This window comes from Cinclus cinclus, chromosome 7, assembly GCF_963662255.1.
Source record: "Cinclus cinclus chromosome 7, bCinCin1.1, whole genome shotgun sequence".
Classification (NCBI taxonomy): Eukaryota; Metazoa; Chordata; class Aves; order Passeriformes; family Cinclidae; genus Cinclus; species Cinclus cinclus.
Window position 1 is genome coordinate 33,217,852 of NC_085052.1, and position 70,246 is coordinate 33,288,097.

The following is a 70,246-nucleotide window of genomic DNA, read 5'->3' on the forward strand; positions in this document are numbered from 1 at the left end:
TCCCGCCGCCCCTCCCTGAGGGGGCGCGGCTTTCCCGCCCTCTCCTCCGCCGCTAGGGGGCGCTGCTCATCCCGAGGGGCGTGGCCTCACCGCCCTGTGGGCGGGGCAAAGCTCGGGGCGGGGCCGGGACCCCGCGGACAGCGGGAGGAGGAGGAGGAGGAAAGAAAGAAAGAAAGAAGGGAGGAAGGAAGGAAGGAAGGAGGGAGCGAGCGAAAGAGCTGGCGGCGGCAGGAGCGATGGTGAGCAGGGAGTGCGAGGCCGCTGTGGGGCGGACAGGGAGGTGTGAGGCCTGTGAGGCCCGGTGCGGGCCGGGGGTCCCGGGCGGGCCTGAGGGGATGCCCGGCCGAGCTCGGCCGCCGGCGGGGTGCGAGGGTGGGCGGTCAGGTCCTCTCCGAGGCCCGCACCTTTCCCCTGGACCGCCTCGTACTCATGCATTCCATTCCTTATTCCCCGCAATCACCTAGTTTCGGGGCAGAGACAGCATTAGGAACGGTGTTTTCGGCCGGCTCTTGATTAATTTCACATGGGTGGGGCAGAGTGGTGTTTTCCTCAGGATTTTGGTGAAGGTGCTGATCGGGCTAAGAGAGCTCGTGTTTGCCGATTGATTGTTTGCTAATTGGCTGTCATTATTTTAGCTAGAAGCGAACTTTAGCATTGCTTGGAATATAGCTGGCCCTAGCCCGCATTGGCACGGCGTGAATCTTTTGCAATTCCTCAAACCTGAAACTAGGTTTTTGGTTGTTTGGTTAGGTGTTTTGTTGTTTTTTGGTTTTTTTTTCCCCTTCTCCTATCAGCGAGGGAAATTGAAATCACAGCTGCTGAATGATAAATGAAACAGCATTATCTTTGTCCCATTCCTTTGTCCCGCTTGGTTACCCCATTCCCAAGCATCCAAGTGCTGCTGCTTCTTCTTGCTTTGGCGTGGAGCTGTGGGTAGCCTGGGACAGCACCAAGAGCCTGCACAGCTTGTGTCGAAGTTGCTTTCAGCTGCCAAAATTTGGCACTGGGTAAATACTTTGCTTGCTGTGCGGGGGGGGTCGGTCTAGACTGGCCTGGGGTTGCTGGAGCCGTACTGTGTGGTCAGGCTGTTCTCACCTCAGTCCCTTCTGTGCCAAAGCTTTGCAGAGAAAATTGCTGCTTATTGCACCTGAGAGACCTGCTCAGGTCTGCTCTTTTATTCACTAGATTGGACAGTAGCTATTGCACAGGATCGCTGGCTTCTGGAAAGCTTAGGAAGTTGGCTTTGAAGTCGGAGAATGAGGCTTCCTCTGGAGGAAACCATTCACAACGTTTTTCCTGAACTGTGGTTTCACTCTGCCATCCTTCCTGTGAAAGGATGGAAAAGGCAGTGCGAAGCAATGTAAATTTTCTTACCTAGACAGAGTAAAATCTTTCTTTTTCCATGTTCTGCTCGTGTCCAGCCTACTCAGAGTTTCCCACTCTCTTCTTACCCTTAGAAGTTTTGTCTGGAGGTCTGCTGAGGTTGTGCCTCACTCACTTCCTGCCTTGGATTTCTCCAGCTGTGCTTGGTGTGGAGATAAACCTAATCACAGCATTTATTGTGTGTGGTTTGCCTGGTGTGGCAACAGTCACAGCCTTGCTGTGACTCCTATGCTCAAAAGAGATTCCATAGAGCCACTTTCTGAGTAAGGATTTTGGGGTTCTGCTTGTCTCTTTTTCCAAATGCACAACTTGACTAATAAAATGATGTCTCCATCTGATCTTCTGCACAATCTGCTTCCACCACAGAGCTGCTGAGGAGGACTTGGGGGTCCTGGTGGGTGACAGCTGGCCCTGAGCCCCCAGCAGGGGATGGGGAGGGGGATTCTGCTGCCTGCAGAGCTGCCTCCAGCCTGGGGGGGACCAGCACAGGAGGGACCTGGAGGTGTTGGAGTGAGTCTGGAGGAGGCAACAGGATGATTACAGGGATGGAGCAGCTCTGCTGGGAGAGACGGGATTGTTCAGCCTGGAGAAGAGAGGCTTTGGGGTGACCTAATTGTAGCCTCCAGTATCTGGAGATAGGTGGAGAGAGAATCTTTACAAGAGACAAGGGGGAATGGCTCCACACTGACAGAATGTTAGGTTTAGATTAGATTTTAGGAAATAATTTCCCCCTGGGAGGGTGGGCAGGCCCTGGCACAGGTTGCCCATAGAAGCTGTGGCTATCCCTGGAAGTGTCCCAGGCCAGGTTGGAGGGGCTTGGAGCAGCCTGGGGTAGTGGAAGGTGTCCCTGTCATGGCAGGGGAATGGAATGGGATGATCTTCAAGGTCTCTTCCAAACCAAATGAGTCTGTGATTCTACAATTTTATTCTTTGCATCCCAGGCAGTGAAAGATGCTCCCTTCAAGTGCTAGCAGGCCTAGTATGTGCTTCAGTCCTGCCCTCAGAGCATGAAGTGAGATTTAGGATTCTGCCAGTTGATGTAGCAGCAGGTAGTCTGGTCTGTTTGCTGTGGTGATTGTGATACAGTTTTCTGTATTCAGAAATATTTGTATTTCCTAGAAATTTGCATGTAAAAGTCACTTGGAATCCTTTGTGTTCTGAGTGTTTTCTTTGCTCATCAAGATTTATCCATGCCATATCAGGAAGGGCTTGTGACTAGATAACGCAGGGGTCGAAGGGTTCTGCGTGTTGGTGTCGATAAGATAATTTTTGAGGATTCTGCCCTATGGTTGGACTTGCACATTAAGGGCCCTTAATGTATAATAGAGCATTCAGTTTGTGCTGATACTGGGGGCTTTGTCCCAGGCTTGCATAACCCTGCTGGGAAGCTGTGCCAGGGCTCCGTGCTGCCTTCTTTGTTCATGGATGCCTGCTCCCAGAACAATTGCCATGCCGGGGTCTGCTTCTAGACAGCTCCTGCCAAGACTTTGTGTCTTAATGCCTAAAGTGTACCTCTTGGTGGCACCCAGGTGCTCGCAAAATATTTCAAAGAAATGCCCATTTTATTCTCTGGAAGGCATGCAGGGGTCTGAGGCTGAGAGGAAGCCAAGTGGAAGAATGAAATGTGTCCAGATGAGCCCCAGCATACAGGGAACTGGGCACTTCTTTTACCTTAATATCGTGGGTGTCACCAGAGGACATTTCCTTGCACATTCTTGCAGCTGGTGACCCACAGAGATCCATGATGAGCTCAGGTGCAGCATCCCTTGGGTGGATCCTATCTCTTGGTTGAGGTCTGTACTGCCTGGAGCGTGCCTAGATGTTTGCAGAAACTTTAGTAAATTGGTTTGCCTAAGTGAGCAAAGTGAACACGACACCTTGTGTGTATTTTGGGTTAAATGAAATTTGAACTTGATTTTTGGAGTCCATGGGGCTCTTGTAAAATCATGCCTTTTTTGAGCCTCCAATCAGTGTTTTCCCATTTTGTTTTGGTAGTTTTGCATTCCATCTCCCCAGTGGAAGTTGGAATGCTGCTGTTCTTACTCTGACTTGCTGCCTTGTTTGTTTTTGTGCTGAAGCTATAATTAGCCATTGTTTAGCCACTCCTCTTGAACTCTTAGAGCTGGTGGTACAGTATGCATACATTCATTTTGCAGACGCTATACGTGGCAATCCACCCCCCCCTCCCTCCCCCCCCCAGCTGCTGTCATTCTGCAAAAAAGAAAAATGTTTCAGTATGGCAATGTTGGAAATAAATGCAATGCAGATGAAGCTGGTGATATTGGGGAGCTGTGGTAAGATGAGTGTGGCCTGAATGTGTTTTTAATTTCCCTTACTTCAGCCCAAACATCCAAAACTTCTTTATTTTTGATTTCTGGGAGATCACGCATCCGGTTTGTCTCTGTCTGCCCACATCCTTTGGTCAGGCTGGGGCAGCACGTGGTCCAAACCTGGAGCTGTAATCAGGAGCTGACTAACAAATATTCCCTGCCTGGTGCTTATGCAAAGGTATTTGTCAGGCTGGGGTTGGCAGGGAGGGACGGAGGAGCAGCGACATGACTGGGGTGCGAGTCAAAACACCGCAGGCACAGGCAGCAAGGAGCACTCTCTGAGGAGGCTGGGCTGCTCTTGCTCAATCCCGTTCCCGGCTCTCCGGTAGGAGGTCGGCAGGCTGGTGCTGGCTGGGAGTCCAGTGCTGGTTACTCCAGTCAGATGTGCCTTCTGTGGCCAGAGCACACGTGCAGGCAGCGAGGTGTCAGCGAAGGCAGGGCTAATTGAAGCCTTCCTTCTACTTCTGAGCAGAATAAATGAGCGGGGCTGCCGTGTCCTTGCTGGCTTTAATTCAGGAAGCTTCTCTTCAGAAGAACTCGTTGTGTCGGAGCAGAGGCCTTTAATTGCAGTGGCAGTACCGGTATTCCCGTGCTCCCGGAATTCCAGCTGACCTAACTCGTGTTTGGAGCCATCTCCCTTGGCCTTGATTTACTGAGCTGTGACAGCCACCTCCTGCCTCAGCTCTGGGCATGTGAGGGGAGGCTGGTGGCAGACACAGACCTTCGGGTTAGGGTGTGGGGAAGCGTCAGAGGGTCCCTGGTTTGGGAATATGTGTGAATTCAGGTGAAAACTGTCAGAGAGTAGGTTTAGATTGGCTATTAGAAAGAAATTCTTCTCTGTGAGGTTGGGGAGGCCCTGGCACAGGGTGCCCAAAGCAGCTGTGGCTGCTTCTGGATCCCTGGAAGTGTCCAAGGCCAGGCTGGACAGGGCTTGGAGCACCTGGAGAAGTGGAAGCTGTCCCTGCCCGCAGCAGGGGTTTGGTACAAGATGAGCTTTAAGGTCTTTTCCAGCCCAAGCCTTTCTGTCATGCTTTGATCTTAGCACTTATTCCTTGCCCAGTCAGCCTCATGGTATTGCATTACATAAACTTACCTTTAAAAACTACTTTTGTTCTGCGGCCCCATTTTAAACCCACTTTTAATGTTCTTTTGGAGGAAGGTTCGTTCACCTGGTGAAGTCTTTCTTCCTGTTTTTCCCACAGGTAAACTCAGACAGTGTTTCCATTTCCACAGAAACAGAGGACGCCTGTAACAAAAGTCTTGAGATTCTCTGGTTTATTGCCTTTCTGTCTCTCTCTCTCTCTTTTTTTTTTTTTTCCTCCCTTTTAAGCTTTTTTGTTTTCATCCTAAAACTCGCATCTGAGGAAATGCTGTTCTGGCAAAAATGCAAAATGTGCTCTCATTAGCTTTGGCATTCCTCCCTCTTCCTTTTTCTATCATCTGGGACAGAAAGGCATTACCACAGTTAATTTGTGCTCTTTTGTAGTGGCCTAAGTGCTATCCCTGGAACCAGCTCAGCCAGCTAATGGCTTTTAGAAATAAAGTAGTAAGGAAGTATTCCTAATCTGCGCAGCTAAAAATTCAATATGTAAACTGCTTAGGTAGCTGAGTGCATTAATATCAGTACAAATGAGCACTGCAAGTCCTAATGATAGCAATTAGTATTTTATCTGATACCTGGGTCTGTCTTACTGCTCAGAGAATTAAAAACAAATCCTCCAGTGGATTTTTTTTTCTCCCTGCTCTTTATTGTGCTCATAAGTCAGGTTTTTAAGCTGCTTCTGAAATAATCCTATGGCTTGTGAAGCTTTTGTGTGGGGAAGGTTCTGTTACAGAAATAAAAACAGGAAAGGGAACCTTTATTTTTTGATGCCTTCACAAATAAGCAGGTTATTGTCCCCCATGAAATTCTGTCCCGTAGACGGGTTTAAAATCAGGTCAGCCTGTTGTCTTTATCGAAGCTGGGGAATCAGGAAGAGTTTTTAACTCTGAGCAGCTCTCCAGGCTCCCTTGTCCCTCCAGGGCAAGGGATTCCAATGGCTGGGCTACACAGAGGCTGATTACTCCCCGTGTAAAATGAGGAAGTGGTATGGGACTGCAGTCCTAGAGAATCCCAGAATAGTTTGGGTTGGAAGGGACCTAAAAGATCATTTAGTTGCAGCCCCCTGCCATGGGCAGGGACACCTTCCACTATCCCAGGTTGCTCCAAGCCCTGTCCAGCCTGGCCTTGGACAGTGCCAGGGATCCAGGGGCAGCCACAGCTTCTCTGGGCCTCAGCAGCCCACAGGGGAGGATTCCTTCCTGACATCCCATCCAGCCCTGCCCTCTCTGTGTGAAGCCAGTCACCCTTGTCCTGTGACTCTGCTCGTGGAAAAAGTCACTCTCTTTTTTTATATGCTCCCTCTTAACTGAGCATGTTGCTGGGTGTGATAAAAACATTCGAGTGCAACCTTCTAAATGCCCTCTGGTTTCTGTGGGTTTAAATGAATTATTCAGAAAGTAAGGGTCTCTCATGTCTTGCTGGATACTTTCAAGGAAAAGAATATTTGGGAAAAACTGAGTGCATGGTTAGCCAGGGAACTGAGAAATTGTAATCCATTTTGCTAACTCATCTTCTGTGCCAATTTTCACTGGGAGTTTTAATCCCAGTTTTTAATATCCTCCTAAATGGATGAATCTCATCTTTCAAACTGATCTAGGTATAAAATGAGTGAAGAAGGAAACTGAGAAATGCAGAGAAAACTTTACCGGGTCAAACTGTAATGCTTTTGGATTGATTTCAGATAGGGGTTTTTTAAAGCAAGAAAGGGGAAGAAATTCTTCAATGTCTTAGAATGAACATAATGAAGATCTTCTCACATTTGTTCAAAACTTGGATATACTGTTGAATTCCTGTATGTCAGTTCTTAGGGCTTTCAGTGACAACAAAATGTGCAGGCAGCTTGGACTTTCTGTCCAGAGGTCAGTCTCTTGCCAGTTTTATTTATTTTGACCTGGCCATTGACTGTAGTGACTTCTGTCAAGAAGGTCGTGTTCCATTTTAATTCAGGGCTTACAGTGTCCTCCATCTTCAGGGGAAAAAAAAACCAAAAACAAACAAAAAAAAAAAAAAAAAAAAAAAAACAAACCAAAAAAAAAAAAACAAAAAAACCACCCCAAAACCAAAAAACACAGCCCACTTTATATTTGATGCTGCAGCATTTTTTTTTCTTTTTTCTTGCCATGAGTTCAGAAGCGCTATTGAGGCACCAGCCCATTAGTGGCTCCATTTCCAGCGTTTTAAGTGCAGTTCCAAAACAGAATGATATCCTGGCGTTTCATCCGAAACAAAGAACCAAAGTCATTGTTGCTGGTTAAACGCTTATTTCCAGGGATTTGCCAGTGAAGATTGTGCAAACTCGCTGAAACTTAAGTACCACCTCTGGTTAGCTGAAAAAAAAAAAGTGGCTCTTCCCTTAAATTCTGGGGTTAAATCGGCTTTGTGGTGAGTGGCTTGGAGGACGGGGCATTCATTAGCTGGGACATTGCCTAATTGCAGCGGTTTGTGTGGCCGCCTTGTTTTGGAGGCTCTGAAGTATTTTTAAATTGCCCTTTGCTAACTAAATAGGTGCTAATTTATGCCTTCTCAGAGCTGAGCGCTGCCTGCTTTTGCCGAATTCAGTCTGTGTCCCTTCAGCCTGTGCTGGGACACGGGTGAAAACCCTCCTCTGCTGATGGTAAACGCTGTTACTTCTGCTGGGATTTATGTTTGCGGTGCTTGAATACTTTCAAACTCTGCCATGTTACATGCATTTTACTGTTCTTCCGTAGTAGTGAGTATTCAGTAGTCCTGCCTTCTGGTAACAAAAGCTGCCTTCCTCCTTTGATTATCTGGAAAAACTTGGCTGTTTTTTCAGACTGTTAGTAGCTTCTTCAGTTGTATTGGAATGATGCATTCCCCCCTAAAAAAAAAAAAAAAAAAAGTTAATTAAGTGCTGCTTCTGTTGTTGGCCTGACCCAGAAGTGAGACCTGTGAAGGGTCCTGAGAAGCAAAGCTTTAGCAGTTTCTAATTTAGCTATTTATTGAGAAACTGCTCTATTCCCACCTGAAGTCCAACAGCACAAGAACCAAGGATTTATTTCTTCTAAGGTTTATTTACAAATCTTTTGAAAGGCCCCCTGTACTTTCTTTCCCTGTCTGTTTCCCAAAGGGAAGGAGACATTTGGAAGAGGGTTCTGTTCTTGTTTATTTTTCTTATCTCTAGAAACCTTTTCCCAGAGATTTGAGTGGAAGACCCCTGTTTAGGGGGAAATGTCCTTTTTCTCCTGTGCACATCCAGTTTTCTTCTCCCTGTTCTGATGCTCTTGAAGAGCATCTAGTTTGAGGCTATTGATGAGGAACTTGAGCTGTGTCCCGACAGTAATTCCTGCTTTGATATTGTAATTGTGCTTCCATCACCATTTTCTGGGGGTTATTTTGGCGGCAGCAGTGTTTTCCTCTCCCATCCCCCCTTGGTGTGTAACATGCTAATTAGATCTTTAAATTAAGGACTTGCTGAGTGCTTCCGTCTTCATTGAAAATTCCAGCCCAAGGTACTTCATAGACCTGTTTTGGTGATACCTTCACTCATCACCTGAGAATTCCTTGGAAAAAAAATTCTTCCCACAGTTGCTTCTCTTGGGCAGTGGTAAGGTCTGGGGCTGTGCAGAGGACCAGAGCTCACCTGCTTCTCTTTCAGTATTTGAAGTTTCTCAAAGGTGTGTATTTTTCTCTGACTCTTGAGTGGGAGTGAATAAAAACTGTCTCCTACCTGTTGTATTTGTAGGAATTAAGGAAAGCATGGGGGTCTGCATACCAGAAAGCACCTTTTTAATCAACAGTTAGCTTTTTGATGCCCTGCTTGTTTTCATTTGCACTTTCCTCAATATCCTCCTGGTTCTCCTTTGCACAGGATGCCATTATTCCCTATAAGGAAATCCTCCAGATGTATTGGGAAAAAGTGACAAGCTTTGTGAACGCCCGGTGTGATGGACTTGAACCCTGGCAGCTCATTGGGTTGACCTTTTCTTCCACACTTGCAAGTGTGTGGCTGCATGGCTTCCTCTGCCAGCCTGAGAGTAAGTATTTGGCATGGGGGATTTTCTGACCTTTGGAGGGAGGGGAGGTGGCCCTGAGTTGTTCCTGGCCAGTGGAAGGAAAGAGGGTGGAACAAGGCCACTTGTTAAAACAGACTCTGTGCTGTCACCTAATATTTACCAAACTCTCTTCTGAATTAAGGTTAAGGCCTGTCTGGTAATTGAAGTTCCTCCATTCTGCCAGAGGGTGCATGGAATGTGCTTCTGTCTCCTTCCCTTTCCCTTGTCTCCCTTTTTCCTTTGGCTAAACCATTTGCTTGTCACAATACTCTCCTCTTGCCCAAACCCCGGGGAGATTTATGGAGAGCTGGGTCCCTGTGAGATTAGTCACTGCTGCAAAGTGTCTGGATAACTCTTGGTTGTTTCCTTTCCTGCTGATATGGTCTTGACTCCATGTTGGGGGCACCTTTTATCCTCAGAATGTTCAAGATAATTGCTTGTGATAGCTTGTGAGGATATTTTCTTCTTGTATTTTTTTTTTTTTTTTTTGTATTTCCGGAGTATCTTCCTGTTTTGGGTGGTTTCTGATACTGGCAGCTCTTCAGTGGAGCTGAATTCTGCAGAACCTGCAGTTTTCTCCGGTCCTGTGATGGCCTGAGGTCACCCTTAGAGGTGCATTTCAGCTCCTACAGGCCTTAGGGTTACACTCTGGTGGCAGCTTGTTAAAAATAGCCACGTTTTTAACTTCATGTCTCCTTCTGTGTCTCAGTTTCTCAAGCAGCCCTTTCTCTTTGTGGAGATGAGGGCAGCTGAACAGTGGGAATGCCTGTAAAGAGCAAATTGGTATGAAACTTTTGTTCTGTACTGTTACCTTCCCAGCTAGTTTTTGTACTGTTGCACGATGTATTTTGTTTAAGTATGGAGTAGCTCTTAGAAGATCTGATTAGATGGTCAGAATTTTTAGGAGTTTGCAGTCTTTTCTAGCTGTGAAAGTTATTAATGAAACAGTGTGCACACTGAGTGTGCAAGGGAAATGTTATTATCAGGGCACTAACAAGTATTTACTACAGAATGTGCCAATTAGTGTCCTTGGTAGCTTTTCAAATTGTATGTATGAAGTGAAATATATATGAAATGTAGATAAAATTGCAAAGCCTTAAAATGGTTGATTTTTAAACTTAATTTAGTTCTTTTTTGGTCTGTCCTGTAACTGCTGGTGTTCTGTGTCATCCTGATTTCATGCCTGCCTTTAGAGCTACCCGAGGTGTTTCCCAGTGCTTGTCATCAGGCTTCTCTCATTTGAGTCTTTGGGCTGTGGTGGAATTTCTGCTCTTCCCTCTGTCCATCCCCTTTCCCTGAGTCACCTCCAAGTGCATCAAACGAGGCAAATCCACACATCCTTTTGTGGCTGACATTGTCACAAACATTGTCCCTGTTCCCTACTTTGATCTGAGAGCCTGTTTCACACTGCTCAGTGGTTTTGTTTTCAAGTAACTTTTCTGGTTTGTAGAGGCAGGAAATTATAATAATTCCTTACCTTTAGCAAACCCTGAAATCCCTCTTTTTCCTGTAAAATTCCACACGTGGGTGTGGATTCCCATCTAAGTAAAAAACAAATAAGTGATTCCTGTAGATGGCTGCTGTTCTGCAGTTCCAGATGTTTCCATGGCATGGTCCATCCCTGAAAACCTTGCTCTTGGATTCACTCATCTGCCTCAAAATGTCCCCTGGTTCACTGTGCTATTTCAGCTTGGATCAGGAAGGCTGAGCCTGGATCATGAGCTGCATCGGAAATTTCTATTTTTTTTTTTTTTTTTTTTTTGTTTGTTTGTTTCTTAGGTTCCTTTCTGCCTTTTTGTCTTTCAGGTTTGACATCCCGAACTAAAAAACAGTTCTTTAAACTGCTGAGAAAAATGCCATTTGTTGGGGCTATAGTAAGTATTTGAACAAGTTCTTACAGGGTTATACCAGGTCCTTGTTTCAGCTCTCTTGGAGAATTTACAGCTCTGTGCATCTTTGTTGTCACTGTGATCCTAATGACACAGGACATAGATCTGGAATGTACTTCTGCTGCCTCCTGGTTTAATGACACATGTAATTTCTACCCAATCTTTTTGTTGTAGTATCACTCCCATAAGAAGGGGCTTGCACCTCTTTTTAACTTTTGAGCTATTTATATTAACAAAAAAAATGTGTGAATTCTCCAATAAGGTTTCCTTGTTGTTAGATTTTAAGAAAATGATTTTTAATTCTGGAAGAAGGGACAGGATTGAACTGGAGCTGTTCTTCTGAAGTAGTGTGAAGTGAGAGACAGCCAAGGGTTTGTTGTGCATTGTGGAAGGGTATTTATTTTAATCAAGCCACTGGCTATGATTAGTTGAGGATTTAGATAACTATTAGCAAAAGTTAGCAGAAGGGCATCAGCACTTTGTGTAATCGTTAAAATGTCAAACGAGCTGTAGTGTTTGGAAGCTGGTGTGGGGTGTTTTGTCTTGTTTTTGGTTTTTATTTTCATAACACTTGAAACCACAACTGTCAGCATGTTTTAGCATGTTAACGACCGATGAAGAAATGCACAGCTGGGTTTATTTTACCTCTTAAACGATGGTATCACACTTGATTGCACTTCCTGCTGCTTGCTGTGCTGGTGTATTTGCACACTGATTCCAGAGGTCAGAAATGTTCCAGGCAGACAGTAGCACTGAGGATTTTTTTTCCTTTTGCTGTGGAGGCAGGAGGAGTTAATTTCTCCCACATCCCTCTGGAGAGGACTAAATCTCCTCCCTGCCCTGTTAGGTGCCCCAGCTTTCACCTCCTAACATGAGTAGCCCTTAATCAGACAAACTCTCTTCTGCTTATATTTCTTGCCTGCCTGTTAGAAAAGGACTTCTTATACAATCCATGTTGTGTCCAGACTTCCTTTCTCAGGGCTAACACTGTTCCCCTGTGCCAGGGCACTCACGCTGTGTCCTTATCTGTGTCCTCATTCTGCTCTTCGGTAAATTGAAACCTGATAACTTATCAGATGCTCACAAGAAGCCTTGACTTTGAGGTATTCCAATGTCCAAAAGTCAATATCCCAACACCTGTGTTGCCTGGAAGAAGAATCTTTACTTTGGAATGTATTGTGAGAAGTCTGGGGTTTCCTGAGTGCAGGGTGTGGGTGAGAAGAAAGAAATCTCTGAACTGTGCCTGTGGTGGAGATTTCTTTATTATGTCTCTGTTTTCATGAGTTTCTCACCTCTGTGTGTGGTGGTAGAGGAAGCAAGGTACAAAGGTAAGCTACAAAGGCATCTGGAGACCTCTACAAATTAAAAACTGTGACTTGAAAAGGTTTTCTGGATAAAAATGCAGGGTTTTTTTCCCTTGAGTTTTATTTTCTCAAGGACTAAGGGAAGGAGTCAGAGCTCCCAGAGGAGCAGTTCCTTTCTGTTCCATCAACATCACAAATGTAGGCAGCAGGTCCTGTCCTGCACTCACTCAGCAATTATTCAGAATTTGACCAGTGCCATTGTTTGATAGGCTTTTTTCTCTCCTTTTAGATTCAAAAGAAGATTGAGAAAGCCTTGAATGATGTCACTTCCAGTTTATCCTTCCTGAAAGATGAAAAGGATTATATCAAAGCACTGCCAGAACAAGGCATGAGCCAGCCTGAAGTGCTGCAGAAGATGAAAGAGTACAGCTCGAAAGGTGAGTGTCTACTGCAGCAGACAGCAAACATGACACTTCCTCTCTTAAATGAGTCCCAGTGATTCTTGCTCATCATTTCAGCTTAAATATTTTGATCCCTTGCAAAATTTTTTCTGTTGTGACTAGCATTCATAACGTTCCAATGCTGCATTCAAGCGTTCACATTGAAATTCTGTTCCTTCCACAAGAATTCTAGGCTGATGGAGAGATGGGAGAGCTGAGGAGAGGAGAGATATGGAGGAAGTTCTCTTTTAGGATTGCATTTCTGAGCTGTTGCCTTGATGCTTGACTTTTACCAGAAATGTGAAGTCCAAGAAAATACTTGCAGTCAAAAAAGCAGCTTCCAAGTAGGATCGTTAGTGGATTTCCAGTGGCCTCAATTAAGGGAGACAATGGTTTGTGCCTTGAAAAAGCCTTTTAAGGAGGAGTGATGATGATGTTCTCCTGGCTCCAGTCTGCACAAGCAGTGTCTGACTCTTCATTTGAGTTGTCCTTCTCATGTGAACATGTTCTCCCTGATTTGTGTGCCTGTTATTCCTAATGAGCAAATTTGGGTGACTTGCTGTCCAGAGGAGAAGATATGACTGCCCTGCTCCTATCCCAAATTTCAGAAAAGCTTTGATTTTTCTGCTAGAACAGTGCATCTGCTCCAAATTCAGAAACAAACAATTTCACGATTGAGTATCCTGGAACAACTTCTTTTTTACTGCTGTCTATTGCTAATGTTGCTTCTGTCTGTGTGTTCTCTTAAATTATTGTTTCCTTCCTTCACTGGGTTCTTTTCTCTGAAGTCCCCCCTATTTCTGCCTCCCCTCCTCCCCAAACTCCCCTTTGGAATTTGCCTGGAAGTACCAGTTGAGGTGAAATTTAATCGAGGTGCCAGCACTGTGGATTTTAGCAGTACAAACTTGGCTTTTCCATCTCTTCTCAGCTTACAGTGGTGGTGGGGGCTCTTTCAAAGTGGCTTTAATTTCGTGTCCAGTTGGTTGAACAGCAGTTTGGGGAGACTGCTGGGGATTAAGTGGATTATTTATTAATATAACTGCTTGCTCTAGCTACATGTTGGTTATGTGCTGACTCTAGTCATCATTTACTTGCTATTTGCTAAGTTCACACAGTGCCAGAGGCTCAGCTTTACACACAGCTCTCCCTGCGCCACAAAACTCGGGAAAATTTCCAAAGCTGAGTATCCTCTGTGGAACTGAGGGGATTTTTCACGTGCTTTTCCACCCTGGCTGGAAATGGCTATGTTTATGAGCAGCATGCTCTTCCCTCTCTTCCAGGAGACGTACGCTGGCAGGATGGGAAAGTCTCTGGGACTGTGTATAGTGGTGAAGAGAAACTCACTCACCTGCTGGTGAAGGTAAAGTGCAAGCAGGTTAACTTTGCATCTTCACGGTGACCAGAAACCCCTCAGAACTGTTCCAGCATTCCAGAGTAAATAGGGAACATCTAAAACTGAAGTCTGGGAAGGGGAATTAGTGGCAATTCGGGCAGCATAACTCTGGCCACGTAACTATCCCTGTGAAAACACCTCACAGAGATAACTGGAATCTAATCAGATGAGGTGCTCTTTTGAGTGAGAAAGTAATTAGTAATTACGGGTGAACTGGAGACTGGAACTGGAACAACTTTCACTGAGCAAAACTAAACTCCTCTTGGTCTGAGCAAAAGAGAAGCTTTGGGAAAGTGTTTTTTGGCGTGGCTGTGTGGTCCAAATCTTAGACAATGGAGCACTGGCATGCTTCAGTGGTGCCTTTGTGAAGTCTGTTTACCTTCTCAGAAACTTCTCCCTTTTAGAAGGCTGCAAAATAACCTAAACAGCCTAAAGGTTTGTTTTCAAGTACATCTCCTTCCAGAGTTGTTTTGCTAGAAAGGGAAGTCTGGCCCTCTTGCTCCTGGGAACAGCTTTTGTAGCAGCTGTAATGGGCTCTGTTTGTGGCTGCTGATGCTGTTTTCTTCCTCATGTTGACAATTTTCTGTGCCACTTTTGAGGAAACAAAGCTCAGAGCAGCCTTTCTGGAGGGGCCTCGGCTTGGATCACTTTGTGGAAACATTCCCTTTGTTTGTAGTGATTGTTCTCTGGTTTGTTTTGCTGTATTTTATTTAACATCCCTGCAGTTGCTTTTTGATCTGGACTGCAGGAGGTTGGAACTGGCCTGTTGCAGCCTTTTATCCTGTGAGTCCACAGCTGTGAAATGAGCTGAAATACTGGTTTTCACAGCCACTTTTCTTGTCATGTGGGTGGGCATTTGTGCTTTACTGCCTGCTTCAGAGCCTCCTCTTAACAGTAAACTTGAGAACAAGTTCTGTAAAGTCACTTTTTTGCATGATTTGTGTAAAGCAATTGCAGATGTATCTTGTGTTTTTCTTTAAAAGCAGCAAAATTATTAGATCTGTCCTTACAACAAGAGATATTCCTGTGCTGTAGAATCACTCCAGATGTCTGAATGCCTTAGAAAAACATTCATTTTTCTTTATTTTACTCCTTAGCTTCCCAGCTTGTGGCATTTACTTGCAGGAGCAGTTAAGTCCTGTAATATTCTTACAGTAAAATGCAGCTAATTTGCTCCTACAGTGCACATTCTCAAAGGCTCATCTGCAAGTCTAACTTTCTCTGTTTTGTGAAGGTGTACGAAGAGTTTGCCTGGAGTAATCCTCTCCACCCGGATATATTCCCTGGTCTGAGGAAGATGGAAGCAGAAGTAGTGAGGATTGCCTGTACACTCTTCCACGGGGGCCCCAACTCTTGTGGTGCTGTAAGTAGCCTGTTTTCGACTGCCTTCTGAACATTTTGGGTATTTTTGGCTTTGGTAAGTGCAAATGCTCCTTGTGCTCTCCTGATGAGCATGAGGGTAAGCTCATTCTGGTGTATTCCATGCCAGCTATGTGGAAGTTCCTTAATTCCTCTTGCTGGTGGAGCTTTATGAGAGACATTTCACTCAGAAACAGTTCTCTAAACAAGACCGTTTACTTCAGCTTTTTTTCCCCCCCACTCTTAAGTGACACGGGCTTGATGACAGTTGGAAAAGAGAACTGGTGTAATGCGGCCTGGCTAGATGTCAGTGGGGAATTGTGAACAGAGAAGTGTCACTCTGAGAAGCTCCCCTCAGTTTTAGTGTGCGAGCTGGAAATTTGTGAGCCTGCCAGATTGCTGAGCTCCAGGGCAGGGCCGGCTGGCTGGCTGGCTGCTCACCAACAAGCAGGCATGGCATGGATTGTCAGCTGTCCAGCTGGAAAGCTGCGTTCGCAGGCTCGTGTGGCCTTCCAGTGCAAACCAGTTTTACAGCCTTGATAAAATTCCCAGCAAGAGTCCAAATGTGTGGTCTTAAACTGATGCTTTCAGTGTTGGAAGGCAGTGTTGACATAAGAGCTTATGAGCTGAGCTGGCCGTGAGTGGGCTTTCCCTGTCAGCTGGAGGCTTGCCTGTGTTAAGGAGTTGAGTACTGGAGTAGCTGTGTAGAAGGTGTAGCTGGGATCAGACTCCCAGTGGGATTGAAGACGAACTGAACTGTGTGGGAGTGCAAGATGTGATTGCCTTTAAGAGGAGGAGTGACACCCTCTCTCCTGACTTTTCTTCTCAGGACTGTGTTCCTTGTACCACCTTCAAGTTCAGAGGAGGAACGTGCCTCTTTGCTTATAAAAAACATTTCACCTCAGCTCCTCCCTGGCTTGCAGTGCTGAGAACTCCAGGGAGGCTATCCCTGGAGCGGGGTATGAAGCTGTTGGAACTTGTTTCCATCAGCAGTTGGGACATCAGCTGATCCAGCAGGCAGAGAGCTGTGTGTCTCTGATGGGTGCTTGGGGAGCTTTGCTTGCTGAAGCCAGCACCGAAGACCTTTGGGTTTTGTTATGTAAAAGTGTCAGCCTGGGTGCTCTCCCACTGAAATGGAAAAGTGGAATTGCCTAAGAGAAGGTCAGAACAAGTGAAAAACTGCCGCAAACAAAGTGAGACCTGCAGAAATATACTCTGGGAGTCCTGCTTTTCCTTCTGTCCCCTCTCTCTCCTGAGGATGGTGCCACAAAGCACAGGGGAAGTACACAGCTTGCTGTGGAATTCTGTCCTAGCTGCTTGAACACAGCCCCGTTTGCAGGGAGAAGGGGAGGGCTGGAAAGTTGATTGGCCAGAAATGGAAAATTAATTACATCCCTGTAATTATCGTGTCTGAATAAGTGTTTCCAGTGGAATTTTTGTCTTCTTGCCACTGCTTTTCCTGACTGTGAAGTGTCCTGAGTTGCTCATCACTGATGGAGAGATGTGGGTGGGTATATGGAGGTCACATGCTCTTTAAGTAGTTGGGCTCAAAGACTTCTCTTATTTTCTTTTCTTCCCCCTAGCACTGAATTAACATTTCATAATATTTTCTGGAGTTTCGGACAGTTACAAACTCAATTAAAAAGCATTTTTTCAAACTTGATGGTTTGCTTTCTGTCTTGGGAAGGCCCTGCTGCAGCTGGTGGCTCAGTGCTGCAGTTATACTTCTGTAACTGGTGAGACTGTAAAGCAGAGAGGTTTTAATGCTAAACTAGGGAAGGTGAAATGCTCTGAGTTATCTTTAAACTAATCTGTTTGAGAGGGGCTGTTAGCTCATTCTACTGAGAATGGTTTACTTGATTCAACTCTTGCAGTGTGGAAATCTAGAACAATTGCATTTCCCCCCCTGAACTTCCTCACTGCCACCTCTGAGAGCAGAGTGTCATAGTGCCAGGTCCATTGTATTTACTAACCTGATTTAAGCAGCACGGACTGCTTGCCAGTTTGGTGGTGGTGGTGGTTCCTGAAGGCACATGGAACTTGTTGGTGTTTCTGGAGAGGGTGTCTGCATCTATGCCACATGGAAGGCACCAAAAAATTCCTGTGTGCACTTCTCAGCGAGGCAGTTTCACTTCCTTTGTGCTCCGATTTCCATAGCACATTGCAGAGCAGCACTTTGTGGGAGTAATATTCTGCTGCTCAGTCGGGGGAAAGTAGCCCAGTGACACATCCATGCTGTTCCCAAGGTTTTCAGCAGCCTGGGATCTCTGTGTGGTCCTGCCCTGTGTCATGTGGACACCTCCCTCAGCAGGATCTCTGGGCAGCTTCCTCTTTGAGTGTTTTTGGTGTGTTTCATAAATGCCAAAATGAAACCTCTCTTTTTTACATTTCTGAATGTTTCGTCAGATGAGCAGCTCGCATTATTTACAGGAGCTGCCTTTAGCTGAGCCACGGGGCTATAATCCTCCTTTGTTGACATGGGCATAAAAGCTCTAACAATGCCCTGGTGGTTGGGAGGGGTTTCAGACCTGCCTTTGCCTTCAATTGTTCTGAGAGATGTTTCAAGTTTTTAAGCAGTTTTAAAAGTAATAATTTTCAGCAGTGGATGGGTGCTTCCTAATTCTCACTAATTACTACTATTGTTCTTATTTTAATTGTGTTATGCAAGAGCAAAGAGGCGGGAATTGGTGAGTTTGGGCACCTAGAAGATTGGGCACCTAATCACATTCTTGCAATAATTTGGAAGGACTAATTAAGCTCAGCACAGGGAAGAGGAACAGGAGAGTTTGTTCTTTTCTGCTGTGTTCATGTTCACAAGGTGCTTTGTTCTGCAGTGTTGGCTGTGTGAATTTCCCCTGTAATTTGGGGAGAAATCACCACTTCTATGCAAGCTGCAGTATTTTTTTTAAGTAGGTTTTTGAACTTTGAAAAGAAAGGGCAGCTTTGAAGTGTAGGGAAAAAAATTTTTATGTGGGTGACTTGTGAGTATTTGATGTGGATCTCTCTGTGAATTCTTCTTCCACTTATTTTACAGCTGAAGACAGGAGAGAGAAGGGAAAATTGCCCTAAACCTCCTGTAGAAACCCATTTTGTCTCTCCAAACTTGGGCTGTACTTTTGAAGTAGGGAAATGTGAGTGATGTGTCTTGAGGGGGGCTTAAACTGCAAATCTGTCAGATTGCATCTATAGTGATGAGCAGGTCACCCTGAGAGACACAAGTTGTGGAATTTACAACCTGCAGGTTTCCGGGGGTTTTATAGGAGGCTGCCACAACTTTACAACCGTGCAGTGGATTGTGTGGTGTGGTTTTTTTACTTTGTTGCCCTAGAAATAAATTGTAGTTTGCTCTTTTTTTTTTTTTTTTTTTTTTTTGAAACTTTGGCTCAGCTTTGTCACCACGGTCTGAATGGACGTTTTTCTTCAGGTGAAAATGGAAGCAAAACTTTAGAGACCACAAACTGAAGTGGTTTGTTAATGTCTGACAGTTTGACAGTGGAATATTCCAGGATTCCAGCCCAAAGCAGTCCTGGAGTAGGGACCATACCTCTTATTGCTGTTGTCATGTTGAGGTTCCAGAGCACTGGGATTTGGAGGGAGGGAGCAATGGAAGCGATATACTGAGTTTGGAAAGCAGGAGGGATATTTATTCCCTGCGCTCTCTCCTCTCCCCTCCTCTTTGCAAAACAGCAAATAAATAGAGAACACAAAGTGTTTGTTTACTTTCCCTTTTCCTACACACTTTGCCTGGCCTTTGAAGATAGTGCAGGGTTGCAGAGCTACTTAAAACAATGTTTCCAACCCCTTTTCCCCACGGCATGGCCCGAGCCCGTGGACTTTCATTGAGGGGAGAGAAGAATGAGCGTGAGCCCTGGCGGCTGCTGAATCACCGCGCCTTGGCCGGGTGCCGGCGCCGCAGGCGCTGGGGAACTTGGATCCTGTGACAGTGATTCAGGCTCTGGCTGCAGCAGAACGAGTTTGCTGTCAGTGGCTAAGCTGACAAAGCCTCCTGTAAAGAAGCAGGCTCCATCCACAGGTATAATCCCTGTGGACCAAGAGGACTTCGCCGTTGCGGCTGTGCTGGGGTAAAGGTGCTGCTCCAGACTCGGGTGCTGCTCTGTGATGGAAACTCACAATGTGGGCCAATTTAGGAGCCTGAGCTGGCTGGAATTTGGCTTTTTGGGTGGATTTTCAGCTGTCTGAGCAAGCTTTCTGTGTGGTTATCTGGGTGCCTAGGAGAAGGATCCATCCTGGATGCTCTTCCTTACCCCCTGCATGTGACTGACTGCTGACAAATGTTGGCTCTGACCTACCAAAAACTGTGTGTGGCTCAGCATTTCATTGCAGGGGATAAAGCCAGACTTTGAGAAAAGGCTTGTTACATATGAAAGCAAGATGTTGGTGTTTTGGTGTTAGGATTGAAATGGGAATAAGACTGTACAGAGGCTGCTTTTTCAAGAGCAGATTATCTAGGTGAGCGTAGGGAATGCTGCCCAACAAGGAGCAGGCCTGGTGTGTTCAGTAACACAAATCCCAAGATCCCCACGTCCTTCCTAGCAAGGTTTTCACAATCATTACCCTAAGCAGTGTTGCAAGGATAGGTACAGGTATGCAATAATCCCATTCCTCTTCTCCCACCTAGTAGGAAGGCAGTCTATCACCAGCTGTTTTTGTTTTTTTTTTTCCCCAAAGGTAATCACAACCTGACAGATCTTTTCATAAAGGGCATTGAGAAGTGAGTGGCACAGCCTATAAAACCCTTAAAACAGTGTGTTCCTGCTGCCATCCATTTGCTTCACAGTTAATGCAGAGATGTCTTTATCCAGTGTGAAGCTCTGTTAGGTTTTATCTCTGACAGCTGTTGCTTTCAAACTTCCCCCAAAAAGCAGGCATTGTCTGTGGTGTGACAGTTGCTTCCACACTGCCTGTGGCAGCAGTTGCTGCTGGCTTGGATTGTGTCAGGAACAAATCCTGGCAAGCTGTGAACTTTGTTCCTTATCTCTGTACTTCATGTTTAGTCATTGTCACACAGTCACACTTGGCATTTTCAGGGTTTGCAGCCATGTCAGCAGGGGAAAAAACAAAGGAAAACCCAAACTTAGAGATGTCATAAGGCAGACAAATGTGATTGCATCCTTTTTATGTTGGTTTTTGAGGGGGAAGAGGCAAAAGGGGGAAGTTGCAGTTGGTTCAGCAGGTCTGAGGAGCAAAATCCCTGTAAGCAGTATAAGTAGATTTTGGTTCCTCATTTACCTGAACCTCTGTGTAAGTGTCCCAGCTACCCCATATCCTCAGGTTATGGCTCACCCAGTAAGTCAGTTCTGCAGGCTGCTTGACAAGCCAACCTCACATCTTCCCAGGTTAAAATTTTACTGGGGAAGGAAGGTCATACCCAGTGTCCCCTGCATACCATCACTTATAAATTTTGACTGCAAGAGACCTCTCACTTGAGGAAGTCCTTCCTGTAAAGAGTTTATGTATTTGCATCAGCTCTTGAGTTCAAGTATGCAATAGTCAACCTGTGTGTGCCTTTTTCTCTTCCACCTCCTGATGCAAACCCTGTGGTCAGGGTGAAGTGGGCTGGACAGCAGGGTTAGTGAGTGGTGTGGATACTCAGGGACTGGCTGGGGAGAGGAATGCACGAATTCCTCCTGGTGTAAAATGTCTTGTGTCCCTGAGGGCTTAGAAGCTCTGGTGTTGAGCAGACCTGGGCTGGTCTCAGCAGAGAGGAGGTGGGAGAGAGCTCCAAGTCCTGCAGCATTCCAGGTTCTGGGAAGGTTTTATAGCTCAGGAGTGGTGCCAACCCTGAGCTGACTCCATGCCTTGGCGTGGCACTGCTCCAGACCTAATAAACCCTGCTGGACTTCAGCTGACTTCATACAGAAAAAAATTCATTGTTTCCATATACGTGGAATAATTAACATGTAATGCAGATAAACAGTCCCCAGGTAATCAAGATCTTAAGTATGAGTAGTTTTGTGAGGTGAAGTGACACTGCAACGTGGTCCCCTCCTGTTGGGCTCTGGAATGCTATAGTTTTTTGCTTCTTTTCCCTTTCTCCCATCCCATTTAAATAGAGGATTCAGCATTTAAATGTGCACTTTCAAGCTGAGTGTCAGAAAGCTCCCCTGTGCTCTTCAGTGGTTTCTGCTGCCCTTTAAACACTGAGTTGTCCCGTGTACCTCCAAAGCAGAGGCAAAACAGGCTGTGCCTACATCCCCTTTCTGCTTTTCCCTCCTGCAACACCCATTGTTGTTTTAACTTGTTTGCTTCTTTTCTGGTGACAGATGACATCTGGGGGGACTGAGAGCATCCTGATGGCCTGCAAGGCATACAGAGACCTGGCTTATGAGAGAGGCATCAAACAGCCAGAAATGTGAGTGGTGTCAACATTCTTCCTTTGTGGGCTTGTGGGATTTACTGTCCTCTTGAGCTGAGATGGTGCTGGACCTCAATAATCCTTCATTTCATAGCTCATTGCCACCTATTCCTTGTCCATCTCTGCGTGGAGGAGAGAAACCTGTGTGGAAAGGAGAGTTCAAAAGCCCAGGAAGTTTTAAAACAGCCTGGGTGGGCACAGATGTTGCTGGGGGCTGTGTTGAGCAGCTGTATTTTGGCAATACCTGTCTGCTGCTCTAGACAGCCTGCTCGGATCAGCTCTGCTCTCAAGCAGAGATTGTCAGGCCCTTTGAAGTATTCAAGGGGTTTGATTTATTCAGATCAAAGAAGGCTTAGTCTTCTTCTTAGCCAGCTCTGAGGCTGGAGTTGGGCTGGTTGGAGCTCAAATGAGCAATTGTGCTAATCATTACACTGCTAATAGAGGATTTGCTGTCTCTAATGTGCTGCCTCTTTTCTAGGTGGTGTATGGAGAATATTTCTCTGGTTAATTGCTTTGAGGGGAAAATGTAAAAAGAAACAAAACACTGGTGGTTCTTTTCTTCCCTCTCTAACATTTAAGGCTCTGATAATGATATGAGGCCTCAGAAAACAGGGTTAATTAAGGCTGTTCTGCCCCTGGCACTCGAGATGGGAGACACAAATGTTCACTTCATCTATTCCTTTTCCAGGTTGGTCCCAGTGAGTGCCCATGCAGCCTTTGACAAGGCAGCACACTACTTTGGGATGAAGCTGATCCAAATACCACTGACCAAGGCTATGGAAGTGGATGTTCAGGTATCACTTTAGTCTCTCTCTGTGAGGAAATTAATACTGCACAGCAACTAGGCAAGGAATCTGCCTGTCCAGGTAGAGAGTCAGTGGATAAAGAGGGAGGAGTGCTTTCTGGAAACAATGAAAAACAGCACGAGTAAGTGCCTGTCATTGCAGATGAAGTTGCATTTGAATTAACTGGATGTTATCCCTTTGTCCCATGGGATTCATTTAGACTCAGGTAATTTATGTATTTCATAAACAGCCTCAGATTTCAGAGGAGTGTGAACAAAAATATTATGATAGTTCCAAGTGGAGGAATGCTTGTAGCTCGTTGCTTTCCTCTCTGTACACTTTTAGGCACTGGTTTTTAAGACTGTACTCTGCATGTTCTCACTCTTTATCTTTTTTGGCAGGATGGCACTTGGTAAATGGAATGTGAGCATCTTCTCTCTTTAAATCTTCAGGCAATGAGGAGAGCTATCTCGAGGAACACAGCCATGCTGGTCTGTTCTGCTCCCCAGTTCCCACATGGAATTATGGACCCCATTGAAGAGGTGGCAGAGGTAGGATCCCCCTACCTGTAGGAACTTTTGTTGTAGCAGTAAAGCCAGCACAAGAAGGGTAAAGGGGTTCCAGGATGCCGAGCAGTGAATTTGGTGGGGGGATCCCACTGGCTGGAATGGTATTACTGTCCTCAAATGAGCTCAAATGTAGGATGCAGCCTGGGAGTGAGGGAGAATGTGTGACTGTGACACCAACCAGAAGTGCTTGTTCTTTGCTACCTGAAAGGAGAATACCTAAATGGCTCACCTGGTGAAAAGGCTTTGATTTAGGGCCTGCTGCTTGTAGCAAAATTGGTGTGGAAGTCTGAGGAATGTATGGAGGGAGTAGGAGTCAAAGGGCTGGGATCTTACTTTCCGAACACACCTCTTGATTTCTTTCCTCTCCATGCTCCAGTTATTTATTTTGTATGTGAGCAGCCAGGGCCTCTGGTGTTCTGTTCATTTGGCTCACATCCTTTATCTCACATCCTTTATTATGGATAGTCCTTTCAGACAATGTTGCCACATTCCTCTGGCAAACACAGCAAACTACCAAAATGCCACTTCGTTTTTCCTATGTGTTGGAAGGCAGGAAAAGGCATCCCACAACCAGCCAGCCCTTCCACATTGCCTGTCCTCCACGGCTTGAGAATGGTGTAATGTTCTCAAAGGGCTCAGTGAACATTTAACTGTGAAATACCAAATACATTTTGGTGACTGGAGTTTGGGTGCCCCAGCCACATAATTTTGTTCCCTGATCTCTTGTTCACACACAGCTTGCAGTGAAGTACAAAATCCCCTTCCATGTGGACGCCTGCCTGGGTGGATTCCTTATTGCTTTCATGGACAAGGCAGGGTTCCCCCTAAAGCGTCCCTTTGACTTCCGTGTGGAAGGTGTGACCAGCATTTCTGCTGACACCCACAAGGTAAGGAGAGGGGAGAAGGGTCTTCCAGTGCTTTCATTTTTGGGCTGTGACTCCTGTTGCCATCGTGGCCTTCAAGGCATTTCTTCCCTACTGTGGAGGAGCATTGAGGTGCAGGGGTAGGGGCTGCTGTGTTCACGTGCTTTGTGCAATGTGCAAAAGTACAGAACCCCTCAGGCTGGAAAAGACCTCCAAGATTGAGTCCAACCTGTGATCTGTCTCCACCTTATCAATGAAACCAGAGCACTGAGTGCCACATCCAGTCATTCCATGAACACTTCCAGGCATGGAGACCCCACCATCCTGGGCAGACCCTTCAAGCCTGACAGCCCCTTTTTCCCCTTCCACAAAGAAATTTCTCCTGATTTCCAACCTTAACATCCTCTGGCACAACTTGAAGCTGTTTCCTCTTGTCCTGTCACTTGTCTTCTCTGAGCAGAACCTGACTCCCATCTGGCTCTACCCTCCTGTCAGGGAGTTGTGCAGAGCCACAAGGTTCCCCCTGAACCTCCTGTTGTCCAGACTGAGCTCCTTCCCCAGCTCCGTTCCTTGCCCTGGACACGCTCCAGCCCCTCCAGGGCTCTCTGGCCAGGAGGGCCCAGAACTGGACACAGCACTCAAGGGCCCCCATCACAGAGGGATAATCACTGCCCTGGTCCTGCTCATACTATTCCTGATCCAGGCCAGGTGCCATGGGCATATGGTGGCTCATGTACAGCCACTGTCACTAGCACCCCAAGGCCCTTTCCAGCTTTCCAGCCCCTCTGCCCCAGCCTGGAGCTGAAGGGGGTTGCTGTGACCCGAGGGCAGGACCTGGCATTTGGCCTTGTTGAACTTCTGCCCATGGATCCAACCTGTCCCAAGCCCTCTCCAGAGCTTGCTGCTCTCCAGCAGGTTAAGAAATGGGATCTTGGTGAGGACTTGGATGCATTCCTGTGGCCTCTAGCTGCTTTCTAACCCTTTCTGTACCCCTTGCAGTATGGCTATGCTCCCAAGGGCTCCTCGGTGGTGCTCTACAGTGACAAGGAGTACAGGAAGTACCAATTCTTCATAGCCCCGGACTGGCAAGGGGGAATTTATGCCTCCCCCTCTGTGGCAGGCTCCAGGCCTGGTGGGATCATAGCTGCATGTTGGGCAACCCTGCTGCACATCGGAGAGTCAGGCTATGTTGAGGCTACGAAGAGGATCATTAAAACAGCTCGATTCCTCGAATCTGAGTATGTGTGTGCTTCAGTGTCTGGATCCTGCTCTTCAGCCCTGGGCTGGACCCCTCCTCCCAAACTGCTTTTGTTTTGTTTTTCCTTGCTACCTGCTGAGGGGGACCTACTGGGCAGTTCTAGGAGAACATTTGTGCCCAGATAGCTGAAGGACACAAATGGGAGGGGTGCAGGCACCTATATTAAGCTTGGCTTTGAGAATTCCTTCTGTGTTAGCTGTGGCTGAGGGGAATTCTGGAGGGAGGACAAAATAAGGGTTATACTCTTCCTTGTGGGGACACTTGGGTGGCTATGTAAGACAAGCTGATTTTCTTTGCTTTCCATTTCTTCCTGAGTTTACTTGACTTCAGGGTATGTAATGACCCAGGTCCTCTGGCAAGTCCCAATGGCCTGGGCTGAGTGCATGATTTTTGGGTGGGAATGTGCTGCAGTCTGTTCCTTTCTGTAGCTTTAAGGCTCCAGCTGGGTGGACACAATGTCTGAACCCTGTAACCCTGATCAGTCATTTTTCTCCTCCTTCTTTTCAAGGTTGAGAAAAATTGACAGCATCTTCATTTTCGGGAAGCCAGAGGTGTCTGTCCTCTCCCTTGGCTCGGACACTTTTGACATCTATCGATTATCTAATTTTCTAGCTGCAAAAGGATGGAACTTGAATGTCCTACAGTTCCCACCAAGGTGAGTGTGTGGAGACCAGGGAGTGATGTATTTAGCCAGTGTATGCAAGATGGTCAGCTTCAGGCCGTGTAGCTCTCGTGATTTGCTAAGTACTGTTGTCCATAGCTGATAAATTGTATGTAGAATTTTCCTCTGCAGAGCAGGAATCACTTTTATAATTGCCATTATACAGCAGTGAAGATAAAGTACTAGTAATTTTAATGAGCCTGGCAGAGGATGTATCTGAGGCTCCCTTTCTATTTACCTCTACCTAATAGAAGCAGAAAAATATAAATAACCAAGGCTCAATCTCAAGTTTAGTTAACTGAGGGCTTGCAGATTGATTTATTTATTTTTACTGGTTTCCTCCTGCCCACTGAAGATGAGAGAAATTAAAACAACAGTGAAGGGCTGATCATTTTCAATGTAAAATTAATCTTTGTCAGAGACTTTCCTTAAGTGGGAAACAGAGCTTTTGTGGGCATAAGGGGTCAGTGCTCCCAGATGCAGCTGCACGGAAAAAAAATTTTGACTGGCCGTGTGAAGCAAAGTCCAGAGAGCCTGAAGTGGATGCTTCCTTTTGGTGGTGGCTTAGAAAATGCAGAGGAAGGAGAGGGAAAGGATGGCAGGGGTCACCATGCTTGCAGGCAGCTGCATTTTTCTCACCAGAGGTACTTGGAATGAGGTGAGAAACTTTAACCTAACTGTGAAGTCAGGAAGGAAGGAAGGACGGACATGGTTCTAGCAAGTGTTTTGCAGGGATTACCCTTAGTGGGAATGCTGTTTTAAGGAGATCCACAGGAGTTATCACAGAAGGGCTCAGCTGCTGTTGGGTGCTCAGAAGACGTGGAGCTGTGTGTACTGGAGGTGGTTAATCTCTGCCCTCTGCCCTGCCTGCCCAGCATCCATCTCTGCATCACGCAGCTGCACACGAAGCCCGGTGTTGCTGAGGAGTTCCTGAAGGATGTCAGGGACAGCATCCAGGACATCATGAGGGACCTCAACGCCAAGACCACCGGCATGGTGAGGAGGCCAGCACACAGTGAGGGGCTCTTGGGGCTGAGGGTGTTTCTCCTGTGTAACAGCCTGCTCTTCTCTGCTTAGGGAGCCATCTATGGAATGGCACAGTCGGTCCCGGACAGGAGCCTGGTAGCGGAGATTTCCCAGGCCTACCTGGATGGCCTCTACAGCACGGATGTTCCCAGCAGTGAAAGGCACATGAACGGCTCTCCTGGCCACCACTGACTGTGTTGCAACAATCCGTGCCTTGCCGGCCAGCACTGGGGTGGTTCCAAAGGTTTCCTAGGCAAAGAGGTTGCAGTTCCTGCAATTGCAGGTCTGAGGGTGGCTTGATCTGGGAAAATTCCTCCCCTGTCTTAGTCTGTTCTGAAATCTGCATTGTTTTCATGCCCAGTTTCAGTTTTAGGGCTTTTCCTTCCTCCCCCACCCCCAACCTGTTTTCATCATGGATATTGATGGTGAGTTGAATGTCCATTCCACAGCTCTGAATTCCTCAGGTATTCTGTATGTCACTTCATTCCTCAGTTGTTGTTTCTACTCAGACCTGGCATTCGGCCAGTGTCCAGCCAAGTGTTAAATTTGAGTTCTCACATTATGTTCCATGGTTTCAGTCTTCCCGGAAGTTAATGGGAGATAGCAAATTGCAAATTTTGTGTTCTCTTGAGTATTCCTGTAAGCTGCTGCATTTAACAGACCGTGTTGGGAGCCTTATATCTGTGTAATGCAGAGCTGATAAATTGGCAGAGGGAAGGTAGTCACAGCCTCCTTTTGAAATCCCCTCTGGATATCTCAGTGAAACTGCAATCAATATCTGCTGAGGGGGAGGAAAAAAAAAAACAACACAAAATCCTTTTCTGGAATTTCTTGAACAACAGCAGAAATAGAAACCAAGCAGGTGGTGTAGGGAGAGGAACTGGATGGTACTGAAAACCCTGGGTACATTGTGGCTGTTTTGCTCCCCTGCCTCTTGTAGAAGACAAGCATTGAGCACCCAGGAGTGCTGTTTTCCCTTGCATAAATCTAGAGGGAGGTGCAAAGCTCATTTCACTGTTCAGAACTTGAAGGTTTTACACTGTCCTCTCACGATGCTGTAGCAGAGCCAGCCAGGCCCTGGCCCTTGTCACAGCCAGGGACGTCGTGCACAGGCAGTTTTTTTTAACCATGGTCTTTTAGTATCAAAAAGGTGACTTTTGTAATAGCAGTAATCTCAGCTCTTTGCACTGATTCTTTTAAGGCACATTCTCAAAAGGGCATTCACCATTGTGCCTTGATGCTTCTCTGGCTTTTTTTTTTTGTGGCAGGCCAGGGACGGTTGGAGGGTTCAGCTGTTCTACCATGACCTTGGTTGTGGTCATTTCTTCATGGTACTAATTCTGAAAACAGACCTCAAAGGCAGGCTGGCCTCAGAGGAAGCACCCTTGCCTGTTAGGTAGGATAGTAGTTGTAGTGAGCCAAGTCCCTTCACAGTATTACAAAAATGCTGGGAGAAGCTGAGGAAAGGATGCAGCAAGTCAGAGGTGTTCCAGCCTCGGGCACGTGGCTCAGCCTTCCTATTTTTCCTTGCTGTTTTTAGGGTGAGAGAGTTTTCCTAGCACAGCCTTGTGAGGCAGTTGAGGCCTCGAGGACAAGCCAGAATCTCTCAAGTAGTGCTGGAGTTTCTCCTGCAGGGCTTACCCCTGTTTCCTCTCAGCTTTTTGCATGGAGCAGAGAGTTTCCCAGGCAGAATCCCACATGTGGGCGAAGACTTCGTGTCCTGTCTGCACAGTCCTGTGCAGGGCATCTGAAGGCATCTCTCTGCTGTAGCCTGTTAGCCTGAAGCTGACCCTGGCTGAAGCACAGGAATTTTAGGGAATGAGAAGGTCACTGACCAGCTCCCGCACAAACCAGCGCAGTCTTGGGCCCAGCCATTGTGGGAAGGATCCTGGCTCTCCAGCAGCTCTATTCCCTGTGCTAGGAGACACAAGCATTTTGGCCATCTGCCCTGAGCTTGATGACTTCATGCAAGTCTCTGAGCCCTTCTGAAATCATTGAATTGCCCAAGAGTCTCTTGATGGTGATACCAACTCTGGCAGTTTGTATTGGACCTGCTTGTTCCCTCAAGGTCTTGCCAATATGACCATTACTGTATCTCTTGAATTTGCAGTACTTTGGAGATAGTCTTGAGTGTCTGGCTACTGTGATGGTTCTCTTTGGAACCGAGATTTAACAAAAGGAAACAAAAAAAAAGGGAGGTACTCTTTTTGTTTCTGCTTTAAAAGAAAGAAGGGGTGGATTGGGGTGGGCTGAAGGAGAGCAAAACTCCCTTCTCTTCCTTCCCTGGTTGCATTTTCCTCCCAGGAAGTAGGGTGGATCTAACAGATCAGTGCTCCATTTCACACTTTTGGATGTATTTAAAGATGTTATTTGTAAGTCAATGTATTCTATTCTGGGCTTTGCTTATTAATAATATTTGTGGGTTTAATTGTTCCATGTGTATTTGTTCTACACTGTAAATGTATTCCTGTGGTCGGGAATTGGCCACTGTAATTCCCTGGTGTGTAGTTTTTATTCATCCTTGTCACCTGACATGTAATCTGCATCTACTATATCATGCCAAATGGTGTTGGAAAAATGGGTTTGCAGGCTGTGTGATTGTTTCAAAGACCCAAAAAAAAAAAAAAAAAAAAAAGAATTTGATGGACTGGATTATGATCTGAAACTGGATGGTACTTTTAGACCTGGAGGGATCCTTGCCACTGTTAATTCCTGCGGGATTTTCAGGTTTTCCAAGTGGGACACTCAATCTTGCTTGTACGAAGTACTCCCAAGGGACTCACCTGTTCTTAGGTACTAGAATGAAGAATATCCAGTGGGATGGACCAAGAAGAGATGTTGTGTCTTCATGCCATGGATTTCATCTGCACTTTTCTGATGACTTGGGGGAGAGGGGAGTGGAAGGGTTGCGTACAACACAATAATACCTTGCCCAATAAATCCACAAGAACTTTTTAATGGACAAATGGGATGAGTTGATCTGACAGCAGTTTTCTGCTTTGCTCTGATTTGCCACTGTTGAACTGGAGGCAGCTGGAGAACTGGTGAAAATGGGCCTGGTTTGTATTAAAATGGTGCATTTAGCTATCTATGCTCACTAAGCTCTTGTTTTTCTGCTTCAGTGCTTGTTTGAATGAATGGGGACCTGTTGTTCCTGGAATTTGCTCATGCACAGCCTGGTCTGTGGTAGGGAGGATGGTTTATGAATCTTACTAACTCTGCCTGAGGGCTGCTCTATCCTTCTGTCAAAATGAAGGTGGTGTCCATGTCTGCATCTTGTGTGTGATGTTCAAGGATGCTGGAAGTTATGAGCTATGGATTTCTTTTAATACTTTGTAGAGCTTCAAAGGGTTAAAAAAAAGAGAAGAAAAAACGACCTGAACTGGGTGTTTGTAGAGCTTTTCCCCAGACTGTTGTGCTGAAAGCAAATGCTGCTGCTTTCACATGAGATGGTTCATTTTACCAGTGAAGATCTTGTACCACCAAATCCACCCACAACCTCTTTTTGGGAAGTATTCCGCCCTAAGCAGCCCTTGCCCTGATGCTGTGCTGCTTTTGTGCCTTTTGGTTGTACTTTGACTGTGTTTGTGCCTTGGTTGTGGCACAGCTGTGATTTTACACAAGGACTTTTTACCTGCCCTGGTTTTGATCATCTCTGAGTCTTTCAGACCCCAATCACTCTTGAGGTGAAGGTGCCTGCCATTTCTGTGTGAAATTTTTTCTGCAGCAGAAGCACCTTCTTGAGAGCAGTCAGGGCAGTACCTGCCCTTGGGAAAACCTTTTGGTGTCATTTGATCAGTGAGGCCTCTTTCCAAAGAGCCATCGGGTTAAACAAGATGTTTATTGTAAACATTTTCAGTTGGTGCCTTACGGAAGGATGGGTCCAGTAAGGGTGAGACCACATGCCTGATGTAATACTGCTGGAGAGGGGTTACAGCAATGACAAACTGCACAGCACATTGCTGCTTGGTTACAGAGAAGCCAGAGGGTTCACAAAACATGTTTTAGGCAGAAAGCACGTTCAAGGAGGTAAGGAGCAACAACAGGGGCTGGATGGTGGCAGGCTCTGAACAGATTTTCTGGGCCAGTGGGGTAACTTGACTCTGGAAGGACATTGACCTATTGGAGTGAGTCCAGGGGAGGTACCAAGATGATCAGAGGGGATGGAGCACCTCTGCTATGAGGAAAGGCTGAGAGTTGGGGTAGTTCAGCCCAGAGAAGAGAAGCTTTGGGGTGACCTAAGTGCAGCCTTCCAGTACCTGAAGGAACTGACAAGAAACATGGAGAAGGACTTCTCACAAGAGCATGTAGTAACAGGACGGGGGGAATGGATTCACACAGAATCGGTTGAGATGGGATATTGGAAAGAAATGCTTCCCTGTGAGAGTAGGCCCTGGCACATGGTGCCCAGAGAAGCTGTGGCTGCCCCATCCCTGGCACTGTCCAAGGCCGGGTTGGATGGGGCTGGGAGCACCCTGGGATAGTGGAAGGTGTCCCTGCCCATGGCAGGGGGTGGAACGAGGTGATCTTTAAGGTCCCTTCCAACCCAAGCCATCCTGTGACTCTGTGATATGACTGACCCCTGGTAAGAGGCTCAGCAGTTGGGGGTATGGGATCACATGGCTAAAGAAGGGTTTAAGGATGGAATTTGCAGCATCAGAGATGGATACATGCACCCTGAGAAGTGCCTCAATCCACCTGAGCTGCGCTGGGGAGGTTGGCAAGGTGTTGGGCTGTCCGGATCCAGGATCTAGCTTTGAAATGGGAAAAGGCTCTGGGTGCAGCCATCTAGGCAGGACACAGTGGCACAGTGGGATTTTGGCTGCGTGGGTGCCTGGTCAGGAGAGGGAAGCTGCCACCTGCTCGATGAAGCTGGCCAGGTTGATGTCTCGCTCCGATAAACCCCCGCAGTCGTGGGTGCTCAAGGTGATGTGAACCTAAGGCAGACAGACAGGCTGAGTGTTGTTGACAGAAACAGCAAGGCTGGTTTCCCCAGTGATGAGGCAGAGTAGTTCCAAACTTGTTAGCAAAATTCCCTGGGGTGGCAGAGGTGCTCTGGCACGTTTCCTGGTTCTTCTCCTTCCTACAGCTCTTCCTGGCCACAAGCTGTCACTGCCACCCCTGCCTTGGTCACAGCAGCCACTTATACCCATTTTCAACTCACTCTTTCCCCAGAAGCTTTTCGTGTGGCTGCTACTTGATACAGTTTTAAAAAGCAATCCTGGTGCCAGCCTTTGGCAGCTACTGCTCAGCTGGACAGGGAAAATGAGGAGGAAAGGATCGGCGATAGCTGTAGGCTGGCTGTGATATGGGAAGAGCATCTGAGGGAAGAGGTCCTGCTGTGATGAGAACAGGACTTGCTGCTCCTGTTTTATCCCTCAAAAAGGGAGGTGCTCCCTGAAGTGCTCTGCTTCGTCCCCACCATCTGTGTTTCTTACCTTATTGTACACATTGAACCATTCGGGATGATGATCCAGTTTTTCTGCCTGTAGAGCCACTCTGGTCATGAAGCCAAAGGCCTGCAGGGTGAGAAGGAAAGTTAACTCTGAACCATTTACCCTGTAATATATTGGTTTTCACCCCATCACTATAAATTTTACACTGCCTATGTCTACATAACCCAACCAAATTTAAGGTCTGGCATATTCTGGGAGTTTCCTGTGGGTTTTCCTTGCTCGTACCCGGTTGAAGTCCTTGAAGTGGAACTCTTTGCAGATGGCATCTCTGCCTTCCACCTCGTTCCACCCCACGGCTCGAAGGTTTGGCAGCAGCTGCTCCCTCTCCTCTGTGCTCAGTCTGTGGGCTTTTCCTGCCTGGCAAGGAAAGGAAAGTGAAAAGGTCAGTGTGGCAGAAGTAGGGTGAAGCAGATGCTCAGAGCAATGAGGCATCCCAGGGGTTGTGGAATTATGGGAACATGGAAGCAGCTGCAGAGTGAGTGGGAGGGTTGGAATATCAGTGTCCTGTGCTCCCTGCCTGGAATACATCCTGCATGTACCAAGGAAATCCAGCTGGTCCCTTCTGTCCTCTCACCTGCAACACCTCCCACAGTGCCTGAGGTACTAAGAAATGAAACCTATGTGAAGTTAAACTCCAAAATTAATTTTCTTGTATATATAATCTTCTGGGAGGGGAAAAAAAAGCTTAAAAAGCTGAAGCTCTTGTGATAATTTCTAGTTCTGAGAGTTGCTTTAGGGTTCCCAAAGCAGGAAGGTTTATTTATTTCTTTATTTATTCATTCATTTATTGGGAGCGTGCTTTTGAAGAGAAAGAAGCGGTGTGGATCAGAGATGAGTCACACTAAGCTGCAGTTCAGCTCCTTTTCCCATCTTCTTTATATTACAATGGATTTTAAGAGACTGTTTCTTCCTGTGAGGAACAAAGGGCAGAGGGAGGGATTGTGGTTGAGCTCTGCCTTGGGCAGAGCTGCTGGTATTTAGTTTTTAAGGGGTGGTGGTGGGGAAGCAGCAGTTCTTGGCTTTGAGGACTGTTTATAGGCAGAGATGAAACTAAAATGAAGCTCTTGGGGAAGGGGGCTGCCTGAGCCAGCTCTGCTCTGGCTCAGTGGGGAAGGCAGGAGTGAGTGCAGAGGGGTTCTGCTCTCTGAAAAGTTATGTTCTGGCAATTAAAATTCTTTCACAGAATCACAGATTGTTCTGAGTTGGAAGGGACCCACAAGGATCATCAAACTCCGACTTCTGGCCCTGCACAGGACAGCCCCAAGAATCTCACCGTGTGCCTGACAGCATTGTCCAAACACTCCTTGAGCTCTGGCAGGTTTAGGTGAGTTGATCTTTCCAGTTGGTGATGATAGATACCTCTTTGAGATTTCTTTTCTTTTATGTGCTGTAGAGCCAAGTGTGGCAAGTTGGATATGAGTCTTGACAAATCTGGCCCAGTTTTTTGTGGGTATTTGATCAGCAGCCCCTCGAGATGCTTTGCTTGGACATCAATGCTCAGAAACAGCATTGGGCAACTGAGGCAAATAATCCTCTCCTGTGGTTTTCCTGCTCACAGGCTGTACAGAACCAAAGAGCCAGCTGTGAAACTGATGTTTCTGTGGGTGGTTCTTGCATGTTTTGGGGAGGACAGGAGAGACGATACCCCACTCCCATGGCTGTGTGAGTGCCTACCTGTCTGTGTATCCATGACCCTTAACCTGACCGCAGGGAGTGGACAGCGCTAGGTTGTCACTGAGCCCTACCGTGGGGGTGGGATGCTTTCTGTCCCCCTGGCATTGCAGCTGCAGGATTTTTGGGGAAGGCCCTCCTTGCTTCTGCGTACTTTGGCCTCAATGCATTTTGGATGAGCCCTCCCCACCCCCTAAATGTCAATGGCACGCTGGGCTGGGAGGGAAGGCAGTGAGTAAACACGATTAGCTCAATAAACTCTGAGCCGTTGCCCTTCCCTGCCGATGGTGCGATAAGCCGGGCACAGGTAGCTTAGCAACTGGATAACGTGGGGACAGAGGGATGGCTCTGCACAGGGCGCTGGCAGGGGGGCACCCTCGGGGGCTCTGGTGGGGCTAGGGCAGGATTTGGGACCAGGGGCTGAAATCTGCTCCTTATCGGTGCTAAAGAGAGGTTGGGAAAAGAAGAAAAAAAAAAAAAAAAAAGAAAGAGATAAAAGTAGAACTCTTTGAAGATGGCATCTCTGCCTTCCACCTCGTGGAAAAAGAAGAAAAGCTGGAGCTGTTGCTTGGAGCAGAGGGGTATGGATGCAGGGGGCTGAGTTCCAAACCAGCCTTCCCTGGGCAGAGCAACAGAGGGACATGGTGTAATTGTTCTTTTTCTCTCTTGTGACTCTGTGGGAGGATGGCCCCTGGGGCTTTTTCCAGCCCAGCTTCTTCATGGGCAGGCTGAGGTTTGGCCCACAGAGCACACAAAGCTAACTGCTCTGGCTGTGTCAGAGGGCAAACCCTCTGCCTGGAGCAACCCCCTGCCCTCCATCCTGCTCCAATCCATCCTTCTCCAGACCAGGACATTGGCCAGCCTGCTGGTTTTGTCAGGATGGCATGCTGACAATGCCTTCGTGTGCTCTCACTCCTTTCAAACACACTCTTCTCGATAGGGAAATGAAAATATTTTGTTTTCTTCTGCTGGTTCTCAGCTACCAAAAAGTTGGGATTTTAATTTTTGGGTGTATTTTTGCCAGCAGGAAAACACGTAGATGCATTGTGCAGCTGAGGGAAAGGAACCAGCATGGAAAATTGGGAGAATCCAAACCCTCTTTGCTCTAAAATCTTCCCTTTTATAGAATCATGGAATGGTTTGGGTGGGAAGGGACCTTAAAGGCCATCCAGTGCCACCCCTTGCAATGGGCATGGACACCTTCCACTGTCCCAGGCTGCTCCAAGCCCTGTCCAGCTTGTCCTTGGACACTGCCAGGGATCCAGGGGCAGCCACAGCTTCTCTGGGCACACTGTGCCACCCTCACTGGGAAGAACTTTTTCCTACTGAACGGTAGAATTTCCACCTAGGAGAAGGCACAGGGGAGACAGCCCTGGGTGAGCGGGCATGGCTGGAATGTTGTATTCCACAAGGCCCACCGTCTTTCGGTGCTGTGGAAAAGCCCATTTCCAGCCGGGCCGGGCGTGTTGTGGGGCTGTGCAAATGGGACACACGTGGGGGTGGTCCTCGCCCTACAGAATGAGAGCGGGGGTCGTTGCCGGCGGATCCCCCTCGCAGAGGAATGAGCCTGGAGAGCGCTGCCTTTGGAAAGCCGGCAGCAGCCGGCGGAGCTCCCGCGTTACTGATTAACCACGGAGCAGCGCTCTGCTCCCTTCTCCCTTCCCTCCTGCCTCTCCTCGGAGCCTCGAGCTGCCGCTGAAACATTTCTGCCTCGGAAAGGGCACAACAAACAGCCGGCTTTGCCAGCAGCGACTTACCATGGCCGGCGGCTGTCCGAGGTCCCCCGGCGCGGCTCGGGTGATGCTCGCCGTGCCGGATCCCGCTGGAACCGGGGCTCGGCCGGGGCGGATGGAGGCGTGGCGAGGCCACCGGGTCCACCCACGGCCAGCCGAGCCTTCCCAGCCCTGGACACCTGCCCGCGGTGGCCGAGCCTCACGGCCTCCGGCAATGCCCGGGCGGGGTCGCTGGGTGCTGCTGGCAGCACGTGTGAGGAAGGTGGCGGTGCTCAGGGCTGAGAGCACCCAGGGGCTGAGAGCACCCAGGGGCTGAGAGCACCCACGGGCTGAGAGCATCCACGGGCTGAGAGCACCCAGGGGCTGAGAGCACCCACGGGCTGAGAGCACCCAGGGGCTGAGAGCACCCAGGGGCTGAGAGCACCCAGGGGCTGAGAGCACCCACGGGCTGAGAGCATCCACGGGCTGAGAGCACCCAGGGGCTGAGAGCACCCACGGGCTGAGAACACCCAGGGGCTGAGAGCACCCACGGGCTGAGAGCACCCAGGGGCTGAGGGCACCCACGGGCTGAGAGCACCCACGGGCTGAGAGCACCCAGGGGCTGAGAGCACCCAGGGGCTGAGAGCACCCACGGGCTGAGAACACCCACGGGCTGAGAGCACCCACGGGCTAAGAGCACCCAGGGGCTGAGAGCACCCACGGGCTGAGAACACCCAGGGGCTGAGAGCACCCACGGGCTGAGAGCACCCACGGGCTGAGAGCACCCACGGGCTGAGAGCACCCACGGGCTGAGAGCATCCACGGGCTGAGAGCACCCACGGGCTGAGAGCATCCACGGGCTGAGAGCACCCAGGGGCTGAGAGCACCCACGGGCTGAGAGCACCCACGGGCTCAGGGCACCCACGGGCTCAGGGCACCCACGGGCTCAGGGCACCCATGGGCTGAGAGCACCCACGGGCTGAGAGCACCCACGGGCTCAGGGCACCCACAGTCATTGGCTGGGACAGCCCGGATTGTGTCGCAGCACGGGCACTGAGAGCCATGGAAATGGGGTGAAAGAAGGCAAGTGCCCCACGCAGCACCTCCGAGCGTTTTTAAGGTGTTTTCTGGGGATGGTGTGTTTGTGGATGCTGAGTGCTGCTCCCTGGCATTTTCCCTCTCCAGGCCAGATGGATTTGTGCCCATGTCCTGCAGCTCGTTGTCTGCTAAACCCACTCACATGATGGGCAGTTTTCCAGTGCTGACAACAATTTTTTTACTGTGCTGGTGTACGTGGCAGACAGAAATTCAGCCCCCTGCTATTCCCTCATGGATTTCTTCACCTTTGAAACAACTAATTCCAGATTTTTTTTTTTTTTTAATACAGGATGACATGTATCTCTTGTATATACTCTTGTGCACATTTCTTTTTCTGCTGTAGGGGATTTTGGGTACCACAGAGATGATTTTACCGCAGGAAAGTTAGAGGGAAGCAAATCTTCCCCTTTCTCTCTGGAAGTTTCTTTGCCAGGGTAACAAAAAGGCAAAATGAGCATCTTTTGTGTCCTGGGAAATTTCAAGTGTAGGTCCAGGGAGAAAGACTTGGAGAGCAATGAAGCACCTCAGAAGAAAATAATTGCGTGCAGATGCAGGGCTGGAAGCTTCGCTGTAGATGGTAGGAGGTGGTGTGCTCTGAGGTTTCCAGCAATGAAATCAGGAGGTGGGGTTGCTCATAGGGTTGGGAAAAGCCAGCAGAAGTTGGAAGTGCAGGATTGGCAGTTTCATGATAGCCCAGCAGAAGAGCCCCTGTAAATAAGTTTGAGCAGGTGAACTGAGGGCAGCTGGGCTGGGTAACAGGGCCTCTGTTGGCTTCCCTATTGATCTGGAGATAGGCAGGAAGCAAATCCCTCATGTTACCTGGCTTTCCCTTCGCTGGATTTTGCTCCAGCCCGCCTGATCCTATTTCCCTTGGCAACACGTGTGCTGCCAGTGCAGAGCAGCTGATGGCCACCTCAGCTCCCTAGAGGTGGAGAATAACAGGAGAAAAAGGATTCCTTACTCCACCTTCTGATTGCTCAGCTCCTTTGTAATGCCATTTTCTCTCCTGGGTGATAAATCCAGCCCTAAGTGCCAACCGTTCATGGGAGGGGTCTCTTGCAGAGGGAGGGAGTAGTCCGGAAAAACAACAACAAGGCGGTTGAGGTTTTCCTCACTCTACAGTGTGGAATTGTGACCGGGGGAGTCCTTTGGCTGACTCCAACTCCTGAACCTCTAAGTTCCCCTTCTGCACAGTTTTAATTTTCCTTTGTGGAATGGGACCCTTTAGGTTTGTTTTTAATGATTAATTGAGGGGTGTTGGGCAAGGTGTTTGCTCAGAGAAGTTTGCACCCTGTGCAAGGGGTGAACTCGTTTGCTGGGAACAGATTTTTGCTTTTTTTCAATCTCCTTTTTGTCTATGTTACAGCTGTGCTGCTCTTGGTGGCAGCTAAATCCACGTGTGTACAGGATTCTGCATATTTGGATGAAGTTCTCATATCACTCACTACTGATATGCTTATTTTCTCAATAACTTTTTAACAAAATATATCTGACCCTGGAAGCTGCTCTGCTTGGGAGCAGTGTTCTGTCTCCCATGTCAAAATTTGCTTTTGCAGGGACAGATGGGATATTGGGTAGAAATTCTTCCCTGTAAGCATGGGGAGGCCCTGACACAGGTTGCCCAGAGACTCTGTGACCCAAAGGGTGCTCTAAACCAGGGTGGGCCGAACTCTTTCATCATCTGCAATCTGAAACATTGCTCTCGTGGCACAATAGGTTTAATTAGAGAGTTTGTTTAGCACTGGAGGGGATTTATGGCAGGTGTAACAAGTTTAAATTGACAAAAGGGCCCAATAAACAGAAATGAATCATTAATTAATTATGTGGGAGATTTTCCTATTGTAGAAGTGTTTTATCAAAATCAGCGAGGCCCTCAGAGCAATGAACATAATAAATTGGAGGCTGGCAGAAACTGGGGCATTGTTCTGCTCACACTGTGTGTGAGGTTAAGGTCTTTTGTCTCAGGCAGAGTACCCTGCATGGAAAATAAAATGGAAAAAAATGGCAATAAAATGGCATTACCACTTCTAATATGTCAACCACATGAATCCCAAAGTGGGAGGTGCCTGCTTTCAGGAATATCAGAGCATATAGGAGTGAGCAGTGTTTCATTGAAGGGAGATTTCCCAGAGGAGGATGATGATACAAATCTCAGTGCAAGGTATCCAAGGTATCAAGAGCACTTTGCTGTGGATCCCTTCTCCTGTGTCAGACTGGTGCTGGAAGACACATCCTATTCCAAGCCAATTCATGGAGAAACCTGGCATGGTTTAGAATGGGAAACTCTGAGTTGGGACAGAATAATCCCGTTTGGCTTCTGTGTTTGCCCTTGAAACCAACCAGGAGGGCCCTGGGTCCTGGCAGCTGATGTACCCCTGTGTCACAGGTCTTGTCCGCCGGCTTCCCTGGAGTTTGCTCCATGGTCCATAGCAGACAGCAGTGAGATCATGGAGTTTGTGGCCTTACCAAGGCCACCCAGGTCCCCTCAGCAGGATGTGTTTGCCCCAGGAGAAGGCAATCCGCCAAAACTGCCTCCTCCCCGCCCCTTGTTTTGTTTGGTTTGCTGATGGATTGGTCCTGAAACTCAGCTTCCCTGGGCACAGCTGGAGCCTGGTGCGAGGGAAGCTTCTTGCATTCATTCTGCTTCTTTCCTGACTTTCAGTCCAAATTTGAGTCTCTTTGTTAAACAGGTTGGATTTCCTGGCAAATTTGCAGGGGTGGCGGAGGGCGAGTATCTTGACAGATCTGGAAACTGTTTTCCCATGTTAAAGGGTTTTGTTCCTTGTTTATTCGGGGAGAGCTCGGCACTGCATGTTAAGCGGCTGCTGTACAGCTACATCTTGTCACTAGGGGTCAGGAAAATGCTGGAAAAACGGAGATGTTCCTGAAACGGCAGTCCCTTGCAGGAGGGCACAGGGTGAGGGCTCTCAGAAACGCACCTGGTCCCCAAAACCAGGAGTGGCTGGCTCCTGGCACTGCCAGCCCTGCGCTCTGCGGAGCAGCCCTTCAGCTGCGCCTTCAGGATCAAGTTGGTTCCCATGAGAAGCATTTCCAGATCCTTCGGTTGTGTTCCACTGGAACATCGGTGCCGTTGATGGGACATGCTTGTGTTGAGGGTGTCTCTCCAGCCAGATTGCTGGAGATCGTGGAATGGTTTGGGTTGGAAGGGGCCTTAAAAGCCATCCAGTGCCACCCCCTGCTATGGGCAGGGACACCTTCTACTAGCCCAAGCTGCTCCAAGCCCCATCCACCTGGCCTGGGACACTGCCAGGGATCCAGGGGCAACAACAGCTTCTCTGCTCACTTGTTGTAGTCTTTGTCCACCCTCTCACAGAAGAATTTCTTCCCAATATCCCCTCTAAATCTCTCCTCTCAGTTTAAAACCATTCCCTTTTGTCTTATTACTCCAATTCCTGATGAAGAGACCCCGTTCAAGGTGTAGATCCCTGTTGCAACAGGTTCTGCTAAAAGCTTGTCCCCAGATCATTTGGCTGCCATTTCTGTTTTCAAATCCTGGAAGTCCTAGGGTTTTATTCCCGACTTTGCAATTGTAGGGAAAAAAAAAAACAGTAAGAGGACAGGAGAAGGTGTGGATGTAAAGGTGAGGTCTGTCTGTACAAATGTTTTATGAGGTAGGATTAGAGAAGGTAGGGAAGCTTTTGGGTAAACAAAACCCCTCTGATCAGAACTGGAAACATCAGGCTACAAAGCCAGGTTAGAACAGTTGCTCAGAGATTAGTGAAGTATTTAACACCTGGGGATGGTTTAGAAGGAAGGAGTGACTAACACACAGGAGATGGTGAGAGGAGAAAATATATGCTAAGGCAGCGATTTCCTTGGAGACAGAGAAGCAATTTATGGGCATGGCACATGAGAGGTGCTAGAAGGGACAGGGGCCAACTGCAGGAGCTTTGCTATACCGTGGAGTTGTGGATTTTATTTCCTAAATCTCCTGTGGGTGGTTTTCATAGTAGTATATATTTTTTTTCTCCAATCAGGGCTGAGAGAGCAGACAGAGTGGGGGGTTTTTTTGGTGATAAATGGCTGCCTGGTGGCTGGGGGGTATGCCTGTCTCTCACAGATTGTCTGTGGGAGTGTGCTCGGGTGCTCAGCTTCATCTCTAGCCCTCCCAGGAGGGAGTGAAAGCACACTGCTGGAAGCACGGGGTAGTATCCAGGCATGGAGTGTGTTAGAGACACACTGTCAAATTTTACATTTTTCTTAATGCAGAACCTGCTACTGGAAACTCATATTATTCATGTCAGGTGCAGCACTTTTTTGTTGTTGTTGTTGTTTTTTTTTTCCTTGTTAGCATTAAACATACTCTTTTGATGAGGTTACTTTCTTATTTACATTACCACCTCTCTTCCTCCCTAGCCTATAATGAGCTTTGTGCTGCTTCTCACAAACTGAATTCATGTGCTTTGCTTGTTCTTGCTATTAGTGGGAACGACCACTGGACCATGCTGTCTGTGCTGTTTGTTCAAAGCAGGATCAAAATTAATGGGAAAATTGTGTACGTGGCAATCCTAAGAACCCAAAATGCTGCTGAGCCTCACCTGCTGGGGGTAGCAAATTAGATAACAGAGCAGGTCGCTTCAAAGTCCGGGGATAAAGAATTCCTGAGGCAGGCATGGTGAGGAGGGGAGAGATGGAATACTGCAAAGTGTCATTGATTCACAGCCTGGGCTGGGCACTTCGTGGATGTGCTACAGCAGAATGGAGCTGTGTGTGAGTCCAGCCAGCTCTGCTGCCCCCTGTGACAGCTGTGTCTTGCTTGGAAGGGTTTTGGGCTCTAAAGGAGGGATGTGGTGGTTTGTTTCAGCTGCTGACATCCCTCTGAAGTGCTGCTGGATGTTGTCTGACTAGTGCCTTGGACTCCTCTTGGAAATGACTCCTCTGTGTTTACGACCTTGCAAAGCCAAAGTGTTGGAGCTGGAGGGGAGGAAGAAGAAAGGGGGGTGGCTGTTTCTGACCCAGAGTAGAAAATCACTGGTGCTGTGAGCTCCTGGGGGACATGTGGCAGCAGCTGTCGTGTGTTACCATCTCAGAGCTAATGTCCTGTGGCAAGAGAGCTTTCACTGGGAACTGCTGCTGCCACCTGCTCGAGGCACTGTGGGCAGTGAAGATGTTGGTGACAGCACTGTAGTGCTGGGAAAGAGACCTGACTGTTTTCTGGAAGGGTGTAGATATGATTAGATGTTAGACAGATTTAGATGGGATATTAGGAAGAAATTGTTCCCTGTGAGGGTGGTGAGGCCCAGCCCCAGAGAAGCTGTGGCTGTGCCATCCCTAGAGGTGTCCAAGCCCAGGTTGGACAGGACTGGGAGCAACCTGGGCTAGTGGAAGGTGTCCCTGCCCATGGCAGGGGGTGTAACTGAATGATCTTTAAAGTCCTTTCCAACCCAAGCCATTCTGGGGTTCATTCTGGTGTATTGTAGGATTTGTTTTACCCTGAGCCCCTCGGAAGGTCCTTGTCCTTGGCTGGTCCTCATGCTGGTCACACGAAGGGAAGGAGAGGAGTGGGAGTGTGTCCTACAGGGGCAGGCAATGTTTGTTCATGGGATGGGAGGGTTTCCACTGTCAGGGAGTCCCCCTGTAATACATCATCAGGCTCAGGAGGGCTCGTGAATGGCTTTGGACAAGCTGCCTGCAAAGTAAAGAAGAAAACAGACCCAGTGGCCAAGGGCAGAAGAAGAGGGAGAACAAAACAGGAACTTTTCTCCCCAGATTCCTTTTGTGATAACAAAAAGAAGGAACAGCTCCAGGGCAAGTGGGAGATGTGATATTGCCTGCCATGGCAGCAAGGACTAAAGGCAGCAGGATCAAAAAGTAACCCCTGGGCAGCAGCAGCATCACTCAGCAAAGGGAGGGTTTTTCTCCAGGTATTGATCAGCAGTTTACAACAAATGCCCAGTATGGAAATAAATACAGGTTCTGTGGTGGTGCTGCAGACCTGAGCCCGAGGACAGGGAGCTCTGCAATAACTCAGCCATCTCTTTAGGTGCACAGTGGAGCAGGTGAGGCTGATTCACTCAAGCCTGGTGACTGCAACTGCTCTGCCTTCTTAAGCAGGTAACTGAGGGTTTATATGACTGACTGGTGCCTTAAATCAGCTGAAGGGTTTGAGAGTGTCTCACCCCAATAGCTCCTTGGAAATCCAGCCTTGCTTTTGTAGGCAAATTCAGCTTAGGGCAGGAGGGAGAACTATGATTTTTAAAAGCACTTGCAGTTTGGGGCACCCTCCTGGTGTCACTGCAGCTCTCCTGTGCACAGATGGGGCTGTTGTGAGGGGGAAGGAGTGAGAGCCCACCCGGTGTGTCTCACCCACCTCATCAGCACAGCAGAATTTGGGATCTGAATTGTTGTGTCTGGAGCTCAGGTGTAGACTGCAGCGTCAGGCTCCCATTTTGATTAGTGGTGCATAGCTTTCATTAATTAATGCTGTAAAATACCTGCTACAAACCTGCTGGTTTCTGGGCTACGAACCAGAAAAATCTGACTGTAGGTACTGTGGTTCTGGGGCACATTTTGTGTGTTCATTGCCAGAAGTCACTGACCAGGAGGGAGGAGTTGGGGAGAAGGTTTTTTTTCCTGTCTTTGTGGTACCATCTTCTGATAAAATTTGAGGGACAACCTGAGATATACTCCAGGTTTAGTTTAATAGATACTAGAGTAGTTTTTATTTCACTTACTTCCATTTACACTGCTGGGAGATTTAGCTGTGCTTTAGTGCATGGAATAGTGGCTTTTCCTTGAGCTTCAGAAAGGGTATTTTAGAGCTTGTGGAGAAACCAACAAAGTGGGGAACAGGCCAGGATCTTTTCCCTCTTTGCCCTGTGCCTGTCTTCACTGGCAGTAAGCATGGTGCAAAACCCACCTGTCTTGCTTTCCAAACCTCTGTAGCGTGCTGTCAAGTCTGCCACATCAACAAAAAACATGAAGACCTCTGCTCTCCACTGAGGCAGAAAGATAATTTCTGTCTCAGGCATGACCGAGATGTTAGGTGCCAAAATTATGACCGCTCTGTCAGATTGGCTGGATAATTTTTACTCCTAAGCCTTCCACCAAGATGATTTTCAGTGCTTAGAAATTAGTCTTACTCTGCAGAGCTGTCAGTGTCTCCCAGCTGTGTCAGTGTGTGCTCTAACAAATGTGTGTGTGTGTGATAGAGCTATTTCATCATCGTTCCCTGCACTCCTCCAGACACCTGGGAAGCTTATCTTAAGTGCAGCTCTCCTCTCCCAGGGGTCACTTTTCTTAATTTGGTTTTTTTGGTTTGTTTTCCACTATTGTAGAAAACTTCTATAACAAGCTGCTTGTTGTGGAGTTGTTGTTGCTGTTTGTGTTTTTCCTAGGCTGTGTAGTCACACAGGGAGAAAGATTTCATGTTTTGATAGATTATGCTTGAAATGGATGTGGAGGGAGTTTATTTGTAGAGGTATGGAAACTGAAGCAAGGAGAAATCGAGACCTCCAAGTGTTTAAGACTCAATTCTGAATAAAAGTTTGTATCCTCAAAAGGTAGAAAGTTGAAAAGGGGGGCTGTGCTGAGGTATCTTGTCAAGTCTGAAAGGGGTGTAGATCCCCTTGCAGATCCTTTGGGAAAGGAGCATCCATTTGCTGACCTTTCCTATCACTGACCCACAGCCACGATCATGGGTCAGTCACCTCCACTCCCACTGGTCATCCCTGAGGACACCTGGCCCTCTAACAATGCATCTCTTCCAGGTGGGAGGTGCAAAAAATCCATCTGGAAGAGTTTTTGCCTTTGTTTCTTGTGGTGAAGGTGAGCTGTGAGCCTACAATTGCCTCATCCTTTTGGCTCTGCTTCCCAACTGATTTGGGTTCTATTATTAGTAGCTGATGTGCTGGTGGAGTCACTCTCCTCCTAACTCTGCTAATTAATCAATGTGCCCTGTGACAGCTCTTGACCATTAAATAATATTCATTAGTATCCAGACCCCAACAGTATGGATGAACCCATCTATCTTCATTAGCTCTTGGATTTCAACATCAGGAGCAGGAGCCAAAAAGGACAGTGAAAGGGCACTTTTCTTCTTCATCCCAGTGAAAACTGACCTTGATGGTATTTTTCTTTCTTCCCCTCCCTGCCCCTTGTGTGTTGGTTAAAGGAGAAGGTGGGCAGGAGCTTCAGCTCCTCTCTTTATCCCAAGTGACCATCCTTGGGGGAAAAGGAGACCGCTTGCTCTTTAAAGGTGGCAAATAATGTATGATTGTCCTCCTTTTGTAAGGAATCTGAAAATGTGTTTTGGGCCACAAAGGAGAGAAAGAGAAGATGAATATTTCTCTCTATCCAAATTACCTTCTTCCTCCTAACAATTAACTGGGCCAGTGGTGGAGCCACATCTGCACACAGGTAGCCCTAAATCGTCCAAAGCTGTCTGCACAAACTCAAAGGAAGGAGGAATTACACTTTTTGGAAGCGTTTCCCGACCCAGGCAAACATCTGGTGTTTTCCTGGGAAGCCACGGCTGTGTGCTCACCCTTGCTCCCCAGAATAAGAGGGTATTGCTGTCCTTGCTCATCCATGAGGTTATTTCCTGAATGTTCCTGTAACATAGCAAATGCACGGTCATATTGGGAAGTCCTGTAATTTCCTTCCCGCCACGTGAATCTGCCCTAAAGCAATTCCTCCTTTTGTCAGATTAAAATTATTTAAACTGAAGAGCTAAAAGGACACTGTGAGGTGTCCTGAGGTGTTGAATTTTGTCCCCTGCTCTTGGGTTATCCAGTGTGATCCTCCAATCCCCCATGAATATCCTGGGGGCAGTGGATTTGTCTCCTGTTGACGATCCCATGGATAACCCAGGGAGGGATTGTGCAGTGGATAATTTCCCTGTGTCTCTCAGATCTTTGGGCCTTGTTCCCTGCAACAACCTTGGAGATGAACAACAGGTGATATTTTTACTCCTTGCAGGCTGCTCAGGCTTGCTCTCTGGTTTTCCAATAGAGTTCCTGAATTAGTTTTTTCCTGTCCTCCTGTAGATCTTAATTTGAATCCACCTATGTTGATATGGGTCTGCTGAGAAGATGAAAATGAGTCGTTTGCCTGGAGCCACCACTGTGAGTTATTTATACAGTGATTAGTTAAAGCTTCAGATATTTAATGCAACCTTTAAATCACATATCCACCAACAGCAATTGGTTGCATAAAACTTCATTGAGTGGTATCTATCACTTACTGTTTTTCTCAATATGTGCATATATTTAATTTTCCACAGACCTCTCGCTGATATTTTCTGCTGAGGAACCAGTAAATTGAGGGGCTTCATAAAGTGTTTTGTTGCATGGCTCTGAGTGAATTACTTGTAAAGGGAGCATGGAATATAAAAATTCATCTTGCAAGGAAGTTGCCCTGTTGGATGAATCCCATCTCTATGTTAAAGTAGGCTCAAACCTTAAAATAAAATGTATTTTCACAAGAGGAGTAGTTAGTAAAGGCTTTTCCACCCAGCCAGCTTTGAATATTCAACCAGGTTGGTTTTGCTTCCTCTTCTGCCTCAGCCTGTGGGACAACAGCTGCTTTGTGCCAGGGTTTCAAAGCTGTACCTGTAAACACTTGAATTCAAAGGTATGGTTAGAATTTAATGGTTTAAAGTTGGCTCAGAAAACCAAGTTCTTAAGCTTAGCAAAGGAAATGGAACTCAAAAATATCATAGGTAGAAAATGTAAAGCTGAAGTCTAATGAACTTCATTTTTTGGAAGAAATGGGAATTAAAATAAATGAGACAAGGTTATACCCACATCAGGTAGCGAGAGATTATTCCAGCTGGGGGAGCTGGGCTGAGCCCAAAGCAGCACAGACCCTTGAAGTGAAGCATTTGGGCACCTCATCTCACAGCCTGGCTGTGCTGAACCACTCCACCAGGGTCTGTCCATGACCTCAGGTGGAGCTGACAGTGCCTGGGACTGGGAGCAAGGAGCCTGGGATTGGGTAGGTTGAGTGCCAACCTACAGACTTGGGTGCTGCTGTGCATGTCTCTTCTTTGACTCAGATTTGGTATTTCTCTCATCCTGGAGTTGCCGCTTGTTTTTGTGGTAAATATACGTCAGGCAGGGTTTGCTGCTGCTGCTACAGCAAAGGCCTGTGTCTTAGCCTGTGCCATAACTAAATCATTAATTAAATACTCTCTAAATATTTCCTCCTTGCCTTTTTTGAAACAAGGATGGCTTTTCCCTTTGGCTGAGCTGGGCTTGGTGGGCTGAGTAATAACCACAGAGTGGCAGGTAAAGGTGATGATGAGTCCTTCCTGTGCCTTCCCACACAGCTGTGAGTTCTTCACTGCAAGTCTCATTACAAACAGGGGCTTGACCTCTTTTTATCTGCAGTTAAAAGCAGTGTAGCCCCTTCCCAGCATCGCTATGGCACAATGAAAGGGGAAAAGGATGTCCATAGATTTCAGAGGACCCTTTCCAGGTGTGAGTTCCTGCTGTGTCTGAAGTTCAGCGCCAGAGACTACCTCAATACATTGTATTTAACTTTGTCCAATTCCCTTCCCATTTTCTGCAGTGATAAAACCTCTATTGCTCTTTCATCTCTCCCCATTTTTTTCCCAAGTAGGTTCTGTGAAAGCAATGTTTGGGGGCAGTAAATCACAAAATGGAAGCCTGCGTTCATAAAATGCTTTATGCCTCCCTCCATCAATATTTCAACGTGCAACACAGACACCAACATCTCATTTTAATTATGCCACAAATTTCCTGGCCGAGGGAGAAAGCTGAACTCTGAAAGGCAGCCCAACCCCATCCTCATCCCCTCCTTGCCATGGGACCCCTGCAGCATCCAATTATCCATGGGTTTTGTTCATCTGAGTCCCGGGGCCGTGTGCGTGCCCGGTGCACAGGAGGAAGACTTGCAGCTGGGCTGAGTCTGGCCTGGCTCCTTTTCTCCTTGCCCTGGGGTGAGAGGAGGTCTTGGATGTATCTGTGGGAGCTGGCACCTTGCTTGGAGCCCTCCAGCAGGCAGGAAGGGTGATCCAGCACAAACAGAAGGGTTGGGAAGATAGGATCTGACGGTGGTGAGAGGCAAGGGAAGTCCTCCCTGCTACAGCAAGTGTCACGTTTTTACACTGAACTTCCTGAGGGTGCTTTATGTGCAAGGACTGTTCCCATTTGCAGAAGAGACAGAGCAATAACTGAGATGTTGAAGTCACTGAATGACATTGGCAAGTCACCCCGTGTCCTTGTGTAGGTTGCCCTTTTTGGGAGCCTTAAGTGATGGTCATCAGCAGCTGAGGGGCAATACAGGAATCAATAGCTGTCCACTCAGTTAATGTGCCAAACTGCAAAACTCCTTGCCGGAATCACAGAACAGCTTGGGTTGAAAGGGATAGTAAAGCCCATCCTGTTCCATCCTCCTGCCCTGAGCAGGGACACCTTCCACTATCCCAGGTTGCTCCAGGCCCCATCCAATCTGGCCTTGGACGCTTCCAGGGATTCAGAGGCAGCCACAGCTGCTCTGGGCACCCTGTGCCAGGGCCTCACCTCCCTAATGTGGAACATTTTAATATCCCATCTAAACTTCCCTCTGTCAGTTTAAAACCATTGCGCCTCGTCCTGTCACTATCATCCCATGTAAAAAGTCCCTCTCCCTCCTTTCTGTACACCCCCATATAGGCACAGGAAGGGGCTCTCGGCTCTCCCTGGAGTCTTCTCCAGACTGAACAACCCCAGGTCTCCCTGCCTGTCTTCGTGGCAGAGGTGCTCCAGCCCTCAGCACACCTTCATGGCTGATACTGCCATGTCCTTCCCAGAAACTCACAGCAGATGTTCTGAACGTACAGCATTCCCAGGTACGCGAGGCAGGATGGAAATCCACGTTTGGTCGCCTGGAAGGAAAGGAGGGGGGCCCCTAATACAGAGGAAATCTGTCCCTCGTGGTGGTGCTGTTCCATCATTGTCAATTAGCAGGAGAGTGAAATCCACAGCAGCTGGTGTGGGGTATGACTGGAGAGAGGGCACAGAACTGGATGGTTTATCAGTGTAATTCAGTGTGACAATTTCTGTGGTTGTATCCTGAAGACAGTGGGGAAGGTGGGGAGAGGAACGGGCGTCTGTGACACGCAGGAATGCTAACTGGAAGGGAAAGAGGCGTTCATTCATTCCTTGTTAGCACATGCAGACGTGAATGTACTGATTTATGTAACTTCCCAAAGCCTGGCTGAACCCTTCCTAAAGTGTGCATCCAAATTAAGATGCCACGCAGCAGACAAATTGCTCCGTGTGGAAACTTTGCTTGCAAAGTCAACGTTTTGGCAACAGCTAATTTAAAGCCCCCCCAAAAAATCCCAGAACAAGCTGCGTGGAGAAACAAATATCCGTGTGTTGCTGGTACCAAGGCCCAGGAGATGGTTTTGAGGCAACAGTCTCAGGGAAAACTAAATGTCACAGCAGTGCAGACTTTTAGGGACAAGGGTTGGCATCTTTGGACATGGATTCACTAAAATTAATTCAAGTCCAGGCAGCCCCAAACAAACGATTTAACAAATGAATCATCTGCCGGAGCAGAGCAATTTGGGATTCTGGAACAGAGGGCTACACGTTTTGAGCTGAGAGGAGTGTGGGATGTGATATTCTTCACCCAACATCTTAATGCAGCATTTCCTTTGCGAAGGAAAGTGTGAAAAATGAAGTTAAAGCTGTCATCCCTGCTTTTTTTTTTTTTTTTTTTTTCCCCTAGGGCTGGTGACTCCCTTTTACTCAGAGCTGCAGCACAGCAGCTCTCAGGTGGTGTTATCCATAAGGTAACGGGAATTTTCCCTCTCCATATGTGTGCACAATACTCAAACCATGTTAGGGCAAGAATAGAGTTGTTTTGGAGAACCTTTCCTAGGATCTCCTTGAAGTTCCTCTAAAAGAGTTTTCCAGGAGTCCCGCTTATAGAAAAATTAATCTGGCTGTAATGACAGAAGATGGGGAGGTAAGGGCAAGGCAAAGGATCCTGAAAGAATGTTGATTTGCAGAAAAACTGTAATAGCTCAGAAGGCAAGTCTTCGTCTGCAAGCCTGGAGAGAGTCATGAGGGCTGGGAGCTCTCAGAAGGATGTGCCATGGGATCAGAGGTAAGGACAGCACCGAAAAGCATTTCTGAAGAGGTGGGAATGGCAGTCCCAGTTATTAGCAAGGAATATTTCCTCGCTGGTCTTGAGATGACACCGGCCATCCTAACAACCAGTGGTCTTGGACAGAAGAGTTGGAAAGGAGCTGAATTTTGTCTGTCCGTGCAGGAAGTGAGTGCTGGCAGGTCTGGGTTGATCTGGAGGAGAAAAGGAGTGTCTGGATGGGCAGAGTTGTTTGCCAGGTGAATTTCCCTGCTTGCGTGGTGCAACAGCTGCTGTAAGTCAGTCTTAAAGACTCCGTGGCTGTATGTATGTAGTCAGCAAGGATTTTTGGGGTGAGACCTTTTGGTCTGGACCCTGAACAGCAGAGCTGGGAGGAGAACAGGGAGGAGAACAGGAAAATGGCAGTGTTTTTTGAGTGTCTGCTCCCCAGATACTCTCAGGCACATCGTGGTGCAGCACAGAAATAAACAGAAGGGATCTGCTTAGGAGGTTATGGGTTTGCTATCCTTGGACCCTGCTTGAATACACTTTGTCCCAGAGTTGTTTTGCATTTCACCAGGGAGTCTTTTGTCTAAAGGGCATCGCTGCTACAGCAAAGTGGAGCTGTCCCTGCCCCTGCTTTCTCCAGTGGATATCACATTTCATTACCCTGATGAGCCTGAGCGAATTCTCCCGGTTGTGTTAATTTGCCCACAAGCCAGCCTGTGTCACATCCTCAAGAACTCTGTGACATTTTCCAGCCTCCCCCATCCCTCCCGGCTCCGAAACCTCGAATAATAGTCACAGCCTTGTCCATTTTTCTACTTCTTGCTTCTAAAGTAGAGGGGCTGAGACACTCCCAGCCCAGGGCTGGGTGAGTGTGGGAGGCATCACCTTCCCCGGGATCTGTGTTTGTGTCCTGGGGGGCTGGCAGGGCTCATGGCAGGATGAGCGCAATTTGCACGTTTTTTGCACGTTTTAGGACTTTTGTAGTTTGGAGCTCACCAGTGGAACAGAGTGGGGTGGCTGCTTTGGCATGCTCCTAAGCTTTGGGCAGGTATGTGTGGAGGAGTAGAGTGCTCCTGAGCACTTAGTGCCTTCAAACCTTTTTTTTTTCCTCTCCCCAAAGCATGGGTGCCTCCCTGAGGAAAGAGCCACATCCCATTGGACAAGTAAATGTTTTAAACCCAGCATCTGAATGCTGCTGTTTCCCCACACCTTGGCTGTAAGGATTTTAATTTAGATGCATGGAGGCAGGTGAGAAGTAAACTATGTGTGTTTCTGTGGTGCTGCTCCTTCACCACAGCTCCAGCTTGATCCATATTTTGGATAACACTGATAGGACAGAAGAGTTCAGGCTGTTTTCCAAAATGTTTGTATCCAGGAGTGTTTGTATCCAGACAGTGAACAGGCTACCCAGAGAATGGACACGGCCCCAAACCTGCCAGAGTTCAAGGAGCATTTGGACAATGCTCTCAGGCCCAGGGTGGGATTGTTGGGGTGTCCTGTTCGGGGCCAGGAGTTGGACTTGGTAATCCTTATGGGCCCCTTCCACCTCTGGATATTTTATGATTCTATCAGATGTGCTTCTGCATTTATCACAGAGAATCTTAATGCATGTTCTTTTTGCTTTAAATAATGAAACTTCTGCTTTACCTAACGATACGTGTTGGTAATTTTGCTGTTCTACAAGCCTGAAGCTGAGCCATTGAAAAATCATCGGTGCTTGTATCATCCTAACCCTAAGGACAGGTATTAATTTCTCAAGAAATCAAGCAAGAGCTAACAGGACAGAGAAAATTAGCTCCTTATTATTGGTAGTTTTGAGGGCGATGAAGGAGCACTCTTTCAAAACACTTCTGTGCTTATTTCCCTCATCCAAGAGCCCCAAGAAGGCAGTTCAACACTCTGCAAGGCTGCAGCTGCTCCTCCTGCTCTCCACTGGCTATTAGGCCTTTGGGATAATGTTGGTTCTCCACATTCAGGTTTTTTAGAGGAGAGGTTAATGCACATTAGTCCACAAACCCCACTCTGGAGGCACTGAGAGGCTAGCACAGGAGAGCCTGGAGCACGTGTGGACAAGAGCGCTTCCGTGAAGAGAACTGATGGAAAAAGGGCTTCAGGATAAGTGTGTGAAGGGGACTTTGAATGGGTTTGGCTGTAACACAAAGCTGCTCCTGGAGAGCTCTTTGGCAGAAGGAAAGAGGCTCTCGTGAAGAATTAGTTGTGTGTTGCATCAAAAGATGTGGGGTCAGGGATTGGAGTTAGTGAATCTTACTTAAAATGAGTCAGAGATCCAGATACAGAAACTAGAGCAGAAGATAATGACAGGGAAGACTCACCACTAATGAAACGTGAAGCTCAAGGCGTTTAAAAATGTGGTAAGAGGGTCCAGGAACTTCCCTCAGCCCTAAACAACCTGGAGAGTCAGGCAGCATCAGCAGTGGTGCCTGAGGTACATCCACCCAGACAGAACTGCTAAGGAAGGAGAGGTCAGCACAGGTGGGAGCTTGCAGAGGATGCCCAGATACTCCTGGAGAAAAAGCTGGAATCTGCACATTGTGTGCACAGGCTGCCCTGTGCCCTGTGGTGGGAGATGGCCGAATTACAAAGGGCAGGTAACAGGCTGTGAAATGTTAGAGATGGAGCTTTGGAGCCATCCACCGTCAATGGATCCCACTGACATCTTGGATGCTGCTGACCCACCGAAACAGGGCTCCAGTTTGTGCAGAAAGGTCAGTGTCCACAAAGGAGACAGAGAAGTCCTGCAGCTTTATTTGAATAAGGGGAGAGCGTTCACTGGGGTACATCCCCGTGAGGTGTCTCCCTGAGTTTCACAGGACTCAGCCTCTTATCCTAAACTCCTGGCTGCATGTTACTCTCTTCCTTTCCCCGTTGGCTGAGGTAGGAGGAAGGTGCAGCCTTCCCGAACCGCCCATCACACGTTCCCTCCCTTGAACATGTTATTTTCCTCCATAATTAAAAGTTCAGGCTGTCTGGGTTCTGCGGACCCACCAGATGTTCAGACTCTCTAATCGATATTTGCTCATTTCTCCTGTTACCCTAAAGTTCAGGAGTCACACTGGGTTCTGTAACAAAGGCTTCAGGTCGGTACAGACCTAAAAAAACCCCTTTCAAACACATTAACACCCGTTTCTCCTCAAGACCCTCACCCATCGGGTTGTTTGTAAGGACAACGGCATCCATCTGTCCAACTCAGCCTCCACCCTCCAGACCAAACCCACTGTGCGATGCAATGCTTTAAAGGCTTTAGACGTCCTCCAGCAAAGCCAACGAGGAGGAAGCAGTAGCTGAGGAGGATTTTTAGGGTGTCCTGAGCTCAGCCGCCTTCTGAGGTGTTTGCTTCTCTCTCTAGGAGCCTGCAATCCCAACCTCAACCCCTCAGCGGCTGCTTAACCTCCAGGGAAATCAGCATTTCCTTCCTGGGACAAGCTAGGACCTACCTCGGGCTAAGCAGAGACAGATGAGCCTCCAAATCAGCCTGGCCAGAAGCTGCTGTGGTGAGTGATTGCTGGTCCAAAGAGAATTGTTTCCTCCCCGCATCCTTCTGAGACGTTTTCCTTTTGCCCGGAAAGGTTTCCTGCCTGTGTTGAGTCGTGCTTGAAGCGGTGCTCCTTAAATAAGCTTTAAACAGACGAAGTTGATTTAACAGGGCTATAGGATGGCCAGGTATCTGTGTTATTTAAGAGTATTGGCAGCTCGAAGGCCGAGCACTAAAAGCACTTCATTTTTATTTCAACTCTTAATTGAAAATCAGCCGGTTTGTCTTGTTCTCCCCTTCTTCTCCTTCCCTGCTCCCGGCTCCCGTGCCCTGCTGATGGGATAAGGGCTGATAATGCCACACAGTTTGTCAAAAAGTGGCACGAGCCCAGGCTTTCACTTGTGCTTTATTAGTTTAATTAACCAAGGTCTTGCAAATACCTCTCGGTGAGGCAGAAAATGAGAGAATCTAATGTTTCTTGAGCCGGATCCTTACATCATGTTAAGCCCCTTGGTGAAGGCACCAAGGTAAAAACGTGGCTCCTGTGATTAACCTTGGCTGAATTCAATAATACCTCAGTCACATTATTGCTGACCTTGTGCTTTGCTACCTTCTCATCTTTCTAATTTGTCTTTTCTTCCTGCCTTTGCAATAACAGTCAGAGGTGTTAAAAAATAAAAACCTCCTTCTGCCTCGTGGGAGAGAGCTCCTCTACCTGCAATGATTTTTAAACTTTTTTTTTTTTGTTGTTACTTTGAGTATATTTCTTGCTATTTGTGTTTTTTTCTGGCATTTATGTACACAAACACTTGCATGAGAATAGCTACTTAAGAGCTATTTGGAGGTGTCTTTGTCATTGTTTTAAAAAAATGAATTTGTGTGATGATGTGCTGAATACTTCCAGCCATCAAGATAATTTGGCATTTGTTCACACTAAAAAGTTGTTCCCATGTGCCATTTTAGGAGATGGTCCTGATGTTTTATGTAAAAAAGGCAGGGTTAAAGCTGGGATGTCCACCAAGAACAGTGATTTGCTATTCTTTGTGGGCATTTTGTTGTTTTTTTTTTTTTGGGTTGGGTTGTTCGGTCAACCAGACCAGAGCACCAAGTGCCACAAAGTGTTTGTTGAACACTTCCACCACCCCCCTTCCATTGTTTAACAACCCTTTCTGTGAAGAAATTCTTCCTGATGTCCAGCCTGAACCTCCCCTGGCACAGTTTGAGGCCAGATACCTCTTCATGGGGAATTCTGAAGCAGAAATGTGGACTCGAGGACCTAAGCAAGTAAAATGCTTGGAAAATCCCTTGCTCATCCCAACATCCATCATTAGGAACAATCTTTTCCTAAGACTTTCAGAAACATCAGCAAGTGTAAAATTTGGTGAACACACCCCTCTGGCTTTTTTTTTTTTTAAATTATTTTTAATTTATTTTAAATCTGGAGCATGTTGAACGCCAGCTGTCCTGTGTTTTCTCCATGGCGTAATTTAAGATGCTGGTTGGAGGTGCAGCATCCTTAGGTGAGAGTTGCTGGCTATCCAAAACATTTTATCTTGATGGAATTTGTAGTCTGGTGGATTTACTGAGGATTATCTCCTCTAGAAGGAGATTTAATCATTCAGCTGAGCTGGATGGTTCATCACAGGTTCCAGACATTTTTCTGGGACTTTGGGAAAAAGGTGCTTACCTGATGGGATGTTTATCTTTTATTAGGGGTGGCTTTACCCAAGGATGGATCAGTACAGAATTTTCTCTCTGCAGGTCAAGAAGAAATCTATATGTGTTTTTAGAACCACAGACAGTGAAACCATTACTTTAATTTGTCTTTGCTTTAATAAAAGTGCTTTTTGCCTTTAAAGAACGATAATGGCACTAGATTAGAGTATCCAGGGGTACCATTGTGAGTGGCAGCTGGAGAATGAGAGCTTGATGGGATCTAAAATGAAAGAAAAATGTTTGCAATCAGTTTAGTGCTTCGTTCTCCTCTTAGCCCGGCTACCTGAGATGTTCAACACATAATTCTACAATTATGTGGTGTATTTTTTTTTTAAGGCAAGGTATTGTAAGTCTTCTGTAAGAAACTCTCAAGATGCTATTTTCATGCAAATAGCTTTGTGTGCTATATTGAGGAACTTAAGAACCACAGAAAATACAGGAAATGTGGGCAGAATACATTCGAAATGTAAAAGTTTCCTGGGAGTTGTCAACAGCTCTTTACGAAGTCTATTGCCTACACCTTTCAGCAGCTTTTCTTTGTGATTGCTGGCGAAAAAAAAACAACAACAACAACAACAAAAAAAAAAAAAAAAAAAAACAAACCACAAACCAACCCAACAATTACTGAACTGAAAAGACTGCAAGCAGCTTGTTGCGCTGAGGAGCAGCTCTGGAGCGAAAATCGAGACCACTTTCAAACAAAGCCCCGCTTCTTCTTCTTCTAGTTCCCCCCTTTGAAGTAAGAGGATGCCCAGGTTTCTTGATGGCTTTTCCTTAAGTTTCTCTGGCACTTTTTAGGACGCGTCCTTGTGTCTGAGCCTTCCCTTCAGCAGCAACCGTAGCGAAAGAAACCCGAATTTCCCGGTGGAGGGAATGTTCATCGCTCGTACGGAAGATGAGTGAATAAGCCGTGGTTCCCGAGGGATGAGCCAGCCTGGAAAGTATCCTCTTGAAATGGAGTGGGGTATCAATAAAGCGAGTGACTTTTCCCCACCGCAAAGATGAGCACTTTCTACTTCACTGCTGCGGATGATTAAGGAAAACAATTGCACTTCTGACAACACGCATTGACATTTCCAAATGAAAAAGGAATGAGGAACAGATTCTGGGAGTCTCGCCATTGATGAGAATGGATTTCCCTGGATGGCAGCCTTTTTGAAAGTTCGATTTTATATATATATATATATATATATATAATTTTTTTGGGGGGGGTGTAAATGCTGCCTAGAACAGGCAATCCTGTCACAGGGACCAGCGGAGGATCAGAGGAGTTCGGGGGTGGGGGGGGGATAATCTGGAGCACAAAAATGACTCTGCACTCCTACTCATGAGCCCACTGAAAGGCAAACAAGAAAAAGGCCTGAGTGAGTGAGGACAAAGAGGGGAGGGGCAGCTGGGTTAATGCTGATAAATGAATATTTGACGTTTAAGTTCAACTTCCATTTGCTTGCAAATGAAAACAATTGTGTCAACACTGCAGGAGATGGGACATGTCGTTTTTAAAATTTATTTCCCCCCCACCCCCAAAGGTTAATTCTTCTTTGTTTTGGAAGGTTAAAAAAAAAAAAAAAGCCAGAAATGTTGACTTTAAGTGATAGGCAAACACACACAGGGGCTCGCTTCATATCCACAGCACAGCCCTGCTCCAGCAGCTGGCAGGGGGCTGGAAGGAAGAGCTTTGCCAGACAGGTTTCCTGGAGGAATGCTTTGCTCCTTGTGATGCTCGCTTCCAGCCCCGAGCTTAAAACCAGGATGTTTACAGCCGCATCTTTTTATAAGCAGCGTGTGATAGGTAATTTTATGTGAAAAATCTATTTAGTCCCCTGATGGAAGAAGTAAACTTAGGTGAGACTCGTTCTCCCGTGAATTCTTGGCATGCCATAAAAAAAAACAAAAAAACCCCGTTGCAGTTCTCCGAAATATTAGTTGTAAAACTTGTTCCTTGTTGAAGTTACAATCAGAAGGAGTAATAAAGGGATTATTCAGGCATGCATTACCATGGAATGTTCATCTCCGGGCACTCAGATTTTCACTCTGTAGTAGCACCGTGCTTTGCCTGGTAAATCTCGTGGTGGCTGCTGGGGTAGAAAACACAAACCCTCCTTTAAATAATGCATCCCTTCCCTGCTGTGCCTCTCCTCTGGTTCAAAGACAGCCCTCCTTTAAAATTTAATCAGTAGTTTTATCGGCCCTCACAGGCAAAAATACCGATCCCAAAAAGAACCCCCAGGAAAACTGGGATGGAAGAGTTGGGCACTGGGTGGCATTGCACCTTCTCCTCCGCTCCTGCTGGTTTTAATTGATCCTTCATGATGGTGTGTGCTTGTCTGGGAGGGTGACAGGAGTCTGTTCTGGCTGGCATCCCCATCTCTGTCCAACCCATCCATAGGGGAACCAAGCTCTTGCTGAAGCTGTGCTGGAGCAAAGCAGGGAACAGGGAGTTCTTTGGCTGTTTGGTTGCATTTCTTTCTCCAGGTGGCTCTCTCAGAACTGTTTCTGTCCTTGGAAAAGGCCTTTTGGCTCATTTTTGTCTTACCTGTGACTTTTTGATGCTCCTGAAACACTAAAGGGTGTGGGATATGGCTCAGTGCAGCAATTGAAAGGTGGATCTGTTAGAAAAGGTACTGAGAGACACCCGAGCTGATGCTTTCTCAAAACATCATTAATGTTATTTTCCAGAGCAGAGACCCAGAGATCCCAGAGTGTCCCTCCTGAAGGAAAGCACTGGGAAATCATGGACTCATGGAATGGTTTGGGGTGGGAAGGACTTTAAAGCTCATCTTGTTCCACTCCCTGCCATGGGCAGGGACCCCTTCCACTAGACCAGGTTGCTCAGGTGCTGTTTTGCCTAGAGCCTGCTTGTGCTGAGACTGCATTAATCCTGGCTTGGTAGAGGGCACTTCATTATTTCAGCAGGTTAATATCAATCTGTTGGTGTTCAGTCTGCCTCTCTGTGTTAATGTTATGTATGTTATATTTGTTATTGCTACCATCTCTTTCTCTCCAAAACCCCTGCAAAGCCAGTCAGGGCAAAAAGACTAATTTTGAACTCTGAATCACCAATATTCTCTGGAGTCTCCTACAAGCCTCAAATTGGACTTTAAGCTGGTAAAAATGATCCAGTCTAGGATGGTGTTGGCTTTGATGAGCATGTACTACCCCACCGACCATTTTTCTTTGTCAGTCCAGCTGCCAGTTTAGACCTCTAGTCCATATTGGGCTGCTTTTCTGTTTGAAGAAAGATGCAAAAAAAATCACTCTCTAACAGCCAGGGCTGTGAGGCATTTCCAGCCTTTGAATAAGTCATACAGGATTTTTCTTTTTTTTTTCTTTTCTTTTTTTTTCTTTTCCTCTCCCTCCACCCCCACAATGATTGCTGTCCACATTGGTAAAGCCCAGCACAGCAAATGCTGATAATTCAGCTAAAATGCCCAGCATTTAGGTCTTGTATTCTTAACAGTGGGGAGGAAAAGAGGCATTTTGTGCAGCTTTGCCATGGATTGATATGAAGATGGGAGCAGAGAAGTCGGATGAGGGGTTTTCTTGGAAGCTTGGTGCAGGATTTTTATGCATGGCTTCCTGGCTATCTGCACAGGTATTTTATATAAATAGGAGATTGACATCTTTATAGAACTATTACAGATGTGTTCTCATCTCAAGGTCACAGTTTTCCTTGTTTCCTGTGTGAGGTTTTCTCTGTGCCTTGCACTTGCTCTGGGACTGGCAATCCATGCTGGGAATTCTCCCGACTCTCATACTTCTTTTACCTGCAGGGATTTCTCCTGTGAGCCATAACGTGCTCATGCATTTCCTGGCTGTGATTGGTGCCATATAGGTAGCATTGAAATACCTGGGGTCTTTTTTAAGATTGTGCAGATTTGAAAGTTTGGGATGTGTTTTCCCTTGGAATCTAATAAGTTTCAGGCGTTTTTCTGTAGGTGTGAAAGTACTGAAGGCCTTTTTTGTACCTCTTAATGGTGTTCCCCTTTTTTAGGGGTTGAACTTGGTCTAGGAGCTCTTTCTAACCCTAATTATTCTATAGAATGGGTTACTTGAGAAACCAGCTGGATTTCTACTTCTTTTAGCCTGAGCTTGATGCCCAAATCATGTCAGGTTTCTTGAAGCATCACAGAGACTTAATTAACCTCCGTCTCCCCCAAAACCTCTAATTAAAGGGGTGAATAATCTTGCAAGGATATGCCAATTGTGTTTCCCCAATCTAGAGGAGTAACTTTTTTTTTTTTTTAAATGCAGTTTGTATCATGCGTGTCCTTTTCTGTCAATTGACATTTCATTTTGCCATTGTTCTCTGATATTCCTGTAAAATCCAAGTTCAGCAAATGTTCCTCCTGGAAACTTCATCCGTGTGGAGAGATGGAACACAGGGACAGTATGGGTTGGAGTGGGGAATTCACAGAGCTCGCTAGAAGGCACTCTTGGGATGCTGCATTCAGCATTTGCCTGTGGGATTATGCCAGGAAACCCAACCCTCTTGACTTTCCAAGCTATTTAATGGTATTTTTATACAACCTCCAGGCTCAGCACCTTCTCTCCTTTTCACACCTGCAGCCTGTTCCTCCCCACCAACCTCAGCTTCCCTCACTTCCCAGGGCAACACCTTCCCCATCTAACCTTCGAGGCTTTCTCACCCACAGAAATTCCTGCAGGTGGAGCTGGAAGGACATCCTGCTGCTGGAATAAGCTATGGGGCACGGGTTGGCTCTGCTTCCCTGTGGTTCTGGGTGCTCACCTTGCTCTCCATGTCATGTGCCCGTGTTTGCCACCTCTGGATCAGGGGGCTGCGATGTCCAAGGATGTTGTGCAGCAGTTGGGTTCATTTTCTCCTAACAGCCGTCTTGATTTTATTCTGGCAGGAGGGAATCTCATTCCATTGCCTGTCCCCTGAGGACTTGCGATGAAAGGCACAGGCTTAGACCAGAAAACAATTTGTGATAAAGTCGTCCTTTGCAGTGATTTACCTAGAAAGACCTGTGGGCTTCCCCAGATGCTGGGCAGCCCGAGGGGATGTGAGAATAAGAATTTCTATGCTGGTGGTGCCTAATTTTCCTGCTGACTATTTTCTGCAGGTGGCTGTTTCCTTTAAGCCTCAAGCTGGAGGTGTGAAGCCCTGGTCTGGCTGGCACTGCAGCTCCACTGTGCTGTTCAATCCCACCAGCAGAGTGTCTCCCAGGATGAGAAATAGCTGCTAAAGCACAGGAGAGCTCTGAAAGGCTGGGAACGTGCTCAAAACATCAACAAATTGATCTGTACAGGGTTCCTGCTGTGAGCACCGGTATAAAAAAAAAAAAAACAGGATGGGAGAAACGAGACAGGCTGGTTTTGCATGAGATGACAGAAATGAATTGCAGGGGAGCTTGGGGAATTTTCACTGCAAGCTGTTGGAAAACTGTGATGTGTCCAGTTTGGAAAGTTCTCCCACTGGGGCTCCAGCCAGGAGCAGGATCCCGAGAAAGAATCTGCACCCACATCTCTCTCCCTTCCCAGTCTGGGGCAATCTTGCAGCTTCAGGGCTCCCTGAGCTGAAAGTTAATCTGTAACTTTATGTTTAATAGTCCTTGATGGCCTTGTGCCAGATTGCTCAAGCCTTTTGTGTTCTGGGCCCTTTGCGTGCCCTGCTGTAAAGGATTCATGCCTGGTGTGACAGAGCTGGAGGCTGTTTCAGTAATGCTTCAAAGTCTTTGTTTTTCCTGGTACGTTGAATTTTTGCTGTTATTTCTCAGGCCTCTGGCATCCCTCGACCTTTCTCTGGCAGGAGGAGCATCTTGCAGCCCTGCTTCTGATAGCATTTTTTCCTCTCTCTGAAGATGTTTTGGGAATGTGGTCTGCTGTCATGCAGGCTATCAGGCCAGGGCTGGGGGAACGTGCTGTGCAACCTGTTGAGTTTGTGCTGGGGTTTGGTGCAAGTCCCACAAACTCTGCCTTAAAAAAAGTGTGTTCTCAGCTCTGCCCAAAAAGCAGAGCTCAGCTCAAACACTGAGCCAGCCTTCCTTCCTTCCCTGCCTTTCTCCCTCTTCTGTTAATATCTTCTGGAAGAGCTCATGTCTGTCCCATCTCAGCTTTGACCTGGGCATATCCAAGTCCCTTGTGCAGAGCTGATGTTGTCACACTTTCCTCTCCTCTGGGTGTTTTTTTCCTCCTTCTTCTTCCTTTTTTTTTTGTTCCCCCCCCCCTTCCCTTACTGCGGGTTATTTTAACCCAGTAAACATTCTTTTGACAGCTAGTGACATGAATAAATCCTTTTCCTGTCCTGCCTCCAGTTTATTATTTAAGGGGAGAAGATGATTAAATCCAGCAGGGCTGATTTGAATTCTCTGTTCACAGGAAGAAGGAGGCTGATGGGGGTCTGTGAAGCCACAGAGTTTGTGTTCATCAGCATCTTGGGAGAAACAGCAATGCCAGCTGCTTAAAACATCTGGTTTGGGTTGTTCCCTCCACTCCCCATCTCTGCTTTTCTTTCTGTTTCTTTTTTTCCTGGAGAGTTCAGCGTTGCTGACTCCAAATGTTGGATCTAGCAGGGTGACAGCTTGGTTTGTGCTGTTCCACTCAAGCACCAGAGCCTGGTGAAGTTGCTGGGTTGGAGTCCAAGCGAGGGTCAGCCAGAGCAGTAAAGAGCCACCATCTGCTCCCAGCTTTGTGCAGGAGAAGCTCTCACAGTTTGGGGCCGGGCTCCGTGGTGTGTGCGATGGCAGCAGGATCAGCCCTGGAGCAGGGAGGGCCCCTCCGTGCACAGGGAGAAGGTGTTTGCCTAACCTCGGTGGCATGGAAACACAAGCGGTGAGAGCGAAAGAAGCCCCAGTAGAGTTAATTAAGTGTTGCATTTAAGAGGTGGAATCGAATGGAATCGCTTTGCATTCACTGGAGTTTGCTTTTCCTGCTCTCAGGACTTGGAGGAGGGCTGAGTACCTGTGCAGTCAGGAGCAGTGCATTAGTGTGGATTTGGCTGAGGGTTTGAGAGAGGAGTCTTGAGCTCTCTGAGCAGTGGATTTGCTCACCAGCAAGCCCTGAGCATGCCTGATGAAGGCAGAGTGCTGTAAGTACTGTCAGGAAGATGCAGGGGTGAGGATCCCCTCCTTTCTATCCCCTTTCCCATCCTCTTGGCTAAAATATGTGTCTATAAAACCAATCCCTTCTGGAGGCTGAGCTCACCAAGCTGGTGCATCTCTGCAGTGAATCCCGTTCTCAGGTCCTGCTGTATTGTCTCTCAGTGAAGCTCAGCCTGGCTAATTAATCAGGGGCTGAATCCCAGAATTATTTAGGTTGGAAAAGCCCTCCAAGATCACTGAGTCCTAGCTGTGCCTTATGTCCACCTTGTCAACCAGCCCAAAGCACTGAGTGCCACATCCAGTAATTCCCTGGACAATTTCAGGGATGCGGACTCCACTACATCCCTGGGCAGCCCATTCCAAAGCTTGGCACTCCTCTCCATGAGGAAATTCTTCCTGATTTCCACCCTGACCCTTCTCTGGCACAGCTTGAGGCCGTTTCCTCTCCTCCTGTCCCTGTTCCCTGGAGCAGATCCCAAATCCCCCCGGCTGTCCCCTCCTGTCAGGGAGTTGTGCAGAGCCACAGGGTCCCCCCTGAACCTCTTTTTGTCCAGGCTGAGCTCCTTTCCCAGCTCCCTCAGCCCCTCCTGGGGCTCCAGCCCCTTCCCCAGCTCTGATCCCTTCCCAAGCCTCTAAACATCTTTCTTGTGAGGGTCCCAGAACTGGACACAGCATTTAAGATGAATATAAAACCCATAAACAACCAAAATGTGACCCAGGCAGTGCCCTGTGCTGATGGGATCTCCAAACAATCGGTGGCTGAGAGTACAGACACCCCCTCGAGGCTGAGCCTTGGCAATCACTGGGGTTAGGAACCTGCCACTTGGAATAATCGGAGATGTTTCCTGTGCTCTGGATGCCATCGAGCCCGGAAAATTCAAACTAATCTTGTTTGGTGTCTGCCTGCACCTTGCTGGAGGGGAGTTCTGTTCTGCCGAAAATCGCGCTGCGAACGCGTGCCAGAAGGAGCAGGTCCACGTCTGAAGCAGAGCCAGCTCCTCCTCTCAGCATGGAAACGGAGCTCCTGGACTCGCCTGGCCTCATCCTCCACTGCCAGTGTTTTAGCAGAACAGGTTATCTCCTGGTGTTCTGGCCACAGAGGATGACTTGCAGTATTTCAGGTTTTCCTGGGCTGTCCTTTCACCTGCCTGCCTTTCCCTTCAGCCTCCTGTGCTTCTGGTGCCTGACTTTATTATCTTTGCTATTTCTAACCTTTTTATTTTTTTTTTCTTTTTTTTTTTTTTTTGTCCTTGTTGGAGCCTGTTTTCTGCTGGGGGGAAGATAGAAAAGGTCAGGTTCTCACTAGTGAAGCTTATTTAATTTGTTTGCTGCATATGTGGACAAACTTTGCATGTATGTTGCAAGTATGACCTACCAGGAGCCTCCTGGGCACATGGGCCCTGTGGTTGTTTATTGTTTTATCTCTCCTCTGTTGTTCTTTTCTCCCACCTGATCCAGTATTCCCAATTTTACCTCTCCTGCAAGACAAAAAAGCTTAGTGGACTGCAAACAGTAAATAAAACTGACATTTGCAGCAGTCAGTCTGATACAAGAGCACGGGGATGCAGCAGCACTTTTTTGGGCTTGTTTCCAGTCCTTATTTAAAATCTCTTTTAATCAGGAGCTAATGACAAGTTTTGGTCACGAGAGCTGATGCACAGGAAGAAAAAATACCCACCAGTTTGCATTCAAAATAATGCAAAGCATTATAAATAAGGAGATCTGCAAGGATATAATCAAGCTAAATTGCTCATTGTTGCTCTCACCAGAGATGATTTCTTGCCTCTATCTGGGTTGGGCTGTCGTCTGGCTTTAGGGAGGATGTGTTCTCTTTTTACTCCGGTTATAAACCTTTGCAGCAGCAGCTGGTGGCTGCAAGAGTGGGTTTTTCCTCTGGGTTTTGTGCAGATCAAGCAAATATTCTGGTGGCTTGGATATTGCTGTCCAAACTGTGGCAGGGAAATTGTCCTACAGGTTTCTGTCACTCTCCTCCCTCAGCTGAACTGACCCCTTAAGGTGGAGCTGTCTCCTCTGGGACTCTGCTGCAGGCAGACACAGAAAAGTCTTGCAACAGGTCACAGCAGCAGCCTGCCAGGAAAAGAGCTCTGGCTTGGGAATTGAGGACTCACTCTGCCTGCAGATGGGGTGCAATAAGCTCTGGATTTTAGTGGCTCCGTGCAGTTTATCCTATTGAAAGTAGCTGAGCCTGGAGAGAATCGGGAGCTGATGCTGAAATCTCCAAACAAATCATGAAGAGTCTAATACTTGGGTGGGGTTTTTTTTGGTCCTAATTTTCTTCAACTGTGTTGTACGTGAATGCAACATAAAAACTGTGCACTTTTCTTTGACCAAAATAGTGTGTGGAAACATGGAATGGTTTGGGTTGGAAAGGACATTAAAGTTGAGCCAGTCCCACCCTGCTGCCGTGGGTAGGGACACTTTCCACTAGAACAGGTTTATCCAAGCCCCATCCAACACTGCCAGGGATAGGGCAGCCACAGCACCTCTGGACAACCTGTGCCAGGGCCTCCCCACTCTCAGAGGGAGGAATTTTTTCTCAATATCCCATCTAAACCTTCCCTCCTTCAACTTAAGGCCATTTCCCCCTTGTTCTATCACTCCATACCTTTGAGAAAAGTCTCTCTACTTTGTGTATAGTGAAGACAGCTGATAAAGCTGGGCAGCAGTATTCCGGTTTGCTGATTTTCCTGCTAGATTCTATTTTAAATTTTTTTTAATGATAAGTTGCTTGGTTGTTTCTTCACTGGGCAGTTGTGGCTTGGCAGTGAAACCTGCCGTGGAATTACCACAGCCTGAAAGACTTCATGGTTATTGAAGCCCAACGTGACTTTATGATGTCACTCTTGTCCCTAAAATACAGCCTTTGGCTCAATTATTCTGCACGTGTCTCTCTTAAAGCTTTTTTTCTCCTTGGCTCCGCTGTGTGTGGAGCAATTTTTGCTGAGGAGTGGGAGCATCCTGAGGGTTAAGTGACCTAATTTCATCTGTGCTGCTTTTGTCTTTCTAACCTCAGAAGGCAGAGACCCTGAACTGAAAAGTATATAAAAAGATTCTAATTAATATAGGACAAAAAAAAAAAAAAAAAAAGGGCATCCCTTGGAAAAGGGGACTGATTCCAATAATATTGTAATAAAGTATGAAGGCAAGCTCCTGGATGGAGTTCCAGCTTCCATCAGAGAGTGTCTTGTTGTTTGGGCACATTGACAAGTCACTGATGTCCTTGTCAGCTGTAAATGTCAACCTGACTGTCAGGAGGCAGCTACACGTGAGAGTGGCTGGTCTCACCTCCTGCTGCCTTGCGTGGCCCACCTGTGACAGGCAGGAAAACCTGGCTCTGAGGGGCAGCTGGGAAAGCCACATGGATTTTCTCAACCCCCTTCTCAGCACCGGCTGGCTCGGGAGGTCCCGCGACGAGCTGCTCTTCCACAGAAGGCAGGCAAAGACGAGCTCTGGGGTGGCTCTTGGGAAAAAGCCCGGTGTATTTGGGATGGGGTGCTGGGACATCACAGCTTGCAGCCTCTTTGGCCAGGTGCCTGTTGAGCTGGGGCATTTTTACCAGGTGGAGAGGAAGAGTGTTGCTGGGTGCTCAGAGAACTCAGCTCTCCACCTGTAATTTTTTTGTCAGAACTTTCATTCCTCTTTATTGCGTTTTTTCTAATTTTTCTCTGGGCTTCTAATGATGGTGATTATGCCAAAGGTAGCACATTTCGTGTGCTGTGGAAATGACTTTCAGACCCAACTCTCAGTGCTTAAAGGGCCATTAAAACTCCTGCTTTTCAGAACTAAGCTTTGGTGTTCTCCCCACTCTATTTCCAGTCCTGCGTTAAGCTGTAAAGTAGTAAAATTGCTGACTTGATTATGTTGCATTAATTAATTATCTCTATAGCAACATGCACTGATGTCATAAATATGGGAATTCAGCAGCGCAGCTGGATGGAAGAGGAGCTAATGGATAAATGGGGAGAAAGCTTTTATTTTTTTTAAATCTCTGCAGTAGTTAAGTAAACAGATAACTAATAAAGTAATATTTTGCACAGTTTCTCTTTCACTGCCCCATTTCCCCTCCAGTGGAACCTTCTGCATTGCATAGGTCCTGTGTGTTCCTCCTAAAGAAGTTTTCCAAGCTGCAGGTCCTACTCTCAGCCTGCTCAAAGCACTGGGTTATCCCCTGCTTGCTTTTATACTGAAATTGAGGTAGCAGGGCTTCTCTTTGCAGCAGGAATCCCTTTGCCTTCAGCAAACCCACCCTGCTAGGGATGGCTCTCCGTAGGGGAGGGGAAGGGTGTGGATCTTGAGAAGGGAAAATACAGTTAATTTTGTCATTGTGGGGTGGAAGGGTTGACACAGTGCGAGACAAGAGCTGTCAGGAGGCAGAGGAGATGGGAAAAGTGAATTTTGGCTCTGCGAAGGCTGGGATGCTCTGCTCTGCTTCATGTGGGTACAAGCAGTTGTTACTTGTCTGGCTGCTATGAGTCCTGGGTTATCTCTGGAGGTCCTGGCTGGGCCACTGACTCTCCTAGTTTGGCACTTGGATTGAAGGCAGGATGAACAGTGCTTGTGCAGTGGGGCTCAGAGAGAGCCCCTGTCTCCAGGAGTTTGTAGCAGATTTGGTGTCCTAAGAACCCAGCAGGAATGGCTTGTGACGATTCCTTCAAAATCAGGCTGGGAGGAGGAATAATCAGTTGTTTCAAAGGAAGAAATATGGTCAGAAGAGTGTAATTGCACTGCAGGTCTAAAGCTCCCAAAAGGCTGAGACCTGGGGCTTTTCTCTCTCTCTTTTTTTTTTTTTTTGGTCAGTCTATCTCCTGAATAATTTTGTTTTGCTGTTTGTTTGCCACCATCAGCTATGAAGCTGATCAGCCCTTACCAGTCCATCACAACGCTTGAGGAGTAGAGGTGCTCTGGGGTGAATAATTTATTCAGTTGATCTATTTTGATGTCTGTCGTTTGACAGGTCTCAGGCAGGGTCTGTGTGGAGGAGGCTGGGAATGCAGTGCTGCTATTTATACAGCACCCTGGCTCTGGGAAGTGCTGTGAGGATGTGCTTGGTGGGGTGAAGAGCTTGTGATCTGGGAGCACTTGGGAATGTCAGGCACTCCTGAGTTCATACAGCAGGAAAAGACTTTGGGACGTTCACTTAGTTTTGCACTGCGGTGGTGAGGGTGTGCTGGGTACTGCTAGGTGAGCTCACCTAGGGAGGTGTTGAGGGATCAAACCTTTCTGTGGAGCAGCCCAGATCATGTGCCACGCAGCACCTGCTGGGGAAAGGAGGCCCCAGATATCGCTGACCTGCTCTGTACTTAATGAGCTGCCGCAGCAGGTCAGGGCAGGTTTGTTTAACTCAGAGAGTGCAGGACACTGCACAAACATCACGTTGTAAATCACCCCTCTCTGCCTGGGATATGTGCAGGAAGGGTTAAGCCTTGAAACAACCTGCCCTTTTCTACATAAATTAAAAAACTTGTTAACTCGGTAATGTTTTGACTTCCGTTGAAAAGTGTTTATTTTGGTAGCCTGTACAAAGTTTCAGCTATTCTAAAACCCTGAGATTTCACAGCCGAGCTTTCATGTTCCCAGCAGAGAAGGAGGTGAGATACTCAAAGAATCTCTGTTCTTATTTCAGCACTGCACTTGCCAGCCAAATTTTCAAAAGAGCCCAGTTTGCTGACATAAATGGGGTTGCTGATGTGCCGAAGGAGAAGGAAGCGCCCGAGAACATATTCCTCCCTGGGTCCAAGTCTCTCCCATCTTATCTTTCCCTTCCATATGTTTCCTCTGTAATGAGAGGAATTATTTATCATTAAAGTGATATATAATTTAAAAATTAAAGTTAATGAATGCTTAAATTAATTTACTGACAAAAACAAATGTCTGTCCTTCAGATCCTATAATTTTAATTGGAGTGGGCTACGGCTTAATTAACATGTATTGACTGTAGTCCTGAGTGCCTCTATAGATGGGTGGACTGTGTTGGGAGAAATCCTCCTCGGAGATGAAGATTTGCTGATAACATTCTGAATAATTGTCTTGTGAAGAGACAGAAGTCTTTGCTGTTTTCTCTGCATAAAGCTTTATACAAAATGTATTGTTTATAATTAAGGCAAAAAATTTGGCACGGCCGTTTTATAGATGGGAAGAGAATTCTGCTGCAAAAAAATATTAATGAATTGAATCATTAATTAGGTGCACAAAGAAGACAGAAAATTGGAGGAGAGTTGGAACAAATAAAGAAGCTGATGCAACCAGAAACTTTTTGGGGGATAAAAAGGTAGGATTCAATTTGGTGTTTACTCCCTAACTCTTTCCCCCTGGGCAGGTGTCCCCAGTTTCACGGTGGGTGATGGTGGGGATAAGCTTTTTAGGGATGTGAGGACCACCTGCTTTGGGCCAGCAGGAGGAGAAGACATCCCAAGGCACCTCCATCCCCAGGTGTTCTGGGAGCCTGTGGAGCTGGGGACAGGCACTGCAAGCAGGAGCCCAGGGTGTGAGGAGAAAAACAGGCAATCCTCACTCCATGGCACAAAACCCTCTGCCTCATGCTGAGAACCATTTCCCTGATCTGTTCCATGTGGCAAAGGACCCGAATCCATCTCTTTAATGAGACTTCTGTACTATTCTCTGGTGTTAATATTTTATTTTTCGTGAATGACCAGAATGAAAGATGTGCCACGTGTCCCCTTGCAGCTTCAGCCCACAGACTGCCTGAGCTCCTCTCCAGGATTCAAGAGAGAGGTACCCCCAGGATCCTCCTGGCCCTTTGGGGCAGGTTTCAGTGCCTGCAGGGGGAGAAGCCTCAATGTGCTTGTTCCCTCTGGGCAGGACAAGAGGAAACAGCCTCAGGCTGCACCACGGCAGGTTCAGGTTGGACATCAGGAAGAATTTCTTCACAGAAAAGGTCGTCAGGCGTTGGAAAAGGCTGCCCAGGGAGGTGGTGGAGTCGCCACCTCTGGACTTGCTCAAGCTGGATGTGGAACTCAGTGCTCTGGTCTGGCTGCAAGGTGATCAGTCAAAGGTTAGAGTAGATGATCTTGGAAGCCTTTTCCAACTTCAGTAGTTTTGTGATTCTATAATTCTGTGATTCTCTCCGCCTTGGGTTTGAGAGGTTTTTTTTCTCCCATATCACAAACTCCAGCTTCTTCAAAACCTTTTTTTAAAAAAATTGAATTATATAGGTGCAAAGAAAATAGCCAGTCCTCTAGATTTGACTCACAGCAAAATGTTTATAAATTCAGATCCAGGTTGCAGAGACAAGGAGTAAAACAGAAGAAGAGGGGATTTTGTGAAGTCCCTGCCCCCTGACACCACTTTCTGCATAGGGGATGGGAAGGGGGCAAACAGTGATAGTCTGGGGAGCCACTCACCCCTTTTTCTGCACCTAAGCCCACATGGAAGCTCAATGTGCTCTTTCTTAGAATCACAGAACCCTTTGGTTTGGAAGAGACTTCTAAGAAATCATCGAGTCCAACCATTAACCCAGCACTGCCAAGGCCACTGCTAAACTGCGTCCCCAAGTGCCACGTCTACACATTTTAAAAACACTTCCAAGGATGGTGATTCTAGCACTTCCCTGGGCAGCCTGTTCCAGTGTCTGACCACCCTTTCAGTGAAGATTTTTTTCCTAATATCCAACCTAAACATCCCCTGGTGCATCTTGAAGCCATTTCCTCTACCCTGTCTCTTTTTTAGCTGGGAGAAGAGCGTGACCCCCACCTGGCTACAACCTAATTAACATTTTCCTTTTGGCCTCCATGCCCTAGAGGAGGAGGATTTTGATTCATCCAGTGGGGTTGTGTAAATGGAAACTCCTCTTCCAACTTGTCAAGCCCATCCCTTGTGCTGTCCTTTTTTATTAATGCCGTGCACAGACAATGCCTTCCTGGAGACCTTTTTTTCCCCCCTCCAATATATTGAATAAATTCTACATCAGGAAGGAAAGTAACTTGCAATAATGAACCATCAGTGGGTATTTAAGATTGCTTTAATGGGTCACATTGATGTAATCTCCACTTTTTCCTGGGAAGATGGTACTGGGCCATAACCTCAATTCATATTTATGTCAGAAGAAACTATAAGGCAGAGATGGCTCAGAAAGAGCTTTTCCCTGCTAAGCAGTCAGATACAAATGTACAAATCTGCCAGAAATATGCTGGGATTTGAAGGGAGACAGGGAAATATCCGATGTTTAGGGCATTT

At 47.1% G+C, this 70,246-nt stretch overlaps 1 protein-coding gene across 1 annotated transcript; it reads left to right on the forward strand.

Moving 5' to 3' along the window:
• Nucleotides 1-236: 236 nt before the first annotated feature.
• Nucleotides 237-26,943, forward strand: SGPL1 (sphingosine-1-phosphate lyase 1). The gene is made up of 18 exons (XM_062496915.1): nt 237-372; nt 3,584-3,677; nt 3,810-3,891; nt 4,043-4,288; nt 4,916-4,961; nt 8,574-8,810; nt 10,635-10,702; nt 12,311-12,458; nt 13,742-13,821; nt 15,089-15,217; nt 21,498-21,586; nt 22,278-22,383; nt 22,827-22,925; nt 23,681-23,830; nt 24,806-25,044; nt 25,573-25,719; nt 26,601-26,721; nt 26,803-26,943. The coding sequence occupies exons 1-18, from the start codon at nt 237-239 to the stop codon at nt 26,941-26,943; spliced, it is 2,358 nt and encodes a 785-aa protein (XP_062352899.1).
• Nucleotides 26,944-70,246: the final 43,303 nt, after the last annotated feature.

Excerpts from the sequence above, each read along its gene's own strand:
- SGPL1 (XM_062496915.1), top strand. The coding sequence starts at position 237 with ATGGTGAGCAGGGAGTGCGAGGCCGCTGTGGGGCGGACAGGGAGGTGT. Across the intron at positions 15,218-21,497 it reads GCCCCAACTCTTGTGGTGCT|ATGACATCTGGGGGGACTGA; the intron begins GTAAGTAGCCTG and ends TTCTGGTGACAG. Across the intron at positions 23,831-24,805 it reads TTTCTGCTGACACCCACAAG|TATGGCTATGCTCCCAAGGG; the intron begins GTAAGGAGAGGG and ends TACCCCTTGCAG.